We start from the raw sequence: 72,089 nt of genomic DNA, 5'->3' as shown, positions 1-72,089 counted from the left end.
AATCATACGTATATTCAAGTCAATAACCAGCTGATAAATCATTCAAATCCTCATCTCAATAGCTATAAAAATCGATTAACATGCTGGAATCAAGATTGGATACATGTAATACAAACTTCTCAATCCGGTTTCGACATAGAATCGCATATACGTTGGTAAACATGATCAAGAACTCAAAATCTGATATCTGCTCCATACTGATTTTGAAATCCAAATAACACAATATAAAACTTACACGAAATCGAAGCCCTCGTCGTAAGGATTCCAGAACACTTTACGGAATCGAAATCGGACAACCGGTTCAAAAGTTACGGCAAATCGAAAATCGAACTTTCAAAGAAAACGGATGAAGGAAGGGCTCTGTTCAAATTTTCTGAATTGAGAAGGAATTACACGTGACATGCTGAGTAATCAAGTAATAATCTGATAACTTCAATTAAAATTGCACTTTAGTCCCTCAACTCTTCAATAATTGCAATTTGGTCCTCGACCCTTATTTTAATTCAATTTCAATCCTAAATAATTTAAGAATATTAGAATTTAAATCGAAACTCTAAATATTCCCAAATTAAATATACGCGGATTAAAATTAAATAAAGTCGAATTAATATTAATTAATCCCGGGCCTTAATGTGCAGTGGATCATGACTATATATATATATATATATGGAGTTTTTATTCAATGGATCACATATTTCTTAAAATTATTGTTCAAGAGATTGAATATATATTAAAAGGCAATCAATTGACACGAGTTCTACAACAGTTATAAATAATTACATATCATATATTTTGTGATCTCATTTTTGTGTTAAATAGCTTTAAGATCACGTTATATTAATCAAGAAAACAAAGTGTCATTTAATATAGCTTTAAGATCACGTTATTTTGGTTGAGTCGACGCTACCCGCAGGGTAGTGCCCTGCGGGTGACGTGACGGGTTATAATTGGGTAAAATCAGTGAGCCCCACGTGAGGCCCACTATTTTTAACCAATCATGGGATTACACGTCACCCGCAGGGTAGTGCCCTGCGGGCGGCATGTACTAAACCCGTTATTTTAATTATATCACCATAAAATTATACTTTCTTGATTTGCTTATCTTTTATATGCATATACATGAGTGAATCTACTAATGCATATTAATATTGGAGGATGTATTAACAAAATTCGTACCTTTATAATCGATCATAAGGAAACCATTTGAACATCGACCGGTGGCATTGTTGAAAAAAATTTCTGCCTAAGGGAGTCTTGCGAAGGAAGTATTGATTTCGATAGGATACTCTCGTATCAAGTTTTCGGTGTCGGAAATCAAATCGCCGAGTTGGTATATCCTATCAAACTTACAGATTTTCAAAGGATGGCCATGAATGGGTATGCAAGTAAAACAAGTAAGAAACAAGAAGATGGTGATTGCCAATTTAAGAGCCATGGGGTACGTTCACCGGAAGGAATTGAAATATATATAAAGCAGCTTGGTTAATTATTCGAGTTATAATATTAACTTGAATAGGCAGAGCTTGTGTTTATTTATAGGGGAAGATGTTCATTGCTATCAGGATTTGGACTTTGATTTGTATTAGGATGCTATTTATGGATTTGGATTATTTTTATTTTAATTTTAATTAGAGGGTTTAATTAGGAATTTTGAACTCAAAATTGATCCTTTCTCAAGAATTATTTCATGTGCACAAAATCCTTTTTTTAAGTCAATTAGCTTGAATTATATATATATATGGACATTTTTGTTTTAAAATCGATCGAACCATTTTTTAGGGTCCAAACTTAATAATCCTTCGAAAACACGTGTCATGATTTGGATTCTCGACTATTTATTTAAAATTATTAACTTTAAAAATTAATATTTCATCCATTTTTGTATTTTCATTAATTAATTAAATAAAAAAAACGTGTCGAAAAATAACTGTAAAGTCTTTTAAATAAAATAGATAGATAAATATGAAATCAAAATTGTGCGATCAATCAAATGATGTGAGAAGTTGGGTTTCCTTAGTTAATCTACTCCCGTTATTAAGTATGAGACATTGATAGTAATTACTTTTGATAAGTTATGTCATACCAATTTTTATCTAAAAATACTTTTGTTGCGTTTACTTTCCTTGATAAATGAGGAAAAACATAATTAATATTGACTAATCCTATGTTTAGTTGCAAAATTAAAAATTATTATAAATCCTTAAGCTCGGTAATAATAGGATTTAAAATTAATGATTTTTAATCCTAAATTTTAGAAGGGATTATAAATCTATTCATGGTGAAAAGAGAAAAAAAAAAAATCAATCCCAAATTTAATCCACCAAACTAAACATATTAGTATTTTTTCATAACTATATTATCTGATTTTTATTTTCAGATGTTCGCGCGAACATCACGCGGTGCACACAAAATCCTTGCACACTGGTGTGCAGTGGATCATGACTATATATATATATATATATATATATATGTGGAGTTGTTATTCAATGAATCACATATTTCTTAAAATTATTGTTCAAGAGATTGAATATATATTAAAAGGCAATCAATTGACACGAGTTCTACAACAGTTATAAATAATTAAATATCATATATTTTGTGATCCCATTTTTGTGTTATATAGCTTTAGGATCACGTTATATTAATCAAGAAAACAAAGTGTCCTTTAATATAGCTTTAAGATCGCGTTATTTTAATTATATCACCATAAAATTATACTTTCTTGATTTGCTTATCTTTTATATGCATATACATGAGTGAATCTACTAATGCAGATTAATATTGGAGGATGTATTAAAAAAATTCGTACCTATATAATCGATCATGAGGAAACCATTTGAACATCGACCGGTGGTATTGTTGAAAAAAATTTCTCTGTAAGGGAGTCTTGCGAAGGAAGTATTGATTCCGATAGGATACTCTCGTATCAAGTTTCCGGTGTCGGAAATCGAATCGTCGAGTTGGTATATCCTATCAAACTTACAGATTTTCAAAGGATGACCATGAATGGGTATGCAAGTAAAACAAGCAAGAAACAAGAAGATGGTGATTGCCAATTTAAGAGCCATGGGGTACGTTCACAGGAATGAATTGAAATATATATAAAGCAGCTTGGTTAATTATTCGAGTTATAATATTAACTTGAATAGGCGGAGCTTATGTTTATTTATAGGGGAAGATGTTCATTGCTATCGGGATTTGGACTTTGATTTGTATTAGGATGCTATTTACGGATTTGGATTATTTTTATTTTTATTTTTATTAGATGGTTTAATTAGGAATTTTGAACTCAAAATTTATCCTTTTTCAAGAATTATTTCATGTGCACAGAATCCTTTTTTAAGTCAATTAGCTTGAATTATATATATATATATATGGACATTTTTGTTTTAAAATCGATCGAACCATTTTTTAGGGTCCAAACTTAATAATCCTTCGAAAACATGTGTCATGATTTGGATTCTCAACTATTTATTTAAAATTATTAACTTTAAAAATTAATATTCCATCCATTTTTGTATTTTCATTAATTAATTAAATAAAAAAAACGTGTCGAAAAATAACTGTAAAGTATTTTAAATAAAATATATAGATAAAGATAAAATCAAAATTGTGCGATCAATCAAATGATGTGAGAAGTTGGGTTTCCTTAGTTAATCTACTCCCGTTATTAAGTATGAGACATTGATAGTAATTACTTTTGATAAGTTATGTAATACCAATTTTTATCTAAAAATACTCTTGTTGCGTTTACTTGCCTTGATAAATGAGGGATAACATAATTAATATTGACTAATTCTATGCTTAGTTGCAAAATTAAAAATTATTATAATCCTTAAGCCCTTTAATAATAGGATTTACAATTAATGATTCTTAATCCTAAATTTTAGAAGAGATTATAAATCTGTACGTGGTGAAAAAAGAAAAAAAATTAATCCCAAATTTAATCAACCAAACTAAACATATTATTATTTTTTCATAACCACTTCATATACTATCAAATTATATTAATAATCACATTTTAATCTATTCTTGCACAATCTTCTCTTTCAAAATAAACATAGTGTTACTCCGTAATTCTTTTTTCAATAAAATAAGTAATAATGAATTGATAATAAAAAAGTACATAACATTAAATATAAATTATTCAAATCTTATTATTTTTCATATAAAAAATTGTTACGCACAAATATAAAAATATATTTTAGATAAAAAGTTAATTTATGTGCACGCAACGCATGCATATGTTTATTAATTAATTAGAAAGTTTTCACTAATTTATTGAAATTGCATCTCCCATGAGAGACACAAATTTATATCAATGTTTTTATAATCGGACCGATGATCGAACCGGTCTACCTTAAAAAAAGATCCAACCTGTTCGACCGTTTTAACTTTTAACTGAACGGTCGGACCAAAAAACCGTTTATAGAATATAATATATTTTAAATTTTAAAAACAAAAAAGATGTATATAAAAAGACAAAAAAATATCTTTATCATAGTTTGAAAACTAAATAACTATATAAATATATTAAAAATATTAGTTATAGTTATATATTTTTAAAAATAAATTAATTAATTAAAAATACTTTAAAAAAAAGTTAAGAAGTACTTACTGGAAACTCTCTTAAACACTACTTTAGAGGGTAGATTGAACAACCCTCGATCATGAGCTTGGAGCTAGAGAAATTGTGTTTCCATGGCTGATCTGAAACTTAGTGCCGACGTTCTCTGCTTCTCATTCCACACCTCCATGAGAAAGTTTACGCTATACATCTTTAGCGTAATGCTCTAATTGTGTATCTAAGGATAAATATTACATAATAGGTTTGAGATCCACTGAAAACCAATAGACCTCACATGTGTTGATAAATGTCTAGTTTTAAATGAACAGTTGGATACTACAGGTAGCATCTCATCACCCAAAAATTATTACATGTACTGATGTACAATATAGGAGTAATTGCATACACTACTCTTGTGAAAATACCGAGATTCTTAAAACCCCCTATGAAAAAAAAATGATTAATTAGCTCCCTTTGTTTTTTAAACCTTGAGCACATACGTACCTCCCCATGTTTTCAAATTTTGTGTACACAACTTTTTGTCCGTACGTGTTTTCAGGGGTATTTGTGCTCAAAATTTCAAAACATAAAGGGTTAATAACAATAGGAGATTTTCAGCAATCTCATTATTTCACAGGAGTAATATATGCAATTATCCAGTACAATATATTATACTTCTATAATCTATGTTACGTTTCACACGTGCAATGCGTGTGCTCTGTCGCCAATAATATAATTATATATCAAATTATATATTTCAAACACACCGATTAATTATTTTCAAGCAGTAGCCCATATATTCAAATACTTTGAGCCGAACTCGAGATCATATTCGGACCAAAATTTTAAATTTTTCGGAGTTTGAGTTCGAATATATTATTTTTCATAATTTCACCCACTGATAAATTTATAAATAGAGTTTACTCGGCTATTAAAGATGGCTGCCAAAAAAATGCTGCTGCTTAATCACATCAAGTTGAATACAACAAACTCCACATCTACCAAAGTAGGTGTTAAGAAAATGCAAATCCTGTAATGCTACATTCCGAGAAACGAGGTACAAGTCACTGATACGATAGATAAGGTACAATAAGACTAATTTTTTGGTATGTTGTGTCCAACAATCTTAGCCGGAGTAATTCGAAGAAGATTTCCAGGTTTACCGGGAACAGCCCCATTGACCATCACAACATTGAGGTCCTTGTCAATCTTGATGATCTTCAGCTTACGTATCTTGGTCTTGGTGCCTCCCATTCTTCCCGGCATTTTCTTACCCGGGTATACACGGCCAGGAGTTGTGCCAGCACCAATGGAACCAAGCTGTCTGTGGCTCTTTGAACCGTGGGTCATTGGCCCTCGTTTGAAGTTGTATCTCTTGATTCCACCTGGTGAGGCAAATTATAAGCTTCAATATAGACTACTCTTTCAGAACCAACAAGGCATAAAGATCATACACCACTCAAAATCTGTTTATTGAGGAAAAACACATATCATGTCGAACGTGAGAAAAGTTCTATCAACTCATAAGATTTAAAGAAGTATCCAAGGCCAATTGACTATCTAATGTTTCAGTAACAGCTAAGCAGCGCATAGCACCCAGTGTGGTCTAACGTAACACCCATGTTCAATGGGCTCGTGAGCTTGGGGAGACAGCAGGAATGGCTACTAAGTTTGACCTGCAGACTGGACCAGAAATATACCAGTTCAAGCTGATTCAAAACCAAATAACTACTAGCAGTTTCTTGGCAAATAGTGGGGAGCAACAAACATTTTTCACGTTCCAGCCAATCACAAGACCATTGCCTTGTCACCAGAAATATAACTAGCAAAACAGCGGAGTAAATGCGGAACTTAAAGCTGCAAAACTAGATGCATAATCTTGTTTATAAATATTAAATACCACTAGGCACTACAATCCATGAGACCTAAGAAAATGAAACGACAAAAATGAATTACTAAATTACATGTTCCAAATACTAAGACATGAACTGCAAGACACAGTACTTCCTGGTTGTCAAATTGCCAAAGCCAGCAAATTTTATCCTCCCACTGATTCATTTCTAACTGATGTTAGACATCTTACTTTCGTATCCTTCGATATCAGCGCATTATTTATCACCCCTCACCAACTTATTGTTCTTAAAAAGTAATCTATAAACTGATTTCCTGTGTTAGTCGGACTCATACATGTGATTTTATACAGCATTCGAATCAATAGCTATTCGAATAAGTTAATCACACCATAAATATTTGATTGCAAGAAGAATAAACTTTGCTCATACAAGTAGTAATATTAGCATCTACCACTCTTCTTTATGTCAACAAACTCCCTTATGGATTTATATTGCTTTCTCAGCTTACTTTCAAATTCAACAAAAATAGAAAAGCTAACTTTAGTTATGGAAGTAATTTTAAAACTTAATTCGCTACTGCATCAAACAACCACCAACGCAAAAAGTGTACAAGCACTGCAGCACAGAGCACAACAACAGCCGAAGCAAAGTCCGTACCTTGAAACCCCTTTCCGATCGTAGTCCCGGAAACGTCCACCAAATCCCCTTCCTTGAACAACTCCTCCAAATCCAACCGCTGATTCGTCTCAAACCCATCAACGGATTGCAGCCTAAACTCCTGCAAGTGCCGCAGCGGGATAATCCCCGATTTCTCCAAGTGACCCATTTCCGGCTTCGTCAATTTCCTATCCCTCACCCTCCGATACCCCACCTGAACCGCATTATACCCGTCGGTGGCCTCGGTCTTGACCTGAGTGACGATATTCCCCTCACGGAATCCGACCACAGTAACGGGTATGACAACGCCCGAGGGGTCGAAAAACGACATCATGCCGAGCTTAGTCCCCATGATGCCAATTCCGGCTTCCAGTGAAGCGGAAATGAATGTATGTGGTTTTGTGGAGGGAGAGGCGGCATTGAGGGAGAGATTGGACAACCGTTTGAGAGGGACGCGGAGGAGGAATGAAGAGGAAAAGGTGGCGCCGGAGTTTGCGGCGGAGGAGGAGAATTTGGCGGTGGTGGGAATGGCTGCTGCAGAGAAGGATGACACGGACATGGCGATAGAGTGCCGAATGAAGCACACAGCCCGAATTGGTTTCTTATCCAAATCAATGATAAAATTATATTCTCTGTGAAACATTTTTTTTTAATATATCTATTTATAAGTTGCATACCGATAAATTCTTATACGGTAGAAAATGCCCAAAATATATTCTCAAACCAAGTGACGAACTAATTTGAGAATGATTCATTGTGAGATATATCTTCGATCCGATTTGATTAATAAAAAAGTTATTTTTTTCTAAAATATTGTTTTTTATTGCAAATATAAACCAAATTGATGTTAGCCAAAATGTTAAACGCGAACTGAACAGAAACAATATACTAAGAACAAGTAATGATTGTAATACAATAAAATAGTATAACGAGTGCTTAAATACTGAAAAATAATAAACAACTAATTAAACATCAAGAAAACAGTAAAGCAAATGATAAATAATAAGAAAACTGTAAAACAAACCGAGGCCTGTAACAAGTATAGTTTTCTTAGAACAGATTCGTCGCCTCCACAAGATGCTTGAGAATCAACACGTACAGATGTCTGTTTCCCATGATACAACGGAAAAACCAGTAGCAAACTAAACACAAATTCACTACTCCGGCGAACTTGAATCATACCTTCACTTTATCACCAAAACTTAACGGATGCCAAATGAAAAGATAACAATATGAAAATACAAGAGAATTCTTGAGGAGATCTTGAATATTGTGTGTGTGGATTGAGAAAATGAGCACACTATTTATAAGTTTCAAAAGCACACCAAGAGTCATAAGATTAATTAACTCAATTAATCTTTCAATTAACTCAAGAATGTGGAGAGCCAAAACTCTCAAATTAATTCAAGAATGTGGAGAACCAAAATACGCTCTCACATTCATGATCCATAATTTTCATTCAAAAATTTTAATTTAAATAAATTTCCAACAATCCCCCACATGAATGAAAATTTATACAAATTTTGGTGATAAAGCTCTACAGTTGAATCCTGCATAGGATGAGTAGGTGTTATCCTTTGAACTTTTCCTTGTGAAAGCATAGTAATTCACTGGTTGACAGTAGACGCGATGTCTTTGAACTGTACACCCGTTTGTGTAAATTAAGATATACTTCACACATGATTCTCTCCCTGATACAATTCAGTTATCATGATTGTGTTCGTTTTGGCCATGAACACATGTCTGGTTCTGTAAGAGGGTCTAGAATTGAGCCTTGCAATTCCTTCGAAGTGGCCCCACTTCTCTCTCACATAGGTGATTCTATGTTGAATTCCATCAGAATCATTAAAAGTCATATGCTTATCCTCAACATTCACTGTTTGCAATAGGAATAGACTGAGGATAACCCCCACAGTGATCTACCAAACCAGTGCGATTAGGTTGTCCCATTGAACCTAGTTCTTGGGATCTCCAGTCAGCGTAGGTTGAGTTTTCCTTCGCACAAATTTATTCCACAGGCTTCAGTCCCATTCTTTTTGAAGTTTTTTCAACTAACTCTCTGTTTAACCCTTTGGTTATCGGATCCGCTATATTATCTTTTGACTTTATATAGTCAATAGAAATAACTCCAGTTGAGATTAGTTGTCTAATGATATTGTGTCTACGATGTATATGTCTAGACTTACCATTATACATCTTTCTTTGTGTCCTTCCGATCGCAGATTGACTATCACAATGAATGCAAATAGTCGGTACAAGTTTCACTCATCCTGGAACATCTTCTAAGAATAGACACAACCATTCAGCCTCTTCGGCACACTTGTTTAGTGCTATGAACTCAGATTCCATCGTGGATCTGGCTATTACAGTTTGTTTAGAATATTTTCATGCAATTGAAGAACCTCCTAAAGTGAATACGAATGCACTTATAGATTTTGAGTCTTTCATATCAGATATCCAATTTGCATCACTATATCCTTCAATAACAACGGGATATCTAGTATAGTGCAGCCCATGATCACGAGTGTATCTTAAATACCTTAGCAATCTGATAATTGCTTTCCAGTGTTCAGCTCCTGGATTACTCGAGAATATGCTCAATTTTCTTACTGCATAGGCTATGTCTGGTCGTGTACAACTCATTATGTACATCAGACTTCCAATGACTCGAGAGTATTCTAATTGGGAGATACTCTCACTTCGATTCTTCGATAGATGTTGACTTGTATCTATCGGGGTTCTAGCCAATGCAGAGTCATCCTTATTGAATTTCTCAAGTATTTTGTCCACATAATGTGACTGACATAGAACCATCCCTTCAGATGTTCTATGTATTTTATTTCCAAGGATAACATCAACTAAGCCTAAATCTTTCATGTCGAACTTGGAGTTCAATAATTTTTTAGTGGATTTGATCATCTTATCATTGATTCCGATGATAAACATGTCATCTATGTAAAGACATAAAATGACATAGTCACTTTCAGTGTTCTTTGTGTATACACATTTGTCACACTCATTGACTTTAAATCCACTTTCTAACATGGATTTGTCAAATTTTTCATGCCATTATTTTGGTGCTTGCTTTAAGCCATACAAAGACTTCACCAATTTATAAACATTATTTTCTTGCCCAGGTGCAGAAAATTTCTCTGGTTGTTCAATGTAAATTTTTTCTTCTAAATCTCCATTTAGAAAGACAGTCTTTACATCCATTTAGTGTACTTCAAAATTCCACAAGGCGGCAATTGCAAGCATCATTTGGATTGAAGTTATTCTTATTATTGGAAAATAAGTGTCAAAATAATCTAGCCCTTCACGTTGACGGTAACCCTTGATTACCAACCTGGCTTTATACTTATCTATTGTACCATATGATTTCATTTTCCGTTTAAAAATCCATTTATAACCTAGTGGTTTGCTTCCCGGACTAAGGTCCACTAGTTCCCACGTATGATTTTGCAAAATGGATTCTATTTTGGAATTTATAACCTCTTTCCATTGAGGTCCTTCAAATGAATTCACAGCTTCTTTGAAGCTTTGAGGTTCACTTTCTATCATGAAAGTGATGAAATTCGAGCTAAAGGATTTCTCAGTCCTAGCTCTCTTGCTACGTCTAGGTTCAACCTCGTGGTTAACCTCTTGTTTCATTGTCTCGTGAGATCTTTTGGATGAACTTGGTTCTTCCTTAGATTTGCAAGGAAACACATGTTCAAAGAATGAAGCATTTCTTGATTCCATTATCGTATTCTTATGAATGTCAGAAATTTGAGATTCATAAACAAGGAATCGATAAGCGCTACTATTGTGTGCATATCCAATGAAAATGCAATCAATAGTTTTTGGTCCAATCTTTATATTTTTTGGAGTAGGTACGGCTACCTTGGCAAGACACCCCAACTCTCGCAAATATTGGTAGGAAGGTGTTCTTTCTTTCCATAATTCATATGAACTTTTATCTTGTTTCTTTCGGGGTACCTTAATTAAAAGATAATTAGCTGTTAAAACAGCTTCCCCCCACATGTTCTGTGATAAACCAGAAATCAATAACAGTGCATTCATCATTACTTTCAAAGTGCGATTCTTTCGCTCTGCAATACCATTTTGCTGAGGAGAGTAAAGTGCGGTTCTTTTGTGTCTGATACCATGTTGAGCACAAAACTCAGCAAATGGTGATTCATACTCACCTCCACGATTATTTTTTAGCACCTTAATTTTCTTGTTAAGTTGGTTTTCAACTTCACTTTTGTAGTGGACAAATTTTTCAATAGCTTCATCTTTACTTTTAAGAAGATACATATAACAATATTTTGTGCTATCGTCAATAAAAGTAATGAAGTATTTGTTTCCACCACGTGTTTGTACTCCTTTTAAATCACATAGAACAGAGTGAATCAAATCAAGAGGTTCACTTTTTCTTTCAACTGTTTGAAAAATGATCTTGTTAGTTTTGCCTCAACACAAGTTTCGCATTTGTGTTGTTTATCAATTTGGAATGTAGGAATACTTTTCAAGTTAATTAGTCTACGAATTGTATCATAATTAACATGTCCTAGTCTACCATGCCACAAATTGGAAGACTCAAGCAAGTAAGCAGAAGATTTCATTTTATTGATCATGGGCTTAATAGCCATTACATTGAGTTTGAACAAACCATTGCTCACATAGTCTTTTCCAACAAACATTCCACTCTTAGACAAAACAATTTTATCTGACTCAAACACAATGCGAAAACCATGCTTGTTAAGCAGCGACCCAGACACCAAGTTCTTACGGATGTCTGACACATACAACACATTGTTCAAAGTCAGCTCTTTTCCAGAGGTCGTCTTTAAAACCACTTTTTCTTGTCCCTTGATTTCAAAAGTTGCAGAATTTTCCATGAACAACATTTCCCCGTTCTTGATTCCTCAATATTTGCAAACATCTCTTTGTCATAACAAACATGGCGAGTGGCACCAGTGTCGATCCACCACTCCCTTGGATTTGATTCAACCAGATTTACTTCATAAATGACAGCACAGAGGTTCATATTTGAAACCTCATGAGATATGTGCTCCACCATGTTCACCTCTCGATTTTTCTTTGGTTTCTTGCACTCAGAGGCCTTGTGACCAGTACCATCACAATTGAAGCATTTCCTGGAGAACTTCTGCTTCGTAATGCCTCCTTTTGGTCCCATTTTCATTCTTTTGTTCGAAGGATTGAAGTGTTTCTTTTTCGAGCTTTGGCCATGCTCGACAACATTTGCTTTAGCAACAACCGGAGAAAACAGTCGTCTTTCAGAACTTTTATTGTCTTCCTTGATACGAAGTCGAACAATGAGTTCTTCAACATTTATCTCCTCGCGCTTGTGTTTCAAGTAATTCTTGAAATCCTTCCATGCTGAAGGTAGCTTCTCAACAATGGCAGCCACTTGGAAGGATTCACTCAACGTCATCCCCTCAGCGTGAATCTCGTGAAGAATCACTTGAATCTTTTGAACTTGGCTGATTATCGGCTTGGAATCCACCATCTTAAAATCCAGAAAGCGGCCTACAAGAAACTTCTTGGCCCCCGCATCCTTGGTTTTGTACTTTCTGTCAAGGGATTCCCATAGCTTTTTGGCCGTTTTCTTTTTGCAGTACACATTGTAGAGCGAATATGTCAATCCGTTCAGTACGTAATTTTGGCATAGGAAATCAGAATGATTCCATGCCTCCAAAGCACTGACGGATTCAACATCTCCCTCACCCTCCTTGAGCTTAGGAGCATCCTCCGAGAGAAATCTGGCCAGGTTCAGCGTCGTCAAGTAGAAGAGCATTTTCTGCTGCCACCTCTTGAAGTCCGCACCAGTGAACTTTTCTGGCTTTTCTTCGTGATTGTTTGGAACAGGAAAGACCACCACGTAGGGCAACAGGAGGAACGACATGATTTGGAACCGTGACAAGAGGGGCAACAGGAGTAGTCTTACTTGAAGCAGAAGCCATTTCTAAAACAATTCACGTAATGAGTACGAATCTGTTTTAAGTTTGTTAGCCAAAATTCTAAACGCGAATTGAACAGAAACAATATACTAAGAACAAGTAATGATTGTAGTACAATACAACAGTATAACGAGTGCTTAAATACTGAACATTAATAAACAACTGATTAAACAGCATGGAAACAGTAAAGCAAATGATAAATAATAAGAAAACTGTAAAGCAAATCGAGACATGTAACAAGTATAGTTTCCTTAAAACAGATACATCGCCTCCACAAGATGCTTGAGGATCAACACGTACAGATGTCTGTTTCATAGGATACAACGGAAAAACCAGTAGAAAATTAAGCACAAATTCACTACTTCGGCGAACTTGAATCGTACCTTCACTTTATCACCAAAACTTAACGGAGGCCAAATGAAAAACAAACAATATGAAAATGCAAGAGAATTCTTGAGCAGATCTTGAATATTGTGTGTGTGGATGGAGAAAATGAGCACACTATTTGTAAGCTTCAAAAGCACACCAAGAGTCATAAGATTAATTAACTTAATTAATCTTTCAATTAACACAAGAATGTGAAGAGCCAAAAGTTTCAAATTAATTCAAGAATGTGGAGAGTCAAAAAACACTCTCACATGATCCATAATTTTCATTAAAAAATTTTAATTTAAATAAATTTCCAGTTGGTCTCACTAAGATTGTTTCACGGGATACCCACTCAAAATGAAGAATTAAAGTAAGTGATGTATGCTAATAAGTAACCAAGGTTCTCACAAGTACCATGCGAGGATCATGCTTCAAGATTTATACAATTAAACAATTTCATAAAAGATTAAACGTAAAAAAATGCTTTTAGTTTTTATTATAAATTTAATCACATTAGTGTCAATCAATATTAAATAACACATAAATAAATACATTTTTTTAAAGAATAAATATATAAATTTTCTAGTTATAAAAAATATAAGTCACAAATCATAAATTGTGTAAAATAAATTTTTTGTTCATGGTTATTGGGAAGTGTCATCTCTTAGTCAACAAAAAAAAAAAAGTGTTGAAGACAAATTTGTTTCACTCTCTTTAGGATTTTATTTGTTTAAAAATTATTTATTATTAAATAGTTTTTATTTTAAACAAAATTTATTAAAATATCAACTTACAATATTATCTAAAAAATTTTCGTTTTTCACGTTTTTTTACATACTAGTAAAAAACACGTGTTGCGCCGTGAGAGCACTTTGTTTATGCCATGTTAATTATTTGATTGAATAAAAAATGATGTTTATGTCAATTTTTTGGAAATGGAATAATAGTTAGACAAATATGGCCAGCAATATCCATAAATTAATTATTTTTAACAAAAATATTCATGACTTATAATTCTTGATCTTTTTATTGTTTATTTGTCTCTTTCTCTTGATGATGTTGTTGACATACCAATATTTTTATTATCTTAAAGTTTGATGTCTATGATGTGTTGGTCACCAATGATCTCTGAGTTTTTCTTATTTTGGCATCAATATATATATTGAATATTTTATTACGGTAGTTGACTTCAAATAATTAATGTGTTTATATCATTATTCTTTTTATTCTACACTTTACATACAATTGATTTTAAATAGGATACATGTTCCTTATATGTTATCAAACGTTGTATGAATTTCAAATTTTCATTGACATCACTATCTAATTCACATTATTTCAAAAAGAGTGATTAAGTTCGATATCAAACAAATAATAAACCATACCATAATGTATTTTCTTTGCTTCGTTACATCTTGTATTTGACAAACTATACTTATAAATATTGGGTACAATTAAAGATAAAACAAATTAAAGGTGAAAATTTTTGTAGATATGAATATAATCACGGATATATTTTATAGATTTTTGAAATATTTTGTAGATATGAATATAATCACGAGATATATTTTATAGATTTATGAAAGTTTATATTTATAAATATTTATTCACGTTGGAGAAAACAATTAGTGACTTAAGAATCAATATGATCAATTCATGTCATATTACCTTTCACACATTGAAAAATCATCTTTCGAATAATATATATAATTTTTGGTTCTCTATTAACTGATTGTTAAGTAATCTTAACTTCTCTTATTCCTCCTCTTCTTCTTCTATACCCTAAAAAAAAGAGTTTTGTAATATAACTTTTATCTGGTGTGAACATAGACAGTTAATAAATAAATTTGTACTCTAAAAGCATGTACGAACAAGGTTATGATGTTCAATATTTGAAAATCAGAATTACAAATAGATCATCGAGACTAAAAAAATTAATTAATTGCATATAACACCTCTATAAAATTCAAAAATTGCTAAAAACGCCCCATGAAAAATAATAATATTCTATTAATTTCTCGTGTTTTCAAGTCTTGTGCGCATATATCTCCATGTTTTCAAATTTTGACAGTACACCCCATTGTGCGTAATGTGTGCTCAAAATTAGAGGTACCAAAATGACCTAGCGAGATGGGCCGGTCCACAACCCGTCGCAACTCACCATTATATCTTTGATTTGAAAAATAATTTATTGTCATTAATTGAATCTACAATAATGTATTAAAATTAAATTATTAATTTTGTTTGTATTTATTTTCTCAAAGAGAAGAAATAAAGGGAAAAAATTATCTCGACCATATTGTTCTTTTTCTTTGACGCCATTGAAAATTAGAAGCCAAAGCATAGCAACACCGACGTTGTTCAGATGTCAAATAAAAAAAATTAAATTAAATTGATCATTTCTTGTGTCAATGAGGATTTCATCCATCAAATTTTACCCGTCCTTCTTTGTTTTTTTGGTCATGTTCTTCCATTCCTCCCCAACAATTTTTGCAATCTTAATTTCAAATAATACAAGGATTGTGAAGATTGAGTAATAAATCAAAAAGATTAAAAAAAAAGTGACATCGTCTTGAATCATGACCTTCAAAATATTATTGTTCTCCATCAACAAAACTTTTTGACACTCATTAAAGAAATAAAATAAGTATAAAACAGTTTTATTGGTTTCGAAGGATATCTCATCTTTCTGCGAAATCAAGAAGAAATGATTTTATCTTATGAAACCATATAATATCATATTATCAAATGATAGTTAACAAAATGTATCAAATTTAAATAATTAGTTAAAAATTGATTTGAGTGAAGTAAGTAAAGATTACCATAATTTAAAACACTCTCTGGATTGGATGAACTTTTTGCATTCGAACAATTTCCATATATAAATTTTTCAACAAGATAAGTGTTAATTTTTTAAATGCTCAACAGATCAATACAGGATTCTAAAAAACTAACATGGTGATTAGACTTGTTTCGATCGTTTGAAAACAATACATCTAGATTTCGATGAAAAATATTTATTTATTCTATTTTATATGTATTAAAATATATTTTAATTGTATGTAGCACATTGAGAACAAATCAAGGGCTCAATCGACAATTTATTATCTAAAATTAATTTAACCCTTTTATGTCCATTTATTTTTATTTTGGATATCTTCATATGTGGGTCTTTTTTGTTGTCCTAACTCCTAAATCCTAATAATTTCTTGCTTCTTCGGGTGAATTAAAGTTGATGTTTTCTCATCATCCCTAATTACCTTAATTAATTGGCTTTGGTGTTCTTGTTTTTCTTGGTTAACTCCTTAAATCTTATTTTTTTTGGTCTTCTTTGCCTCTTGTGTTTTTGTTCGCCTTCAATTGTGTTTGTTTTCATGTTCTTATGTTCTTTGGAATCATATGCCAGTATATTTGATTTTTGACAATATATATATACTTCTACTATCACTCAGGCGATCATGGGCTTGGCAAAGATCCAATTTCTATTATCACTGTCATGGTTCATAATGATTAAATATAAAAAATGTAATTTGAAATTTATGCAATATGAAGCATATCAGCAAATAAAATTTCTTCTTATTGCGTTTGTTTCTCAATAAAATAAATTTAAATTAGCTGTTGTTTACTTACTTAATTTTGTTATTGTCTTCCAATTTTTCCGTACTTGAATGTGCATAATATTTATTTTTTATTCATTATATATATTAAAATAAATAATGGTGTGAGACAGTACGATGATAGCTACACTAATAAAATTACATCTCGATTTCAGAGATTGTTTCTCAAATGAATTAATATAATGGAATCACTTTATATTAAGAAAATTATCCTCTAGTAACGTTGAATGTAATATAGATCATCATGGATTTAGTCATCAATGGAACTTAAATGAATAAAAATTTAAATGTACCTCGTATGCTTACTTCTATATCACATCCAATTATTCCCAGCCAATCTATATTTAAAATAATATTATTGGTCGTCAAAGATTAATTCATAACATATATTATGGCAAAGCTTTCATTGCCTTAATTATAAATCTATCATTCATTCGGATAAGTCCTGGTGTTCTTGCACGTGAAGGATGATCGAAGGCGAATAAAGTTCCAATGTTTGTCATAAGTTTTGTATTTCATGTTCGTTTATTCAAAGCCAATGTTCATAATGTGTTCTACGCTGTTGAAAGCTAGATCCACATGAGGTGTGTAATGCATAGCTAAAAAAACGCCAGTCACTATCTGAATGACTAAACAAATACCAGCTAACGAACCGAACCCCCACCAATAACTAAGATTGCTCGGGGTTGGATAATCTATCAAATGCTGATTAAGTGTGGAGGATATAGGTTGTTTAAGAAGAGAGAATCGTTGGTTCCTTATAGTCATTTATTTCTCTTTTATATCGTGACAACTCTTGCTTTCCATTCATCAGTCAAGTCAGGCAAGCTTCATGCTTACTTATGAACTCCGGAGATGTTTCTTTTCCCGTCCCCCCGCCCCGCGTCTCCTCTCCTCCACCGGGAGCCTGGCCCCTTCTTCTATCTTATCTACAGCCTTGCTCCTCGGCTCCATACTGCTCCAGTGTGATATCCTGACATTCATTGATTCATTGAATATTTCTCTAGAATTAAATATGTTACTCCTTTTAGTAAAACTTTCATTCAATCATTGATTATTTCACTTGAATTGAACCAAGTTCATTTACACACTAAGTTCTTTCTTTGGGAGAAAAATGACAAACAAAATAAACATAAGATATCATAAATTCAGTCAAAAAAGTAAAGGAGAAAACATAGGTTCTTCTACTAATTTATTGAAAGCTATTAGAAAAGAAAGCACAACCTTTTAAAACAGCTTACACAAATTGAATAACACGACCGATGATCTTACAATTCGGAGATCTCGTAGGTTCAACCGTATGCTAAAATAGTATCCTAATACACCCCACAAAAGATTGCCTACGCAAGAAGTGTTCTATAGAAGGATAATCTCTTTCACGACATTGAATCTCAAAATGCATCTCACAATGAGGATTGCATCCGCAGTCGGGAACAGTCCTAAGCCGAGCCATTTTGAGATTTAATTAATAGATTTATTCTAAAAATTTTGACTGCTCAAAATTTTCAAACAAAGCATCCATCGATGCCATTATATATAGGGATAGGGATAAACCAATTGATGTTTGACGCATTTAAATTTAAATTTAAATTATTAAATTAAATGAACAACAAATCCAAATCGAAATAATTTTGACCAAGCGACTGTATTGCAAACATTCATGCTTATTTATTATATTTATATTTATTTATAATTAATTAAGATAATGGCCAAACTGTGCAAATACCTATCCAATATAGGGATAAACCAATTGATGTCTGATGCATAATTTTTTTTTTTTTGAAGATATGACGCATAATATATTTAATGAACAACAAATCCAACCTCAAAGAAATTTGACCGACCGTGTGTATTGCAAACATTCATGCTTATTTATATAATATATTTAATGAACAACAAATCCAATCTCAAAGAATTTGACCGACAGTGTGTATTGCAAACATTAACACTTATTTATTTATTTATTTATTATTTATTTATTTATATTTAATTTAATGAAGATAATGACAAAAGAAATTCATTCAAGCTTATTTAATAATTTAATTTAATGAATGACCGTGTGTATGTGTATTTATATATCATTGCACACCAAAGGGTTATTAAAGAAGGGGCCCAATACTTTGACCGTGTGTATGTGTATTTATGTATATATAATAATATAATAATATAATTACACACCAAAGAGTTATTATGAATATTTCACAATATACCCCTGATCATGATTCTAATGAAGAACATTTCATGAGTCCAAAAGGTTATTATGGATATTTCACAATTGTGCAAACATTCATGCTTTTATAAAGATAATCGATATATTTATATTTATTTATAATTAATGAAGATAATGGCCAAACTGTGCAAATACCTATCCAATATATAGATATCCAATATAGGATAAACCAATTGATGTTTAACGCAATTTTTTTTTTTTTGAAGATATGACGCATAATATATTTAATGAACAACAAATCCAACCTCAAAGAAATTTGACCGACAGTGTGTATTGCAAACATTCATGCTTATTTATATAATATATTTAATGAACAACAAATCCAATCTCAAAGAAATTTGACCGACCGTGTGTATTGCAAACATTCACACTTATTTATTTATTATTTATTCATTTATATTTAATTTAATAAAGATAATGACAAAAGAAATTCATTCACGTTTATTTAATAATTTAATTTAATGAATGACCGTGTGTATGTGTATTTATGTATCATTGCACACCAAAGGGTTATTAAAAAAGGGGTCCAATACTTTGACCGTGTGTATGTGTATTTATGTATATATAATAATATAACAATATAATTGCACACCAAAGAGTTATTATGAATATTTCACAATATACCCATGATCATGATTCTAATGAAGAACATTTCATGAGTCCAAAAGGTTATTATGGATATTTCACAATTGTGCAAACATTCATGCTTTTATAAAGATAATCGATATATTTATATTTATTTATAATTAATGAAGATAATGGCCAAACTGTGCAAATACCTATCCAATATATATATTTCAATTGCACACCTATCATGCCCACCACCATGCCCACCAATGATGTGGCACTATTCTATTGGATGTGATAAAGATGTGATAAATTGTAGGTCCAATAGAATAGTGCCACATCATTGGTGGGCATGGTAGTGGGCATGATAGGTGGGCACTTGAAAGAAACTATATATATATATATATATATATATATATATATATATATATCCAATATAGGGATAAACCAATTGATGTGATGTTTGACGCATAATTTTTTTTTTTGAATACATTAACAACAAATCCAACCTCAAAGAAATTTGACCGACCGTGTGTATTGCAAAAATTCATGCTTATTTATATAATATATTTAATGAACAACAAATCCAATCTCAAAGAAATTTGACCGACCGTGTGTATTGCAAACATTCACGCTTATTTATTATTTATTTATTTATATTTAATTTAATGAAGATAATGACAAAAGAAATTCATTCACGCTTATTTAATAATTTAATTTAATTTAATGAATGACCGTGTGTATGTGTATTTATGTATCATTGCACACAAAAGGGTTATTAAAGAAGGAGCCCAATACTTTGACCGTGTGTATGTGTATTTATGTATATATAATAATATAACAATATAATTGCACACCAAAGAGTTATTATGAATATTTCACAATATATCCCTGATCATGATTCTAATGAAGAACATTTCATGAGTCCAAAAGGTTATTATAGATATTTCACAATTGTGCAAACATTCATGCTTTTATAAAGATAAATAATAGATTAATTAGTTGATATAGTCGATTGCGTTTTTCACGCTTTTGTATGAAACAAAGCTTTTTCTTCATACTTCTTATATAAGAAAGTGTTTGAAATCTATTTCTATTATCTATCTAAAATTAAATAAAAGGATAAAATTTTGTAATTGTGAATCTACAACTTTGTCCTTTTACTCTACGCAAATTTATGTAAAAATAAATACATATAAGAATATAAATGTAAAAGTTAAATATTGGCTTGTCCGAATGATTGCATGATTTATTGGGGCGAGGATGTGAATTAACAATCTTGTAAAGTATGTAATTTTTCAAGATGGAAAAACTTGCAGAAACAGCCGAAGAAGTCACGCAACGGTGGAAAAAAAATGAAAACTCCAGCCAAGGTTTTTTGGTATTTTTCATTGAAACCGAGACTACAAAGATTATTCATGTCATCTAAGGCGTCTGCAAATATGCAATGACATTCTAAGAAACGGGTTTCAGATGTAATTTTAAGGCATCCGGCTGATTCGCCAGCATGGAAGACATTTGATGAGCGGCACCCGGAATTTGGTGCAGATCGTCTTTTCTTTTTGAGTGTGCATATTAGATAAGGTTTCAGTTTCCAAAAAGATTGAAATACCAAAATACTTTAGTTTTTATTTTCTTGTAGGTAAAGTGAACATATTTTTTTCACAAAAATTGTAATTAAATTAAATACTTATCCAGTTTCCTAAAAGATTGAAACACCAAAATACATTAGTTTTTATTTGTTTGTGGATGGAATGACATATTTTTTCAAAAAAAAAATTATGGATGACACGTCTCACATTAAATTAAAGATCCTGTAAAAATTACATTGATGCAAATTTTCAATCAGATGAATAAATAAAAAAATATGCAACAAAACGGTTGAGATAAAATATGGAATGTTAACATTTGTAATTAAAGACATTCAAAATTCAATAAAAAATTTCAGCAATAAGAGCATTGCAAGCAAAAAGAGATCAGTAGATTTTTAAAAATGAGAAATAAAAAGGAAAAGAGGATGTCCAACAAATACATTGATCGTTAACGATACTGACATACAAGTAATTGCATATTAACTAAATATTTGCACATTGTTTACATTCATTTAATTTGGTTTATCCCTTAAAACAAATATAAAATTTAAGAGCCTAAAATAAAAATATCAACAATTTCATCTTTTAAATAGTTTTTAAAATTAAACAAAATTGTTACCTATGTATTTGCACTTCAATTTCATTTATAGTACTACTATAATATTTCAAGAAATCTATTATCTATTATCTATTACCTATCTGAAAGTGTGAATAATCTATTATTATTACCTATCTAAAAGTCTGAATAAAAAAGGTAAAGTTTTACAATTGTGAAATAACAATTTTGTCATTTTATTCTACACTTTATGTAAGACCATATAAAAATATGTAGGGATATAAAAGTAAAAGTCTAATTTTAGTTAAGGTATAAAAATAAATATATATTTTTATTATATATAATAATATAATAATAATATATCAATGTGCATTAATGACTTTAATTGAATTGCAATCAGTGGATTCGTTAATGACATATTAACTTAATATTTGCACATTGTTTAGCAAAAAAAAATCAGTAGATTTCAAAAAACGAGAAATCAAAAAGAAAAGAGGATGTCCAACAAATACATTGATCGTTAAAGATACTGACATACAAGTAATGGAATGCGATAACATACCAGAATGCAGATGATCAGAATGATAAAATTATTATTATTCTTTGCAAGTAAATATTTTTAGCATAAAAAAAAGACCTAATGATAGAAAAATGCAAATGATTGATGAAGATAGTATCACAAGAATTGTTATTAAAGATGATGATAATAATGATTTTTTCATGGAGAATAAAAAACACATGATATGAAAAATCGTTAAAAAAAATCTTAAATAAAAAATAAAAAATATATTTGACACAATAATTTAAATTAATGTTTAGAATGCATTATTTATACCAATTTTTTTTCCATAAATCAATAGTGATCAACATATAACATAGAAAATTACAAATCATATTTAATATAATTTGATTAGCATATCTCACTTATTAACAAATAAAGAATAAATCATACATACATGAGATATAAAATAAGACGAATTCATGGTACGAAGCATGTCATAATTTCTCAAGATTAATAAAAAAAATAAAAAACTCGATCGAGCTGTAATAATTACATAAGTTTCAATATCAATATTGTGTTAATGTAAAATTACAATAAACGTAACACTTATATTTATAATCTTACATAATTATTGATAATGTCTTATTTTAAACTGTTAATGTGGATGTAAAATAATCATGACGGTAAATAATACAAACATTGAAACTGCAAGTGTTATATTGTTCGAAAATGTTACAAATATTTTTATTAGTTGCAATGTCGAAGATTATATTGATTATATTACTAAGACATGTAATAAGTTTTTTTTTCTTTCAAAAAGTATATATTATTACCTTGAAAATCATTTATTAACTGCATGTTAATATCTTCTCATCTCAATTAATTTATTTAAAAACGTTTATCGACAACAAATGATGTTTCCACGTGCATCACACGTAACTTTTACTAGTTACTTCAAAAAATGTTTATACACATTTCCTTCACTAAAATTTGTGAAAGACAATCTCGTAAGCACTTTTTGAAAGCAATCCGAAAACACTACCTATATATGTAATATATAAGATGTGGTAGATAAATTTACATATACAATGCTTTAACATATATACATATATATATATATATTTTTTTTTTTATGTTGAAGGATATCTTTATTTTATAATATCAGACTAACTAGTCGATTTGGTTGTCATGTTTTCTATACTTTTTCGCTATCAACTCTAGAGATCAAGAGCTTAGTTTTAGCATGGTGCTGGCTATCATTTACACTAAGAAGTTGGTTGTAAGTTATATAAGAATAGATATAAATTCATAGATCTTTACATTATAATATCCGTCAAACTATCTAGTCCACATAAGTAGTTAGTTATTATATGAATACATGACATTGTTACTTTAATTTCACGAACATAAAATATTTACTATTTCAAAACACAAATGTAAAAGAAACTATACTTTTTACTAGTTTTAAAGTAAATTTAACTCACAAATGTGAGATGGCAACAAACGAGAGAGCCAAATCCAATACATTTTTCTACACAAGAGGCTTCAACTCTGATCACAAATATCATCATTCAAACCATAGACAGTTGAGTAATAAACTAACAATTTTCAAGGATAAATTTACCAGGGACTGATTTATTTCTGCAGTTATGGCAGGCATTTACCCTCCTCTTGTCAAAAGAAAGGAGTTGTAAAAGAAATGGATGAATTTTAGAGAAAAATAAAAGACAATTCATTACAACATTGGCGTTTGGCTCTGCGGGCAAAACTATCAAGATCCTCCTCCAATGTCTCCTTGACTGGTAATTATCTGTAATCAAAGCAGAAATCGCATTCACATTCTGAGTCACGGCCTTAATTTACATTTGAAAGCACAAACTTTCTAAATTTGTCGAGTCATACCGTATTTTCCAGCACCATATTATCCGGAATTACTATTTTCATATCTAGTCTAGCATGGATGCTGACTTTTCCCTTGAAAAGAAAAACAAGCATTGTCAAACAGTTGATATGCAGAAACAATTCTGGAGGAGAAGAGAGGCAAAACTGAAGTAGTTTTCCCCGTAAAAAGAAAATTAAAAATTCCAAATTTAATTTTTACTCAATGTATTAAGTTAGATTCTCATCGTAAGTTTTTGATTCATTATAGTTAGTAACTAGGAGCATCCTTGGAAAAGTATTGGAATGTGGAAACCAATTTTTTCACTCAAGCTTTCTTTGTTATGGTTTATTTGGATGGGAAAAAGATATAAAATGGAAGTATTTGAAATTCTATTGATTTCAAATGTTGTAGAGTCGGTAGTAATTTCGAATCCTTTCAAAATATATAAGAGCAAGAGGTGGAATTTGAAAAACGAATATGAATTCGAATGCAAACTAATAAATATGAACATTTGAACAGGTGTCGGTAGTATCAGTTTCTTGCAGGAAACTATCGTTACCTTGAGAGTAATACCAGCTCCAAACCAAACATCACCGGTCACCTTCAATCTGTCAAGCCCAACAACACTGGGAATTGACTTGAAGCGTCTATCAAAGTCACTGACCTGAGAAAAAGTAGAAAAAAGAATTGTGTGACGAATGAAAAGTAAAGGTTGGGGCACTGAGCCGAGGGTCCAAAATTGAAAAGGCATTACATTTTCAAATTCCGGTCCTAGTTCAATGGAAGGATCTGCAGGATTTTCTCTGGTAGTATTCCTTGTCAAGATGCCATCCATAAGGGTGTACAAATCCGACTGAATGAGAGGAAAATGATAATCAATAAATGCTATAAGTAAAAATAAAATGTAATAAAACATTCAAGCTGGTTCCAGAATAACCTTTAGCAGAAGTAGGTCTGACGTTGCTTCAATTGGAAGATATCTTGACTTTGGAACACTTAGAGCTAAAGACTCGTCAAATAGCTGGAAAATACAAGTGAAGTAGCAGTAAGGGAAAAAGCAATACGGTCAATAGAAACATTTGGATCAAAGTCAATCAAAGCATTAAGCTTTTATGCAAGTGAAACGATATTGAAAATTTTCTTAAAGAAGAAAGCAGTTACTAGCATTCGATGCATCAACCTATGGAAGGTAGAAGTGTTTTTATACACTTATAAGTGTGTGTTTGGATGCAAATGCTAATGGAGTATAAGTGTTACCCTTGAAATGGTCAAATTCTCTCTGGCAGAACGTCTTGCCACCAGGCTTCCAATTGAATTCATATTTATCCACCTGTCATGGATCAGGACTGATTAGGAATAACAGAAATAGGCAATTTACTCTTGAATTAGACTCCCAATTGCAATATCTTACATTGTGTCAATGAATTTCCAGTTCTTCTTTGGCAATGGAGTCTTCAAGATGCTCACAGGGAGAAAAAAACCAATAAATATATGGATTAAAGTCTAATAAAATTAAAATTAAATGCTGAAAGCATAAGAAAATAAGAATTAAAATCATAAAGAGAAGTGGACAGGAGTTTGACTCATATAGAGAGTGCAAAAACTATTTCCAAACAAAAAACTAAGCAGAAGTACGAATTGATGGATGGAAACAACAAGCACATCTCATAATCTTGAAATGTAAGTGAAACAGTTCAATCTTTACTATATAAAAAAAATTTCTCTCTCTAAGAAAAACCCTCCCGTCGCGATGTCTACGCCTAGCCCACCTTCCTCCTTCTTCCCCTCAGATTTCCGACCATAGATCCGACCGGCCTTAGCCCTTAACTCTTCTTCCCGCCCTTTTCTTCTCTCTCCTCCCTGCCTCCCATCTCCCTACTAAATCCCGAACCTTTTTTCGCTTCCTTCCTAGAACCCTTCTTCTTTTTTTTCCAGCTTTATCTTGACTTTGAAGCATTTCCGACTACGATGCCAAGGTGGGTTGGGCGTGGGCAGTTCAGATCGGGGTTCCACGAGAGAAGGTCTACACAAGCGAAGAACCAGTACAGATCGGGGTCCTACGAGAGAAGGTCTACACTAGTGACGAAGGATGTAAGAATCGAACAGAAGCTGTTCATTATCAGAAAGGGCCAGAAAGGGGCTTCGATTTGCCTGATCGAAAGAACGAGGAATGCGAGTTTCCCTCTGGAGTTAGACGTCATTTCCGCGAAGTGGCTTTGGGCGAAACTTTGGGAGTTCATAAAGAATCCTATCTCTAGCCCCGTCTTCAACAAGTTCAGAGGGCAGGAAGCTGTGGTATCCACGCACAAGTACTTCAACAATAGAGGCAGGTTTCTGGAAGTGTTGAAAATAGCGCAGGGGGGCGTCAAGCAGCGTGTAATCATCCCCAGTGGTCGTGCAGAGGGTGGCTGGATTAAGCTGGCCAATCATCTACGCTTCTTTTTACAAAGGGAGAACACCAATGCCTCGGCTTATGGCAGAGATAGAAAGGGAGTCGATTGTTCGAAGCAGCGAGAAACCAAGAAGATGGAGAACATGGAAACGCAACACCTCTTGGCTAACGAGAATATCCGCCCCTGCTCAGTAAAGGAGTGGCAGAAAGCTATCATCATCACCAAGGCACGGGTCAATATTTCTTGGGAGGCGGTGGTTTCTGTTTTAAGCCAGGATGTTAAGAGAAAGATAGAGATATTCCCATTCCAGGCCAATAAGGCAGCATGGTGGCCTAGAAATGCAGAGGAGGCATCTTATTTCGTGGGGTTGAAGAAAGGCTATTTTGATAGAGGGGTGACGCTGTTTTTTGAAAGATGGAGAGCAGAGATCAATAGTGAAGTAGAGATGTTTGCTTGCTGCAATAGCTGGGTTAGGATCTTTGGCTTGCCTTGGGATTTATGGTCAAATGATCTATTCAGGAGGGTGGGGGAACTGTGTGGAGGATTACTGGATATTAGCCAAGACACCATCTTTCTTCGAGATTTGTCGGCTGCCAAAATTAAGGTGGTCGGGCCACAAGGAGGATTCATCAACGGCTTTGTGCAAATTCCAACACATCGAGGCCTCTTGATGGTGCGACTTGAAGTGGTAACGGTTAACCCAGCAGCTTACGAGTATTATGAAAAGCGCTCGTACGCTCAAGCAGTGATGAACGGACCTAAAGGGATAATAGGACGACGAGCAGGGAAGGAAGCAGTAGTATTAGGAAAGGATCACTCTTTGGAAGTCGATGGTAAACAAGGAATGACAAAGACCGAAACAGTGCATCTAGCAGATAGGCATAAGGGGCAAGTAGCTGTTAACAACCGGAATAGTGAAAAGGACGTGATAGTGGAGAATATTTCAGATAAGGGGATCCCGCATCGAACCCCTTTGGAAGCAGGAGGCAGCAGTGATAGATCATGGACTTCAGAACCTATTCTAGGAGGTTGTCAAGTTAAAATTCTGAAAAGGTTATGCCCAAAAGTGGTGGGCGAATTTCAACGAAGAATAATTCAGCCCTTGAGGGCGTTTGAAGAGGCTACAACAGAGACGAATTCTAAAGAGAAGGGCAAAGGGTTGGAGAGTCCTTCATCTCCACATTTTAGGTTTGTGTACTCAAGAAGACAAGAGAGAGCTGCAGGAAACGCTGGGAACAGTGAAGGGAATTGGTACACAGACCCGTTAGGAATTGGTTTACAAGGTCATACAAGTGACTGCTTGGGGGTTATTGAGGATGAGATTCTTCAAGAAACAGGGGGCGATTTGTCTTCGGAGGATTCTGATTCGTTCACCGATAGTTCAGTAGTAGGCGAATCCCTTGTCAATTCCCCGTCAAGCTCATGTCTCGAGGACATGAGGGGCATCTTCGCACCAGACACAGGTTCGTACTCTATTCCTTCACAGGGACACGTGAGCGATTCTGAGCCCAAGTCGGATCCGTTGGCGATTCCAGTCAATCCCAGCCCTTTTAATCCTTCAAATCTTTTGTTTTCTGTTGGGAGGGGGGTAGGTGCAGGGGGGGTTGAGCCGAGCCCAAGGGTGATTGATAAGCCATTAACGTCGAAGGAGCGAGCAAGAAAGGAGGAGGCTGGGGTTTCGGCGGCTGTTAAGGAGGAATTAATCAAAGATTGTCTCGATAAATTGGAGGTGCGAAGAGTCAGCTTTGGAATTCCAGAGGCTGTGGTCTTAAACTAAAGAGTCCCAAGGTGTGGTCTACTTAGGGTGATACAGTTGTTTTATGCGGATTTTTTCATGGAACATTAGAGGGGGAGGCTCGAGCAGTAGGAGAGGGCTGATTAGAACATTACTACGTAGAGAGAAGCCGGATATTGTGGTCCTTTTGGAAACTAAAAGACGGCGGGTGGATAGGAGGTACTTAGCAAGCCTATGGAAATCAAGATTTATAGAATGGGTGGAATTACCGGCGTTGGGCAGATCTGGTGGCATTTTGGTGGCGTGGGATCCCCGGACGGTGATAGTGAAGGATAATTTGATTGGGGAATTTTCTGTATCTATTGAAATAGTAAAGGATACCAACTCAACGTGGTGGTTTTCGGCAGTCTACGGGCCATGCGGACCAAGAGCTCGACAGATTTTTTGGGATGAATTAGCAGGTTTGAAGGAGATTTGTGGGCCGTTATGGTGTGTAGGTGGAGATTTTAATGTGGTCAGAACATTAAGCGAGAAAATGAACAGCAGCACGTTAACCAGTAGCATGAGAGCTTTTGACGCTTTGATTAACGAGCTAGAACTGTATGATCCTCCCTTGTTGAACGCAAAATTCACTTGGTCAAATATGAGGGCTTCACCCATTTGGTGTAGGCTGGATAGATTCTTGCTATCGGGGGGATGGAAAGAGGTGTTTGGGTGCGGAAGGCAATCAGTGCTACCGAGAATTACTTCCGATCACTTTCCTTTGATCCTGAATACATCGAAGGAGGAGTGGGGGCCTACACCTTTCAAATTTGAAAATATTTGGCTTAAGCACAAGACCTTCAAGGAGGAATTTAACAACTGGTGGTCGAATCAGAATCCTCAAGGATGGGAAGGCTACAAATTTATGAGCAAACTGAAGGGAACGAAATCGGAGATTAAGAGGTGGAATGTACAAACTTTTGGAAACCTAGACTTGAGGAGATATGAGCTGGAAAACAAGATTCAAATGCTGGATACTCAAGAATGGGAAGGTACGGGATCGGATACTGTGGCGGAGGAAAGAAGAGCTGTCAAAGCTGAGTTAGAGGAGTTAACATGTAGGAAATTGCAAATGGAAGCCCAGAAGGCAAAAGTCAAATGGGTAAAGGAAGGGGATTGTAACTCAAAGTTTTTCCATTCGTTACTTAGCCAACGGAGAAGCAGGACAAGTATAGAGAGGTTGGAATTGGAAGACGGAACTGTGAGCTCCAATAAAGAAATTATTAGATCTGCAATTATAGAGTTTTTCACAAAACTCTATAGCGAACCAGAGAGAGGGGGGTGGGGTATTGAAGGGGTAGAATGGAGCGCAATTGACGGAGATTCTATGGAGCAGCTCGAGCTACCTTTTACAGAGGAGGAAATTAAAAAAGCAGTGTTTGATTGTGAAGGATCAAAAGCTCCGGGACCGGATGGTTTCTCAATGGAAGTTTTTAAGGAGTGTTGGCTAACGATTAAAGAGGACTTAAAGAGAGTGTTTAAGGAATTTTATGAGGGAGGTGTTGTGAATGGAGTAACGAATGAGACATACATTTGTTTGGTACCAAAAAAGAAAGAGTCACTACGTATTAGGGACTTTAGACCGATTAGCCTAGTCACTAGTCTTTACAAGATAATTGCTAAGGTGCTAGCTTCGCGTCTTAAGAAGGTGCTTGAGATCACAATTGCACATTCACAGTGTGCATTCATTGAAGGCCGTCAAATCTTAGATTGCTGTTTGATAGCGAATGAGACAGTGGAGGAATTCAGAACGAAAAAGAAAAAAGGCTGGGTTTTCAAGGCTGACTTTGAGAAGGCTTATGACAACGTTAATTGGAGATTTCTGGATTTTGTTCTCCTTAAGAAAGGATTTGGGAATAGATGGAGGAAATGGATTAATGGATGCCTCAACAATGTAAAATTTTCGGTTATTGTCAACGGGAGACCGACTGGCACTTTTAAGGGGGAGAAAGGGTTACGACAGGGAGACCCGCTGTCCCCGTTCTTATTTAACTTGGTGGCGGATGTTTTGGGACGCTTGATTGACAAGGCAAAGGCGTCAAACATCTTTAGAGGTTGGGAGATAGGGAGGGATAGAGTTGAGGTCTCTCACATTCAATTTGCCGATGACGCTTTGTTTTTTGCGCTTAATGAGGATCACGTGAGGCTGCTGATGGATATTCTGGTTGTTTTTTGTGATATGTCCGGTTTGAAAATCAATAAGGACAAAAGTGCCCTCTTGAGCTGTAATTGTGATAAAGAAGTGGAGGAAGGGTTGGCTAGGGAGATCGGCTGTGGGGTGGAAGCATGGCCCATTCAATACCTAGGAGTGCCATTGGGAGGGAACCCCTTAAGGGTCTCATTCTGGGAGCCAGTAACCTTCAAGATGTCCAAAAGGTTAGCTGGATGGAAGAAAGCTTTCCTTTCGAGAGGTGGCAGACTAACGCTAATCTCGGCAGTAATGAGTGCTCTCCCCGTGTACTACTTGTCGCTGTTTCGGATCCCAAGAGGTGTTGCAGAGGATATGGAGAAACTTATGCGGAACTTCTTATGGGATGGACCGGATGGGGAGGCTCATTGCCACCTGGTAGGTTGGGACAAAGTTTGTAGACCTAAAGATAGAGGAGGATTGGGAATAGGTAACCTATGCCTTCGGAACAAGGCTCTGTTGGGTAAATGGTGGTGGAGATTTTCATCGGAGGGGGACACTTTTTGGAAGAAAGTCATAGCGAGCAAATATGGAGTTCAAGAGAATGGATGGGATGCGGGATTGGCCAGACATAACACGTTTAGAAGTCCGTGGAAATTCATATCAAGGACGTATATGGCTTTCAGTCACTCTGTGAGGGCAGTGGTTCTAGGGGGAGATAGATTTCGATTCTGGGAAGACTGCTGGGTGGGGAATTCTAGTTTTAAGGACCTTTTTCCTAATATCTTTCAGATATCTAGGGAGCACAATAGGCAGATCTCTTTCTTCGTTGTCGAGACTCGTCTTTTCCCTCTAACTCTTTGACCTGGAACTTGCATCTTAGACGTGAGTTGAGGGATGATGAATTGAGCCAGTTAGGTAACCTGCTGGAAGTTTTGAGGGGGGTTAAACTAGTAGAGGGAGCGGAGGATGTGAGGAAATGGGTTTGGGACAGTTCCGGGATCTTTTCGGTAAAGTCCTTCTTCGAGTCTTTCTTTCCAGAGGAGCGTTTCCCAAGCTTCCCTCTTTTCTACCCAATCTGGAAAGCCAACATTCCGACAAAGGTTCAGGTTTTCTCATGGACAGCTGCGTTGGAAAGACTGCCTACCTGTGACTTGATTCAAAAGAGGCTCCCAAACATGTCCCTTAGCCCAAACAGGTGTGTTCTATGCAAGCAAGGAGGAGAAACTCAAGACCACATGATTATTCACTGCCCGTATTCAGGGAATTTGTGGAACCTGGTCCTCAAGGAATTGGGATTATATTGGGTAATCCCGAAAACAACGAAAGATCTTTTTGCCACTGATCTAGGAGGTTTGCTAGGTGAAAATGGGAGAGTTCTTTGGCTAGTAGTGGTTCATTGCGTGTGTTGGTCGATTTGGTTGGAGAGGAACGGAAGAGTTTTTGAAGATAGTGAAGAATCAGAGAAGGAAACTTGGGATAAAATCAAACTGAGAGTTGCCAAGTGGGCTCTCAAGGGTTCTAACTTTAAATCTTTGTCTATGTTAAGACTTGTATAGAGATTGGAAATTGGCTTTGATCTAGATTGTTAGAAGCACTTTTTGGCTTTGAATATAGCTAGCTAGCGTGGATCGCTGGTCCACTTTTTGTAATCTATCACTTTCTTTTATATATAATACATATGTTTCCTATCAAAAAAAACAGTTCAATCTTTCATACAATAAATTAGTGATAAAAAAAATCAAGGTAGGTTTACAATAGTCAGTAGCTAGTTAAGAAACGAACTTCTTACAAATTGAATAGAACTTTGAGGCTATTTCAAGTCTGCCTTGTGACTCCAGAAAACTGATGGAGAAAATGCACGTAAAACACAGAGACAGCACAAAATTGGAGTAAATTTCTCTTCTTTTGCGGCATTGCCTGATTACAATGACGAATAGACTGGGCCCACAATAGGCCTAAAAACTACATATAAATTGGTCCAGACTAAGGTTGTGCTGTAAAAGTACTATTTGGGTGTGGATGTGGTAGGTTGTGGGAGTCTGCTAGAGATGAACCATAAACCTTCCTGTTCTAGCTAGTTTAGGCAGTCGATTACTAGAATTTAGATAGAAGTCATAGAACGATACAAACCCATGATATCATGTTCACTAAATGGTTGAAAAACCACTAATTACAAATCTTAGTTCCAGATCCTTCAATGGAGCTTCCTGGGGCTGTTTCTGTATTTCTTAACGAGTAAAGTGTTCCCGAAAACTCAGGTTTTGTATTTGGGCTTTCATATACACACTGTTTAATAATACCATATAGTAGGACTGAGAAAATTTTGAAAGATGAAGATGGTGGCACTCATACACTAATCAAAGGAAACAACTAACTTCGTATGGACTTTGAAAAATGTAAAGCATAACCAACCTTAAAATCTTCTTTCCTCTGCAAAATGTCATTCCCTTCTAGTTCAGAGGATTTTGGCATCACCTGAATACAATGAGACTTAGAAACAGTAGCGAAGATCAATGCAAATAAAAGATTTGCTGAGCGTACCTCCACACAGTATTCGATTTTGTTTCGAATTAAATGGTTTAGAATCTCTGGTAGCTGATTTAAGGAAGTCCACTGTTGGACTCTGCTTAGTGTATGAGTGAATCCCACATGCAAATGTAACACAAATCTAGGGGAAGGGAAATTTTAACTAGAGAGAAAAACATGAACTTGTGATGAGGATACTAGTGTCAACAACATGAGCAAGGTTATCAGAACTCAACACCAAGATATACTCTTTGCCCTGCCAGAAAACAAAAATGCTATAAAACAAAGTCCAAAAAAGCATCATAATGAGTCTTCAAAATTTTGGTCAGACAAAATACTAGTTTGAACAACGAGGTTTGCACCTGAGAGAGCATTATATCCAACTTTCCACTGGGCGCTAGCTGGAGGAAGACCTTGGCAAGGTTCAAAGAACCCCTTCACATGTACAAATGCAAAAACAAAAAATTAAGGTACCTTCATAACCAAATGATCTCTTCACTAGAGAGTGCAACCATGAGACAATCCAGCTAGCTGTACTTCCACTCAAAAACTTCTCAATTGCATTACGGAAGCAGACACAGATGGTTTCATGGAAGAAATCAAGCCTCCAGGGGCAAACAAACAAAGCCAACTCAGGGAGTTACAAATTTATAATTATTGGCAATTAGACTGATGCATTCACTCTCCAGATTAGAGAGAAGCAGCACCTTCTTAAGCAGCATCACATTGCAGGGTTAAGCAGAGAGAGGTTCGATGAGCATGGTGCTCAAGCTACTTGAGCACATATGAGTGTTAACGAGGAAAACAACAAGAAAGGACTCCTCATTTTCTATATCTACTGAAAAATAAAGAAATATTTAGTGGACTATCTGTAACATATAAAAGTGCCTGAGGTAAATGCTCAACTATAAACACAAGGGCTAGAAAAAAGTTCAAAACGTGAAACATTTCTTTCCTCCAATAACATTCCAACTAACAAAAATCAATGCATAACTAATCTAAAGAATTATTAGTATTTCTCATTTTTCCAGAACAAGCACCAAACTGATTTCCTAAGAACTCAATAATTCAGTGCTTGGGAATCTGGGACAAAACTGAACTACAACGTGAGATAAATGAAAATTATTTTTCAAAAACTAATTGGTGGTAAAAAACCTATACAGTTGTAGAAACAATTTTTGTAAAAGGCAGTGAAGTAGGAATATCCAATGGCTAAATTAACAATAAAAAGTACATTGAGCAAAATCAGAGCCAAACAAATAAAATAAAGTAAAAATAGAATGCACTCTATTTAAAATCAGGAAAGGTAACCGAATATTTCTAAGCAGGACAATTGTAGAGAAACATGACTAGGGTGCCAGCGCTATACATATAACACAGGTATGCAAATAAACTCAATACTTAAATTGCCCACACAGCTGGAAGAGGGATACTTCATGACCCAAACACGAGAGAGGGACAACTAGGAATTGAAAAAAATCAAGCATAACAAAGTTAATAAGAATTAAGAGAAATTAGCAATAATACAGAAAGTGCATAATTTGTATCCAAGATGTTTCGACCAATTTACCACAAATTTAACCCAAGCACAACTATAGTTTCTAATGTTATTTTCAAAACGATATAAAATAGCTTACATTTGATTCTTGCCATCTTCCCCTGTAGCTTGTGGAGGCGCAAAGTTACTTGTACTTTCTTGGGATTGACTCTGTACAAAACATATCAGGTCTCCAAAATTAACATAAAAATTAAGGATAACAAAAGAGAGTCCTATATGGAATAAATCACACAGAGGCACCTAAAGCACCAAAACACAAACCATTGTCACAGCATGGATGTTCTTATTCGAATGCTTTTCCAAGACCTATCACGAAACAAGCAGCAAGTGTAAATTTCCAACATAAATCAATTCCAGCAGAGAACATAAATGAAGTTACCTTCATTATACCATCATGTGAACTAGTTTCATTAACCAAAATCAAAGGAATGTTACATCCATACTTCGCATTGAGACCCTGCAAACAGTGGAAAATGGAAATACTCAGGACCATCCTGTTCAATTTTTTGTTAAGAGTTAATATAAATATTAAACCCATAGGAAAAAAAAGGACGTGGAATATCACATCGATTTGGTTGACAATCAAGTCCAAGCATGTTAAGCCATAACCAATTTCCATAACACACCTGCATCAAACACAAACAGAAGTGAGAAACTGGCAGAGATATATGGGCACTTGTAAGCTTATAGGAGGCGATAAAAAAAATTATGTAGCATTCGGATCGACAAAATGTCCAAAAAAAAATTCAAGGGCATGTAAGATTATAAGAAACTTGAAATTTGTAAAGATGACCTACTTATGCGGTAACTATACACATCTTTTCTTTTTCTTCAGGATCAAAATTGTTCGTCGCTAGATCTAATCCAGGTCTTACTGAGCAAGGACAACTTCTTGCAACCTTAAAATCATAATTATCAAACGCCCACCAGGTATGTGCCTTGGCTCAAGAAGCAGCAAGGCCCAACCTTTGGGCTCAGACATGGACCCAGGATCAACACCTGAATAAACGCATGTCTGCGCTGTGAAGTTAAGGTGCCTTAAAGGACCGAGGTACCCATGAAGAGTGCCTTGAATGTAGGTACTGCAAATTGAAAAGTGAAATGCAATTCTAATAATTTAACTTTCATAATCTTACAAATATTTATTATGTAATATTCTGTAGACAATGCTAATGCATTGTCCTTTCACAAGCGGTTTGTGGGCTAGAGCTTTGTTGGAGATTAGATTAGTTTGGTAACACCAAGATCAACGCCGGAGTAATTCGCCACAGACCTTGGACATCTTCTTGGCAAGAGGGGGAGAATTTTTTGGACGATGGTGGCTCGTGGTATTTGTTGGTCGGTGTGGGTGGACGTTGGAGAGGAACAGAAGAATCTTCGAAAATATTGAAGAGTTAGCAGAAGAGTGTTGGGAAAAGATCAAGATTAGAACTGCTACTTGGAACGGATCACATAAAGAGTTTAAGAATGTTTCAATCTCGGATTTATTAAGAGATTCGGCTTTTGTTTAGTGTTGATATGATGAAAGATTCGGTCTTTTCTTTTGTCTGTCGGATCTCGTCCACCTTTTGTAATTATTTCTCACATATATAATATATTATCGTTTCTTATCCAAAAAAAAGAAAAATATGTAGACAATTGATGACATAAAATATTTTTCTTTTCAAACATTTAGATTATAGAATATCACGGAATAGTGTATGTTGCTTCGATAAGGTAAGTGCCTTGCCCCTTATGCATAAGCTACATGATATCCGTGAAGTTGATGCACATCGCATCTCTCGTAAGTATGCTTTAGATAGTGTCCATTGAAGAAGCTTGCCCAACCAGGTCACTTTTCTTCATTAAAATAACATACCATATTTTTTTTTATATATAAGGAACAATACTTTAGTATATACGTAAAGGATATCAATAACAATAAGCGGACTAGTGGTCCACTGACGACAGAAAGCTAAACAAGACCCTAATCATATCAAAAATAACATACCATATCATTTTATATAAAACAAATGCAATATATTTAAAACAGCAGCCCCTGCATTATTTACAATACCGTTCTATGTAAACATTTTCAGGAATGAGAGCAAATAGATTCAAAGGTAGTGTCTCGGATAAACACTTACTTGGGGGTTTTAAGGCCCATCTTGTCTCCCAAAATACCATTAAACTTCAATACGACAAGCTTGTTCAAAAGCTGCATGGTTTCTGGTTTATCTGTGAAAGTGGGAGACAGAGAGATATTAGAATCAACCACTTAAAATTAAAGGACTAAAAATGAGCTTTTGACTAAAGCTCTGAACATAGTCTTAGTGTTATTTAATAGGAGGGGTCGTTAGTTTCCCAGGTCATAAGTCCATGATAATTCCAGTTGGAGTTCACAAACAATCTAAATTGGCTTATAACCTATCATGAACTACCAAGACGGTTGAGATACGCGTGCGCGCGCCCCCACACACACACACATGTTTGAAAGAAAGTTGATATTTTCTTTCGTGATATTGTAATTTGCAAAAAAAAAAAAAAAAAAAAAAAAAATTGAATTTTATGGAGAAATAAGAGGAAAAAATAACTGAAAATTTAAAGTGACAAAAATGATAAATATGGAGTTGGGTTCAGGAGATATAAAAATTAGTTTTAAATAGGACAGACATTCACCTAATTTTTTGTGTTTGCTTGTGACTCACTAGCAGATATATTGAATTTGAATATATATACCAGAGAATCATTCAATCTAGAGATTGTTTTGACGCTTGATTCTAACATAACAAATTTACGATCGGAAGTCAATTCAAGAACTGAAAAATATGATTCAAGAACAGCTGAGTCCAACTGCAACCTATAATTGGCCAGGGTAAAGAAAAAAGAATGCAATCAAACTATTTACCCTCAGGAACTGCCAGTAAGTTTTCATAAGGAAAGACAAAAAATTTGTCCTTCGTAACAGTCCGGTCATTTCGTTGAACGTCCTCTCTTCCACATGCAAATTCCAAACAAACAGTAAGCACAAGTGATGTTCGTTAAACTGGAATGAGGACATACAAGAGACGAGCATAAGGAATCATAGCAGTTTAAAATCTCGTAAGAAACTTACACTGGACAAGCTAAAGAAAAAATTGCCAACGAAACAACTCATTAAAAAACCCAATCGATCTCTATGATCACCTGAACACATGAACTGATTCGCCACATGATCATATAAGACTAATAACTCATCAAAACCAATAATGTGTGTTACTATTTACTAAAGTACACAAACTTTACGACTCCAAGATAGAAATACAAGATGTCATCACTGACGAGATAGTTTGGAAACATAACAATGTGTAGGGAAAACTTGTACGAGTTGCAAAACAAAAACACACAAAAAATCCTAGAAGAACCTTGAGAATCATAACCAATGAAGTATTCAAGAATCACAAACCAACATAAATAAAATAATTTCAAATTTGTAAATATTACAAAGATAACTTACACCAAACTAACCAAGATACGAAATGTCATGTAAGGTACATAAGAAAGGAATCACTAAAACAACTGAAGCATCATTCTTATACCGTGTTGTTGATTCCCCGGCCTCCGCCAACGCTCTCTTTTGCTCGCTCAGGATAGTTTTAGTCATCAAATTACAAAACAAATACACAAACTCCACCGAATCATTTGCTGGAACCGGGTAAGTAATCTTCTTATAAGTATCCCAAGGCATACTCGAATCCACCAGGCCAACAACGGGAATCTGCAGCTTATCCGCCTCCCTAATCACCGAACTCTTCCTCTCCGAATCAAAAATAACAATACAATCCGGAGCTTGAACCGCGCCAAGATTAAATTTTTTGTTTCTGCCCCGAAACTTCTTCGGGCTCGAACTATTTGTTAAAAAGCCTCCAAGACGCCAAGTGGTGTCATTCTTAATTTTCGTGATCTCCGTCATCTGGGTTATTATCTCGTCGAAGAGGGAGTTTGTATTGACGAAAAGGAACCGCGCATTGTTGCGAGCAAGCTGGCCGATGAAGTTGCAGGCATTTCGAATGCATATGAGGGTCTTGTCGGAATCTATGATGCTAATGGAGTTGCGGGTGCCTTCAGAGAAGATTTTGAAATGATGCTCCGTCACGCGGCGGCCGAGATGAGCATTCGTGCTGAGAAGTTTCTGGATTACAACGGAGTGGAAAGACATTACGAAGCGAAAGAAGGGAGTATCAGTCGTTCCTTCTGATTGGTGAAACGGAGGGTGGTCGATGGAATTGGAGTGAGGGCTTTGGGAAGGTTTTAGGGCGGCGGCGGCGGCGGCGGCGGCGACGGCGACGGCGGCGGCGCCACTCAGCTCACCAGATCCTCGACTCAACGGCTTCAAGGCCAACTTTGCTTGATGCTCGTGTTATGATCCTAGGTAAGGTACCATATTTGTTGACGTTAGTAAGAAAATTATATATATCATATTATAATTTTTTTATAATTTATCGAAATAATTATTTAAATTAAATGGATTATTTCTTGTTTTTTTTTTTCTTCAAAATTTATGGTAATTTATAATAATTTTGTGGATGGAAATTTTCTTGAATAAAATACAAAATTTGTATAGAACTATAGATATATGATGATACAAATAAAACTTTATTTCAGAAAAATTAGAACATATTTTTCTCCTAGAAAAATCTCATCTAACAACGTACGTGAATTATAGAACAGTTTACACACATAAAACTAGAATGACAAACACCTTTCTTTTACATTATCATCATTGAATAAAAAAATGAGATTTGGGTGAGTTCGAGTTCGTAGAGTAATGATCATGAATTTGATTATCTCTATAATATTTTCTTGAACGAGTTTGTTGTTCGAAGGTTGCTTAGTGCGATTTACTTGAGTATTGAGATTTACTAATGTGATTTGCAAGCTAATACATTGCTTCGAGTTTTTATCCTATTCGTAGATTCATATGATGAAATATAAATTGAGATATGAAATTGGAAACCTTACATGAATCCCTTCAATTTCATAAGGATTTAATTTAAATCCCATCAAATTGCACCAATATATTATAGCAATTTCCAATTAATCACTTGACACCGTTCACTTGGCTATTTTATCAAATAATGTCTCAATCGTTTTTTTTTTTTTTTTTGAAAAATAATTATGTTTGGTTTGATTCTTGTCGCCTTTATGGGTTTATTTATTTATCTGAATTCGTACCGATTATGGTCTGTTTCAAAAGTTACATTGCTTCAATTGGGATGAGAAATTTCTATGAATAAAAGTGGGATAAGGCAAACGCACTCTACCTGTTTTGCTTTATGCTTGTATAGCAATTCTTCTCACAAAATGAAAGTTCCAACCTGATTTTTTTATTGTTATCTTGATCTCAATAAAGTTATTAAAACTTAGAAAAAGTGAAGAATTGTTGAAATGAATTAATAAGGATATACAGTTTCAAGACTCATCACTCACTCTCACTCTCTCAAAAAGAAACAAAATGGATATGCTTTCAAGCTGTTGCAAGTATAACTTGTTTTCGTTTTTGTATGGAATCAAAATTGGCTACCACAAAAAGACGTGTCATTCTGATGTCTGCAACAGGAAGTGGAAGTCTGATCTTTGTCGAAGGAGGGGCGGTGGCTCGACATCTTTTACATTGATGTCTTGGAAAGATTGCGATATCTCGTCTATTGAGAATGGTATGCTGTCATTTGGAAAAAAAATTTAGTCATTGCATATGTCTTGTCTACATGTTGTTTTTATATATAGGAGTATTAAGTTTGGTTACCTGGAATCCACATCAAGCAAAAAAGTATTGTTCGGTGTATTAATCGAGTCTTCCACTGTCAGTTCCTTCAGCTTCGCAATCACCTGAAATTCAAATTTTGGTAGTAAATATTAGCAAGAGAGTTAAAATGTATGAAGTTGGTAACCTCTAGAAATTAGATTGTTTTCTCTTCTTTTGATTAAGGAGGTCTTATTAGACTTTAGATAACGGAGACAAAAGAACAGAAGTTCAATGGCGACTGATATATGGACTATACAGCAGTATGAAAACTGCCATGGAGTGACTTTACTAGTATTCGTGTTTGAAAAAAGATACATATTTCTGTTCTACCTTGTGTGAAAGAAAAAAATAATGTAATGCCTACGTAGTGCTACTCATGAGGGCTGAAAAATCGTGAAGGTTTGGCATTAAGGGGATGATACATTCACTGCTCTCTTTTGATGACGATACTATGTGCTGGTTTCGGTTAGAAAATAATCAAATAAATTGTTGTAAAGCTAAATCACAAAAGCTTCACATGATCATGCAACTGGGAACTCAAGGAGAGTCATTACCTCTGTAGACAATCCTTGGGTTGCGTACTTGTCATCCCAAAACATAGTTCCGATTCGATAGATTTGTGGCATGCTCAACACCTGGTGAAAAAAATGAAATGAAATGAGCATTCGAGTATATCCTCTTTAATTTGAAACATTAGAGTTTAGCACATATTCATGCTACGAAGTTTTCTATGAATGTATGGGTGACAGCTATCTGATCATATATTTTTCTCTGCACAAGGAAAGAAAATATATATATATATATATATATATATATATATATATAAAACTACATTATGAAGTCAGTTTTACCGGGCAAAGTTCATTTGTGATCTCATCGATAGACTTTTGAGTCTTCTGATGCAAGACCTGTGTAATTGAAGCAATTTTTTATGGTTAATGATTCTTTATAATCGGGTTACAAACCGAGCCACATTTATGCCACCTTACCAGAAAAGCTACAGCTTGCCTTATGTGCTGGAGTTCATCCCATGAGGATCCAGCAAACTGTGTCCCAGTAAAAAAGTAATGTTTACTAATTCAGTTTCTTGAACAAGTCCTCGCTATAATTTAAATGGTTGTTCACCTCATGACTTTCTTTCAAGCACCAATGCTCAAGTTCTTGTAAACCCGCTTTTACATATTCCCCATTACTGAACGAGCAGCATTCACGACGAAGCAGAAAACTGCGAAATGGGGTGTGATGATAGTTTTGACATTGATTTGTTTATTTAAAAACATTTAGGATTGATCTCTTCTTTGAGTCGGAATATTTGAAAGAAGTGCTCACCTGTTGAAAAGCTGAACATTTATGAATGAGAATACCTGGCTGAAAACTTTCCTTTTGAGTGTCGAAGAAACCTGAGAAAGATTTGTTAACATCAGAAACTCTCTTTGATTCATGCCCATCGCATAAAGGAAAGAATAGAATCTATCATAATTGATAATACTCACGTAGTTCTCAGACAACACTCCATTTGTTTGATCCAAGCAATGGACTATGTTTTGCCAATGTATGCTTGACCCTTGTTGTTTTGTTATGATTTGTGAGTGGATACCCTTGCATGCCCCTCTTACTGGTCTGATCCTTGCAGCTCTCGGTGCCTGTTTATGAGATACAATGGTAAAGATAATGGCTGGTGAAAGCTTTCAGATATCTCTTTCAGCAAGGATATTGTATGTACTTGTATGCACAGGTTAAGAAACAGACTGATCTCTTTTTTTAAACCATCACGAATAATCCCATATATTTTCTCTACACAGGCCGTTAGATGTTGCTTGAACAGTAAAGCTGGATATTTTGCCTCAATCCGTGATCTCACATTTGGATTTCCCTCCATCCCACTGTATCCACTTGAAATCCCTGTCATCATAGGCGATGCCCTAGGACCCTGACAAAGTAACCCAGACTCTTAAACTAAGCTCACAATTTTTTCACAGTGACTGATTTCAATTGGTCATAGTCCTACCTGTGCCATTCTACCAAAAAACGAAATGGGTGAGCTTCGGTTACGCTTGAAAGCCACTGCAGTTGTGTTGCTTGCCTTGATTGTTCTTTGCATGAGAAACAGAAGAGTTGAAGTTGTTGACAGCCAGTATGCAAGATCTTTTGTATTGTCCTCATTCTGCATAAAATACCGTTTGTTAATTTGTCCAATGTAACAATGGGTGTGAGCATTAAAGACCTGAGTCGACAATGATTTCATTTATACAGGTGGCTGTTTGCGCGCTCTCTCTCTGTCTCTCTTTTAACTAAAATAATTGTTTCATTACCTCAATTGAAGATTGGATTGCATGAATAATCCTATCGAATATATTTGTCTTGTCTGCTTCGAAGGATCTCCACTGAATGAGTGCTTTGTAAACGATACAAGCAGCAACTGGCCTGCCGTTATCAAAGCATTTATCCTCAAGAAGACATTTGATGATTGCACCATAGCTTTCCTGATCCATAGAGTGTAAAGGTTCAAAACAAAAGCAGCATTCATTATTCATACATGGTACTCTGGATGAATTTCACATGATATACCTGCTGTCTATCTGTCAAGGATCTTTGTTTCGTGAGGACTGAGAGAGGAAGTTGTGCATCCTGCACACGAATTTCCTTGTCAATCTAATTGTTTAGAACTATTGTCACTTATTTCTTTCCTTGTTATTTGTTCTGAAACTTTTATAGTCATATCAACTTACTTCAGTTTTGTGCATTTCTTCTTTGGCCATCTGTTTCTGCTCCATTATTTGAAGATTGTGGTTGCTATGATACCCATTATCCAAATTCTGTATTTTACAAGGGTATAACTTCACAGAATCATAGCTGCTAGTATTTGTAAAAACCTGATGTACCTTTTCTGATTGGATAACTTGAAGACTAGGACTTGCTATTTGCTCCACAACTACTTTTTGACTAAGGAGAAATGTATTCTCTGCCTCAAGATCTCTGATCTTGCTCTTCAATCTGAAAATTTCAAATTCTCAGATTTCTGCAGTTAACTACCTTCCACATCAATATGCCAAGTTTCCTCAGAGGTTGTTACTTCAGACTAGGGGTGCAAACGAACCGAATCGAGCCGAATAATGGTAAAATTTTAAGGCTCGAATTCGGCTCGATAAGAGTATATTCGAGTTCGAGCTCGATTCGAAGTTCGATAATTTCAAATATTTTGGCTCGAGCTCGGCTCGAAATGAAGTTCGAGTGCGAGTTCGGTTCGAAATATTCGAACCTATTCGTGAACTATTCGGATATTATGGTTCGAAAAGCTCGAAATGTTCGAAAAAGTTCGAAATGTATATATATTTATTATATAATTATATTATATTTAATTAAATATTAAGGCTCGCGAACTATTCGCGAACTATCGAACAGAGTAATTTCGGCTCGAGCTCGGCTCAAAAAAAGTTTGAACATGTTCGAATTCGGCTCGAGTTTGATAAGCTCGAATACGAATCAAATATTTATCGAGCGGGCTCGTAAAGTTCACGAACAGGTTCGGTTCGTTTGCACCCCTACTTCAGACCATTTAATTAAACTTTCATTACCAACCAAACACTATTTTGAATTGATATTATCTTCTTCTGCAATGGTTTTGCTTGATTCAACCTGCCAATAGTTACTCTTCTTTTCTTATATTTTCTAAGAATGATCTGTCACTTTGACGAGGCTCTGACTCATATAGCTAAGTAGCTTCTGATGTTAAAAGACTCCCTCTAGTGCACAGACCTTTGAATATAAAAATGATAAATTCACGAATATGCATTTGCTTCTAGGAAAAAACTGGTGTGCCTAAATTTAAATTTTGGCAACAATAATACAAACTTGAAGTTTTTAAAGTATCAAATTTGGCAGGAAAATTTTGTGTGTAGTTTTATCAAGGGTCTAGAATATGACTGGTTAAAATCTTAAAGCTGTAAATGTCATTCTTGTGTATCCTTACTCGTTCAATTCCTCTTTGGAATCTTCTTCAGCTGATGCAGCCAAAGCCTGCTGCCTTAGAACCCGATTCTCCGATTCAAGATTTGAAAGATTCACTTCTATTCTGAAATAACATAAAGTGGGTACAGTGAAAATAGATGGACAATTTTGGCATGCTAATGTATGAACAATTCAAATCAGGTACCTTTCTATTGTCTCTTGAAGTTGTAAGGCTCTCGTCTGCGCTTCTGTCGCTTCTTTAAATCTAGCATGACTTTCTTTTTCAACATTTGAGTAACTCTGCTGGAATTCGTCTACAAGTTTCTTTAAATCTTTGATCTCTTCCTGCACATGCAAACTTGAATTAGCTACTGTAAAATGAATATGGTTATGACCGACTTCAAATTTTGTGGTGCATTCAGAATTATTAAAGGGGCACGGTTTGGTGTGCTTATGCATATTGGAGCTGAGGTAAAAGACAAGACACACAATAATTTTATGATGTCAAATAGCTTCCAACATAAACCTTATAAACCAGTTGACAACAGTATATAAATATTCTTTAGTGTACAAGCAAAATTTATGATTATTATGCTACATTTCAACTTGAATTCACAATCTCTACATGTGAGTCACGTTTAAAGGATGTTCAAGTTTTATGGTGTTCCAATGCCCATGCTATGCTAAAAGGGTTGTGCCTTGACTTGTTGCTAGGTGCCTCGTAGTAGCTTCAGTCTCTGTGCCATGTGAGCTAGTATTTGGCTGTTTTGGTTTGTCTTGCCTGGGTTTTGCTATTTATTTTTCGTTCTCATTCTTGTGTTTGATAACTTTCACTTGCTTTGAGTTTGTTAATTTTTTTGCCATGTCCAATGTTTTATGTAATAAAGCTGTTCTTTGAGAGCTTTAGTGTTGCTCAAATTTTTGCTTATAGCACGGTGTGCATCACTGGGTTTAATCATGATTGTCTTTATAGGTATGCCCCCAAAACAAACAACACTGCTGATATTTCACGTTATGTATTTGACGATTCAGCATGAAAACTGAACTTTTGGCTTCCAGGAAAGTGTTATAGACTTTAATTTCTAGATGTTACCTCATGTTCATGGTTTTGGCTTGTCAATTGCTCCACCTTTGTGTTGTCCACAACTGGTACCTCTTTGATAACTGGTGGCGCTTGTTCGATGGCTATCTTAGCAGCTTCCTTTTCTTGGATTATGGCTGCCCGTGCTTCGTCGAGTTGTATTTGCATATCTAGTAATGCATTCTGCAGTCTTGCTATTTCTTGTCCCTTCGCTTCTTCCACATCCACCTGCAAGATAATGATTGACGTAAGAATTGTTAAGCTCTATGATATATATGTTGTTATACTCTTATATTCAACATTAAATAATGATTGACGTAAGAATTGACAACTTTAAGCTCTATGATATATATGTTGTTATACTCTTATATTCAACATTAAACTTTTATTTCTGATCACAAGTCATCAAAAGTTAAACATCTTCTGAATATATTTCATTATTTCTATAAAAACTTTGAAAGTCCACACAAGTTGATTATGCGCAGCGGTTGTTATCATATAAAGGTTCTCTGATGACAGAATAGTCTTTTGCAAAATTAAATGATCGGTGATTGCTTAATTTAGGGTTTAAATTAATATTGAAATTCTTATAAAAGTGACGGCCAACTACCATCTCAGTCCTAGATGCTATGGATGCTAAAACAACCTAATGAGGATGATATGCTGGATTTAAGTGTTATCTTCAATTCAAAAGCAATTAGTATACTCTTAAGTGCTTCTCAAAGTCTAATCTCCATGTTAACTCTTCGACACGCTTTTCCAGCCTGTCCTTCGCTTCCTTGAGTGCTCCTGTATCCCTTGCTTCCTGTGTTGGGACAATTGAATTATTAATAATTCATTACTTTCTGTCTACTTATTAACATCAGGAGTATAAAAGTAAATAGAGTAGATGAAGTATGCTTTTGTTTGGAAGACATACTAACCATTCTCAATTTTCGGAGAACCCTCCTAGCTAGCCTGGCTCGCCAGAGGCATTGAAGTGCAAGTGTAGATATTTTGATCCGATTATATCCAGAAAGGGCGTGGAATTTTCTCCATTGCGTCTTGGAAAAAACAAAGATAAAGTAATTATTAGTTTTAGTGTCAATTCAACTTCTATATTTGAGCGAGTAAGACTTAATACTATTGCTTAATGACTTGGACAATAACTCTGAAAAATGAAGTTAATCAGTTGGTCTATGTAATAACTTAGTGGATACTGATTTCCAATCTTACATCGTCCTACCTTTATAAATATACATATATATGCTGAAAGAGAGAGGATGTGTCCTATATCCATGTACATTGTGAAGTTAGTTTATAGTTAGAACCAGATTTGGGCACAAATTCTTAGAATTACCCATGTTCAATATCGGATATATCTTAGTTAACTCTCATGATATAAATTTGATCTCATGTCAGGTTTCATCAACAGTTTCCATGATGTGTACCAAATGAAATCTTTCCATTCATTTTGCACTGGATTCTGAAGTGCCAGTTAACTACCTGAATAATAGTTGCTGCTTTGTGCCGTTTTCTCCGTCTGTGCTCATTTTTTGCTGCCATTGCTTGTAAGCCAGTTTGAATAACTATTGCTGCTTCCTGTAATTTGGTGTAACATCTTCTTGCTGTATGGCCACGTGTGTGTTTCTGTATCCGAATTGATGCGGCTTCTCTCCTCATGTGTTCGAAAAGTTTACGTGCAAGCCAACCTATGTGACAAGCATAGTGAAAAAGTTGTTTCAAATGCTGCTTCAATAATTTTTGAAAAATATTATATCTCACACTTTTCAGTGAATTGCAATATGCTTGTTTGTCCGAATGGCTGAAAGATAATATGCCTAGAATTCCTTGCGATGTCGTTGGGATATTTACCACATAATTTTAACTATTTAAGTTTAAAAAAAAACCGAGTTACCTCTCCAAAGTTTCTGAATTCGTAGGGTAGCCTTTCGTAGGATTATAAACTCTTTCCTGGTAAGATGTGTTCGGATTTGCCTCTGGATGCATTTTGCGGCACGAGCCAGAACTTCAGCTCTACGTGCATCTAATTCAGCCATCTGCCCTGCTCTAAGAAAGACCTTGGTTTTGCCAATCTGAAAATACTGGGTGTTAGCTATTCGAAATATTTAGAAACTCCAAAAGCAAAAAGCAAGCTCTTATATCTGGTTTCTATACCTGATAGCCTTTTAACCCCATTTTCTCACAGATAGTAATACTTGCTGTTTTCTCATCAGATCTGTACGGAAGTCACAAAAGATAGCATCAGACCAAGATTTTGATAGTATGTTCCTCCTAGTGGCCGAGAACTTCTGACTTTGTCAATGCTTTTATTTTCTTGAATGGAGAACAAAATGAATCTGTAATTATTATAATATTACATACCCATCGACAACATCTGGAGCAAGCATTCCAAAACGATCTACGAACTCATCAAATGTTCTTTTTGTTGGATATCCAGCACAGCTTATTCTTATAGCCTCCAGCACACCCTACCGCACATACAACAGATGTTGTGTAAATGGAAGATATAACTTAGAAAGCCAGGGCAGGTGTGCCGTGGAAGCAAAAAACTATTATGGTTGTTCAACTTACTCCACATCGTAACTGGTTTAAGACATTGAAATTCTCAAATATTCCAGGTTTCAAAACTGTATTGGGCTTTACACATCTGATGTAATGTGGCTCTGTTGTGCTCAAAGTTTCCATTAAAGCTTGTAATTGTTGCTGCAAATTCATATTTGCATGTCACAAATTGGGTTATTAGAATTGTGCAGTAATGTTTATCACTCAAAGTTACTACTTACTAGTTGTACTTGCCTTAAAACGAGCACCAATGGAGGAAAACTTGGATTGTTTAGATGTTTCCTCCGGTAATGGAGGAAAGAGATTTGCAACAAATGAGCACTTGGATTCAAGCAAAAGAGCTTGATGTTCTGCAACAACGTAGTCCTTATTTTTGTCTAGGAACTGATCTGCTTGATAGATAACCTGTTTGACCAGAATAGCATGATAAAAATGATTGGGCAATGATTTTTTTTATATTTCTTTGATAATTGTACGCACGTCACCGGCATAGTGATTTATGGTGAAATCAGTTCGGGCAAGTTTAGGCTTGCTAAAGCGTTTGTGTCCTTTGTAAGTCTGGTACATCTTTTGCGCAAAGGTCTCATGAGTCGACTTTGGAAACATGCTGCAAAAGAGATGAGGCAGGCTCAGCTATATATGCCCTTTGGTGGTGTTCGATGTTCTGAAATGTTGTGACCATATTTGTATCGACGCATGTTTTTTTCCAAATATTGATGAGAATGAGAACCGAGATCAAACTTAATTATTTCTGGGAATTTCCTCGATATATCAACTCCAGAGGGCTACGACCTTTAACAATAGGTTGAAGGAGAGAGTGGGCATGATCTGTATGGTTCGCAAGGAAATTGACAAGGGAGGACATTGAACTAAAGAATGACTTTTTGGTGGAATACTTATTCAAAAATTAGGAAGGTGGTTTCATGATATTGCAAGCAGGAGTAACATACCAGGCTTCATCAAGAAGAGCAATTATTCCTCCAGGTTTCTGCAAGTGAATTTCTATGTTATTCTCAGGTAAATCTTCACTGTTGCCAAGATGTCACATGAGTTAACATAAACTGCATATGATGAGAATGTGGGCATACCTTTTCAATAAGATCCAAGACATCTTGATTATCTACAAATTCAACATAACTCCAGTCGATTTCATCCTTTGTATACTCTTCCTGCTCCATCTTGAATACATGCTGTAAATATACATTTAAATTGAATCAACATACCGGTCATGTACATGTGATTGCAAGTTTAGGTGGTTCTGAAAGTCATGCTGATTTTTATTATAACCTGATTGAAATGCTGTTGCAACTTTTCATTTGTTAGGTTTATACATAACTGCTCAAAACTGCAATGCATAGAATAAGTAAAAAATTAGTCTTGAGATGTAATTGTTACACCAAGTTAACTAGCACAGTATACCTGTTAACTTTGAAGCTTTCAAATCCATATATATCAAGGACTCCGATGATGCTCTTAGCATTAGGATCTTGACCAATTGAACTATTTATCTTGTCCACAATCCTGTCATAATTTTAGACAAGCAACACCATGATGATTATTCTTTTCACTCATTGGTGTTATCCTTTTATACTGAATAATCAGACTTGAAGCATGGAATAAGAATGCAGAAATCAATGTTTTCTAGGACAACGGCCCAGTGGGTATATTTGTTCGTTTTCCAAGACATAGACCTTGAGTTCGAGTCATTCCGGATGAGTAATTGCTACTTCATTCTAAAAGAAGTTTGGCCACAACAGTTTGTCTGAGCTATATCCAAAGTTAGATAAATGGCATCCCATTAATGAACATTTAATTGTGGTAAGTCATATCGAGTTTAAGTTAACTAAGGTTCCTTTTAATGTACAATTTCATTTGAATGTCAAGGTTCTGAATTCCTCTCGTTTTTTGCTGAGCGGTCTTTTATACCATGACATACTGGAATGATTCAAAGATGTTGGGGCTGTCTCTTTATGCATCGAGCTTGGGAAAATATTTAGAATATATTGTCTAATAAGTGTAATTTATGAATTGAAAAACAAGTGGTTTTCATGTTACCAATCAAATAATCTTGAATATATTGTCTTTGCAAAAGCATCCCGGCTTGTAACAGCTGCTTCTGGATCCAGAGGTTTTGTAATGCTTCCGTCTGGAGTTACAATCACACGCTTGCAGAGAGAGTCCTCCATTGCTTTTTCATCACACCTATTCAAACACATAGTGAACAAAAATATTCGAGAGAAATACTAGCTAAGAAGAGGAGTCGTATCGCTGGGAGTTCTGACATGAGTAGCTCAGCAGCCGTCTTAAGGTGATACCGTGCCTTATCATCTTTAATCTTAGAAGAGTCTGTTTCGTTCCCCTTTACAAATTCAACATTCCCCATATGCAGTATAGCAGCTACTATACGGAATATGGCTTCCTAGATAAAGAAAACACAACAAAAACAAAAAGAAAAATTTTGAAGAAAAAACAACAGCAATTGGAAGAATTGAAAAGCTGAGTTGGTTGATAGTATTTTTTTCACCTATAATTTATCAACTAGACTTTTCTATACATATCTGAATTCAGGTGGCACACCTGCTCATCCTGGTTGATTCCGACTACATCCATGGCATTTCTGGTTTCCAGGTATTCTCTGGCATCATCAACGTTTGCAACTTCGTAGCAATTACTTTGATTTAGATAGTGAAATGTTCTCGGATCTCCAAGTTTAAATTTCTTCACTTCCTGCAGTGATATGGTAGAACTTAGTTGGCTTCATATGAATGTATCCCAAGTTGATTCTTACTAGATCATTAGAGGTCACCTCTGGTGGTGCAGCACAAAGCATGTAAAAGCAATGATAATTCCTTTCTGGATCAGAGACTTGGCAAACACGTGATCTTTCAAGAAGATACGTTCGAACTGCAGCTCCTGAGATTTTTCCATGCTTATCGAATTGGATCTCTACAAATTTACCAAAACGACTGGTACAAAGACCCAGTCATGTAAAATTATTTTCAAGTCCAATTCATGAACTTGTGTCAACAGCCAAGAGACATTGTTACCACTTGAACTTGAAAAACTAGTAAGCTTTTTCTTTACCTGGAATTATTATTCTTTACAGTCTTTGAATTGCCAAATGCTTCCAGCACCGGGTTGGACTGAAGAGGTAGACGTTGAGTTTCGATGACAAGAAATACCTATACGGCTAAGAAATAGAGTTGTTTGTCCTCACCTCCAAAACCTGTTGTTCAACTGTTCTTCCTTCAGTACCAGATCTTCCGCCCATAAATGCAAGATATCTCATTAACATTTTCGTTGTCTCAGTTTTACCAGCTCCACTCTCGCCACTCACCAAGATAGATTGACTTCCATGTTCATTAATAATTGCCCTGAAGAATGAAGCTTAACTTGTCACTGAAGTGTCGTCGATAATTTTAATTTATTTGTGATTATTCTGTGCCAAAGATGAACCTGTAACAGGTATCTGCAACTGCAAAAAGATGCGGACTTAGCTCTCCAAAGGCGGCCCCTTTGTACTGCTCCATCATGTGGACATCATACAAATGTGGCAACCTCCGGAAAGGATTGACTGCTATTAAAATATTCCCAGTGTAAGTCTGGACACATTTCAGTAGTCATTAGCTTTATCTTTAATCAGAAATATCAATAGATTTGATTGTCATTTTGCATTATATTCTTCTGCGGATGTCTAAGACTTACATATATTTCATTGAGAGCGAAACGGGACGCAAGGTTATATAAGACTCCTGGCTCGTGGAGGTAAGCTAACTTGGTCATATCATCAACTCCAGCAGGGGGAGCTTCCATGTCTTTCGGGTATATGCTGGAAATAGCTGCCACTATCTGAAAATTGAAGTGGCTCAACTGTTTAATTTAGGTACTTTAGACGGATATGTCAAATATCGCTAAACGAGTTAGCATTTGATTCTGTTACAGATTATCCTTTATCCACCTTTTATTGATTTTGTTAATCTGTTTTGTGTTTTCCACTCATGCATGATTAAGTTCAGTTCTAGTATAAAACTTTCTTGAATACTATTCATTCATTCACAGAGTTTTCTAGTACATCTTCTTCTTCTTCCACAGAACCTGGTTAATATATCATCAGAGATCGTTAAGACTCTTGCAGTCTAATTAAAACTTCATATTTCATGTGACGATATAGTACCATGACCTCAGAGAAATTTATCGCACTCCAAACTGTAGGAGAACTGCTAAGGCTGTTATACTGTACCAAAAGATTCGCCGTCAGTTAGAAGGCTACAGCTTATGAACTCTTCGCGTTGTTACATATGCTTCTACCCGAGGCAATCACTTAATTGAATCATCAACTAGAACAGACTAGATAAAAAAAGAATGTAATTGAATGTGGATGTGAAATAAGACTTACAGTCTTCCCATTAGTAGCAACTATGACAACATCTGTTCCTTTGATCTCTACAACTTCTCCATCGATCCAGGCGGCTTCATTGTCCTCAGCCCAAACATGGGTTCCAACGATGATGTTTACGGGAGTTCCCTGGATCATTGCAGAAGTAGAAGTCATCATTTTTCATCAGTGATGAAGAAATTGAAAATTGTATATTAAACCAACAACATGATCAACCGAAACTCACCATTTTAATCAAGCTATATGATCATTGAGTGCAGAATAAGAAGATACTGATTGCTGTTTTTCGTCGTCTAGGCCGGAAGAGAGATTTTAAGAAATGTGATGGGTATGAGAATTGTAGAAATAAAAGGAATGTGTTTGATGGCATGCCAAAAGCAGAGGCGATTAAGTTGATGAAAGCACAAAAGCAAAAGGCAGGCAGGCAGGCAGCCACCCCTCCCCACCTTTTGTCAACTTCTCTTTTCTGAGTCCAAATAGGATGCCGACCTGGCAACCGAATAACCTCCACACCCCAAACCAGAAAAATAAATTAATAAACAAGTAACACTTCCGAGTATGGGTACATAATTTCAAATCTCTTGCTGTGTCTAATTTACTTTTTTTCTGATGTATCGGTTAGATCTTCGTCGTATGTTGAATTATTATGTTAGGCAAAGTTCATTTAGTATGTTGCATCGCGAATGATGTGATCTCCAATATAGTCCAAGAACATGTCTGTTTTTCGCAAATGGTTGAGACCATGGGCAGAGGGAGAATATGTTGAGGGGTTCAATTGAGTGATTGGCACACTTAACTTGCAAAAATGTAATTTTTTTGCCTATATGTTTTAAGCATACTTAACAACATTCTAGCTTTTGATAATTCTCGCTCCCTAGCTATCAGGTTCTATATCCTCATGTCTTCAAGATATCGGAACGACGAATGACATGTCATGATATGGAACTCTCTGGGATGTCTGTGAACACGAGATCCCTTGTCATGAAAGGCGATCACACATATGCGGCGCATGCATGAGACATCATCGGTAACTTTTTATGCGGATCAACATCGGAAAAGGCTTGTGTGCACTCCTGCACTCAGTCCAGCAATGATTTGCCAGTCGATACATAAATTGGTTGCATCATTGCAGGCAGCTAATGTGTGGTGGCCCTTTTGGGTTGCAGATTAAAAGTTCATGTGTGGCTAATCATGATGTTCATCCCAAGGCAACAGTAGGTAAGCAGTCCAGCCTCATAGTGTAATACAATATTATTATGGTTTAAAGTATTTCTCTTTTATATGCTTGGCCTCTTTACTTTTGCTTTATCTAATGGGATTGTGAGTTTAAAGATGCATTACCTGAAAATTACCACTATAAGCAATAGTATCCTATGATTTCAATCTCCATTTTCCCCTCTCTCGGATGATAAATAGCATTATTTTATCGATAAAAAATGATATAGAAAATACTCTAGAGATACTCAAGCAGATATAGGTAGTGTTCGTGAGAGTGCTTCCTATAAGCTCTCCCAAACACTACCATAGTATAGTACAACTAACTAAGTTATCATAGTAAACATAATATAGGAGAAGAGATCAATACAAACATTGAAAAACTTATTTGTATGTTATTTTTAAGTTTTAACAAACAAGATATTGATAGCTTTGATTGATTTGTGTTCTAATTAATTACATGAATACTATCTACAAAAACTCATATCTTATATATAAATTTTGACTTAAAAATTTGTTTTGATGAGGCATTTTACTTGAATAAAAAAGTATTATAAATTACTATATCTAGAAGATTTTTGGGCATTGTTTAGTTTAAGCAGTGGATTTTCATTTTGGTTGGTTGAACTTGTAATGAATGATTTATATTAATAAGATTACAAGCTTTCTTTGGAAAAAAAAGTTTAAAATATAGAAAAAACATAACTTTTTAATATTCTATATAGATTTCAATTAAAAAAAGGTCTAAAAGTTATTTATTTGTAATAAAACATTTAAACATAGATTCGCTTTCAAACTTATGAAATCGTTAGTATGTTATTATTCTCTATGAAAACATGTTATAGAGATACTAGTGAATATACACATTCATTTCACTCAAATTAACAATAATTATATAGGGTAAAATTTCTTGAGCTTGGATCCAAAATTATTTCTAAAATATAAACATGGACGGATCCACGAATTAAAAAGATAACTATATCAATTAAAGTCGAGGGTGCCGGATCAAGACCTCGAAACATGAATTCTACGTGAAAATCAAATCAAAATTTCATAAAAAAAGTAATAAACCATCCTGATTCATCAATCACCCAGGCGATACATCTCTAAGAACATGGGATAAACTTTGTAGTATTTTAGAATGTTGAAAAGGCCACTTTTTCCTCTGACTGAAATACCTGGAAAGCTATGTGCATATTCCAAAATTCCCAACCCCAAATCCCCTAAATCATCCACCAACCTTTATTATTGTGGGCCTCATAAAATATTTTATTATTTTATGAAATTTAAATTTATTTATTTATTTATTTTTGGCCTCTTAATTAGAGTCGGTGGAAATTTGTGGGCTTTTCGTTGGGAATATTTATTATTAATGGCCATAATCACATGCAAAATATTTTTGTGGGCCTTTTTTAAAGGCTGTTTTTTTCTTGCTTTCCGACCAAGCCTAACTTTATTAATATTATTAATTTTCAATTTTTATAAGCTTTTGTTTTTACATTTAAGAATATAATGCTTCTGTCATGCTATTTTTTATCTAATTAAATGGTGGTGTTATATATAGATTTCGTGGTATAAATGAATGGTGATGTCCTTTATTGATTTGTTCACTTTTTTCTCAACAAGTGAGAATAATTGTTCTCATTTCTTAATAGGAAAAACTAGGTTCCACCGTATGTGTTACATCCGATGAGGTGATAGTCATATTAGATGCATATCATGTAGGGGTTTATGTATATCAACGACTCAAACTACATTGAGAGTGAAACCTCGGGTATAACATAATCTTGACCCAAATTTAAGAGGAAAAAATCATCGATAAAAATGTCCGATGTTAATTAGTGCATGTGATAGTCTCCCAAATTATTGGTTCCCTAAGCCCATCTATTCCTCTTTTCCTATTTTTATGGCAAGACAGTTGGAGGTGATAAAGTAAGGGGAAAGAGAGAACTTTATTAGTAGAGAATAAATTTAGGCTAGGGATCAATCAATTTAGGGGAAAAATTGGTCTTTGTGACCAAGGGTGTACCGGAGCCGAGCTCGAGCTCGAGCTTTGACTCGTGAAAATATCGAGTTACTCGAGCTCAAGTTCGAAAATCTCAAAACTGTTTGTAGCATAATTCTATAGTTTAAAATTTGAATTTATATGGATAAAAATACCTTTAAAATATATATCTTCTATTTAAAAAATTTGATCAAATATAGTTACTCGAATAGTTCACGAGTTACTCGACTAGAAACAATTAAAATTCGAAGTCAACTCGAGTGAAGAGTTGACCTATTTGAACTTGACTTGAGCTCAAAATGAGTTTGAACCGAGTTTTGATCGAACGGCTCACGAATAGCTTGAATCGTTTGTATCCCCTATTTTTATTTTATGACGTGTGAACTCGCAGCCGCTACCTTTCGATGCACACTGGGTAAAACCTCGAACTGATGCAATAGTCTACAAATTACGTTAGCCAGGTAGACCACACTAGACAAATTCCAGTAACATCGTGAACTTTATTAGAAAAAGCACACATAATAAAATTAAATGTATTGTTCATTAAAGCGAATTGTACATTTTATTTACTCGACTTGAGAATGATAGAAATCAATCAGATTAGTGATTGAATTCTTGTTATCTTTGTGTGTACGCAAATTTACAAACAAATATGATTGCACGAAAGATGCCAAAAATGCAGATTATGAACACAAATTCGGAATTATGCAAAACTGAGAAAGTAAGGTTAACTGATGGCGATAGCGCCCAAAACTTAGTCACAGCTCCGCTACTATCTTTGTAGCGCTCCGCCACTATCGGCCTTCCAGTAGGACGCCTATAAAGACCCTAAATTGACTAAGGAAGCTAGGAACGAGAGAGAGAAGAGAGAAATGAGCGAGTTAGAAATGAGCCTCGCATCCCTATATATAGTCAGCGATCGGAACCTCCGATCGAGCGATCGGAGCTACCGATCCTTGCTTTCGATCTCTCTCAGCCAACCACGTGTCTTGCTTCAAGAGGCTGGCTGCCAACAGTGCGATCGGATCTTCTGATTACGTTCGGAGCTTTCAATCTTGTAGACGTCATTACTTACGTAATATTTCGAACAACTGGCATTTGGTGACGATCGGAGCTTCCGATCACAGTTCGGAGCTTCCGAACTCCCCAGAGCTTCCGAACTAGAACAATGGCTCCGATCTGTTCGGAGCTTCAGATCTAATCGATGATCAAAGCTCTTACCAGAACAAATCGATCGTTCTGAGTTCATTTCTCAACTCCTTAAACTCATTAGAAAATCCCTTAAATCATGTTTTATATTTCTTAAACATGCTACTTGATTAATTATCACTTAATCGTTAATTTTGGATACGGGTCACTACATATAGGTTTGGATGCCAACGGTAATAATTTTGAATATCATCAGAAATCTTTTGAATTATTCCCGTTGATTTGTTTGCTTCTGTCATGCCAACATTCTCTGAAAAAGTACACTTCGAAATCGCGGTGTTGTGTTGCAGATGTGTCAGTGTAACTCTATCTGCTCAGGTAAACTAACTCTGAATATTCTCTGAATCCACTTGCATTTTACGTATCGGAGAGATAAACTGAACTGATGTGCTATATCAATTGAATGAGTGAGCGAGAAGTTTGCTTCCTAATGAGCGAGCAGTTTACGTCCGAATGAGCGAGAATGAGCGAGCAGTTTACTTTTGAACGAGTGAGCAATTCTCTTTCGAACAACAAGATATCAGTTTAGCGATTTGATGACTTCCGTTTAGATCAAAAGTTGCAAACACCGAAACTTAAATTTTCCAACACTAAGGAATATCTATATTGATTGGAAAATTATTCTAAAATTGTTTATCTGAGTTGTTCTATGCAAACATTTTATTCTTTAATTTGTCAAGATTTGATTTTATTGTAAACAAAATATCATAATTTTTTGCATATTAATTAGGTCAATTTTTACTAGTTCTCTATTATAATAAGACATATCAACAATTATCGACATTATCCCAACGTTATATAAAATCATATCAATAATATCTTTCACCTAATTTGTTAGAACTCCAATAAAAATCAATTATACCAAAATTAAATTGTGACTGATTAGATTAGCAAAATCTTGATTATGGGCCCGTTCCACCCTTCAGAAGGGTAATAATCGGATTATTCTATGCTACACCTGGAGTACTTCTTCCCTCATGATGTGGTCAAATATCAACCATTGGATCATCAACACATATGTCAATTTCCTAAAAATATAGGAGTACCACGTGATTTAATGGTATTGAAATAAGGGGAGAAACACTCCCGGTGCAGCATAGAGTAACCCGTAATAACCCCTCTGCATTTTGAAGGTCATGATTGGGTGGGCCACACCAATTTTTCATGCGGGACAATGCACAAGAGATACTATAATATGTAGGGTCGAACCATCTTTATTTATGTAAGGGAAAATAGTTTTTTTGATCCGTTAACTTATCCATTTTATTATGGTTTATTAACTTTTCAAATCAGTTTGGTTTTGGTACACTAAATTTTAATTTTCGATGATGTTGGTTCAACTGTTGATGTGACAGTTTGACATGTCAATATTTGTCGGTGTCATGTCATCATTTACCGATGACATATCAGCATTTTCCGATGTTATCTCAATCTTGTCCAAATTATTATACAATGTTAAAGGACATATCACTTCTCATCAAATAAATAAATATATATATATATATATATATTTGAAGCACCGAAAAGTTTTATAATAAGTAATCTATAAATTTTTTTAATTTTAATGTAATTTCTAAAATGTTACACAAGAAGTTTAATGCGTATATAATACACCACATATATACGTGTCAAAAGGTATTAGTATTGATGGGTATAAGCATATTTTTTATAATTAAATATACAAATAAATTAAGTATTCAATTTGCGAGAATAATATTTTTAAAGGACTAATTCTTAATTTTGGAGTCCTGAAAGATTAATTTGCATTTTTGGAGCCTAGAAGGGTTAATGTGCAATTTATGGGTATAAGCATTTTTTTATAATTAAATATATAAATAAATTAAGTAGGTCAATTTGCGAGAATAATATTTTTAAAGGACTAATTCTTAATTTCGGATTCCTGAAAGATTAATTTGCATTTTTAAAGCTTAGAAGGGTTAATGTGCAATTTAACTCAATATTGCCTATAAATTGAAGGGGATCTCTTCATTTCAAGTCAGGTGACTCTTTAGCTTACAAAAGCTCTCTACTCTCCTGTTTTGTGTGGAGGTGATCGCTGACTTGAGCGTTGGAGGGTTTTCACCGGGTGATCACCCGGTGCCAATGGCGGAGCCAGAATTCCTAAACTACCCGGACTAAAATTTTAAACTCTAGAATTATTTAAAATTTTGAATCGAATCACTGGGCTACTATCAAATTAATCTAAAATTTTCCCAAGATCAATACATAAAAAATTTTAAAAAAATTTCGGGCCACCCGGGCTAAAGCTCGGGTGAAGCTATATGTGGCTCCGCCACTACCCGGCGCCTCTAACGTGTGTTCGTGAATCAGGTGACAGCCCAAAAGAAGATCATACGACTTCTTCATGTAACCAAAGGAGTAGAAGATCAGGAGATCGTTTGACTTCTTTAGGTAACCAAAGGAGTAGAAGATCAGGAGATTGTTCGCCTTCTTCAGGTGACCAAGGAATCAGAAGATCTGGAAAACGTACGACTTCCCGATTTATTTGCTGATTAGGGAGACAATTTATTTCGCCCGCATCAAGTATTTATTAATCGGGCTTGAATCTTGATGATGTTATTGTGTTGTTATCAACCAAATTTAATATTTGGTAGAATGCACTATATATAATACAACACACAAATAAACGTACAAATTCAACTAAGCTTTTATTATATTCAATTGAAACGAAAAGATGCTCGTTAGCGACATTTCACCTCAATGAATTCAACTTAAAATAATGGGTTAATTAGGTGATGGGAACTTCTTAATCTTACGTAAAATATTAAACATCTTTTGAGAAGTCGATGCTTTCAATAGCGCCGGGTTATATTTCTCAAGAGGGCCTATTTTCTTTTGAATTATAGGTCTTTGGTGAGACTATCTCACATATCTATATTTATGATATGATCTCACGAATCTATATTCGTGAGAAATACCGACCCAATCCATAACCGTAATGAAAAATAATACTTTGACATAAACGCAATACTTTTTCAGGATCGAATCAAGTCAGGTGAGGTTAGGTCTGTATTACAAAATTGATATATGAGACAGTTACATAAGAGTTTTGTATTATTGATCACACCCGGGATTGTACATGGGATCACAATCAATTTTATATTTTTCATTAATGAGTGGTTTTCAGAACTAATTAAACCAATGGAATATATATGGATAAGGCAAATGATATACATAATTAATATAAGGAAAAATAAGTTTTTTCGATACAATAATTTGTTCAATTTTAATTATTAGTCTTTTAAGTTTTCACTTTATTTTTGATATACTAAAATTTAATTTTTGACTATTTTGAACCAATTATTGACGTGATATCGAACAAGTGAGTAATTTCCGATACTACATCAGAATTTTCTGATGAAAGGCGTAGGACTCTAGCAAAACATGACTGAAATCAAAATAAAATAAAATTAGTGCATCACAACTAAAATTTGAAGACATAAATTTAGGGATGTAAATGAGCTGAGCCGAACATTACCAGGCTCGGGCTCGGTCCGAGCTTTTATAATAAGGCTCAGGCTCGACTCGTTTAGTATATATAAAGGCTCGGGCTCTACTCGTTAAAAGCTCGTTTATCATATTAAACGAGTCTGACTCGAGTTCCCTCGTTAAGAAGCTTGTTTTCAGACTCATTAAACGAGCTCGTTAAGCAGGTTCGTTAGCAAGCTCGTTTTCTTCGGGCTCGTTAATCAAGCTCGTTGAGCGGGCTCTTTAGCAAGCTCGTTTTCAGGTTCGTTAAGCAAGCTCGTTGAGCGGGCTCGCCAGGCATACAACGGAGCTTGAGTTTAAGTTTTTTTCTGTTATAATTTTTTCTTGATAAAATTGACTATAAATTGATGATTTACAACATTACCATGATGTAAATTTTCAACCTCCAACCCATCATCAAAGTTTTCTATCTTTACTAATTTACAACGTCATTACTAACTTCTCAAGTCATAATATATCCCAAAATCTCTAAATTTTTCACAGATCAAATCCTAGATGAAAATTTCAGACTCAAACCTTCGATACTTCCAAGCTATATAAGTTCAAGGTGCACTCTTTTCCGTTGTATAGTACAAAATTATATTCATCATTCCAAAATTTTCATCACACGATTAAATAATTAATAAATTCAAAATGAAAGCTTCGGTTCTCTTTATGCATTTCAAATAAAATATAGCTCCCAACTAAAAATGTTAAACCCAAGTTTCGTGTGCTTACCCTGAAAGAAAATCAACATTGTCTATGCTTAGTTCAAGAGTATATAAAAATTTATTGTGTGGCTTAATTATTATAATATATATATTACTTTAAAATTTCAAAAAAATTACATTTATTTTAAAATATTTTTAAAAACCACTATACTCTTTTTTTTAAAACAAAATATGCATTATTTGTAACACGATCCGATAATATACAAAATATTTTATTTAACGATATTCTACAACTTATTTAAAATTTTTGCATATAAATATATTGAGTTAACACGTTTTAACTCAACAAATTTAATTTAGATAATTTCATGAATTCTATTAACTAAACGCTTTGAATATCATTCATCTATCATATATAGTTCTTGAAACGACCCTAACTCTATAATAAATAAATATGCGGAATTTTTTTTTTTTTTTTATACTACTAAATAAAATATGTACATATATGCCCATACATATATGCACAGAATAAAATATTTAAAATAAATACATGACTAAATAAATAAACAATTAAATACTAAGTAAAATGCATTCTTTAAAATAAATAAATATCTGAGTCAAACCTATAATTAAAATATACTGCATAAGTAAAATAAATAAAAAGTGTGCATGCACTAAAAATATTTAATAAAATATTCAAAAACCTCAACCCTCGAAAAATATTAAAATGTATCATAAAACAACATGTATGGTGACTCAGAAGCTGTCACGGTCACGGGGTTACTGCAGCACTGCTCATACGTCCTCACCACCGGTAGGAGTAACCTGCTCCTCTACGTACTCACCTGCACCATATCAGTGTAGTGAGCCTAGAGGCCCAACATGCATACTAACAAGGGTTTAAAATAATTTAATACACTTTCATACATAATACTTAACCTATAAATGCATGAGCATGCCTCAAAAATAATAACATATATGTTGCTTAAAGAAATCACTGAATTATACGTAACATACATAATATCATACATACTTGAGTTGTTGAGCACTTATTTTCTTAACATCGAATGGTCCTATCCGTAAGTGTGACCCATACTTATAGTGCGACTGATCAGTTTAAGAAACCATCGTACGAGGCTGGTGGCGAACCACCCATACATAAATGGCAGAAACTGCCCATACATAAATGGCCACACTACTTCAATTTCCACCTAAAATATTTTATTTGCTCAACCATAGAACTTCAATCATAGCATAAAAATTGATTTCATGAATGCATGTACTTAAATAAATTGTGTGTCCTTCATATATATTTAATTTAATTTTCTTACTACATATAAATATTAAAATAACTTAAATGCATAAAAATAATTAAATATATAATCAGGACACATGCAATTTTTCTCATGGATGGTCCTGGACTGCTGGCCCTACACTCAAGCCCATTAACTTAAATCTGGCCCATTAACATACTTAAGCTCAATATCTTAAACTTTAAGCCCAATTAATTAATTAAGCCCATTAAAATTACACTAAGCCCAATAACACTTAAGCTGGCCCATTGGGCCCAAAAACCCAAAGCCTGGCCCATTAACTTTTATGGGCTCAAAAGCCCATAAAATTAATGGACTAACTTAATTAAAATTTTAAAAGTTCAAATAAAATTATTTGGGAGTCCAAATAATTTTATTTTAATTTAATTGACTCAAAAACCCATCAATTCATAAAATATTTTAAAAATAAAAAGACTCGAGCCCGGCCCACCTAACCCAGACCCGGACTCACTTAACCCGACCCACTAACCTACTGACCCAACCCGGACCCAAGAACCCGACCCGAACCACAGCTAACCCTAGAACCCGACCCCCCTTCCTCACTTCTCTCTCGGCCGTCGAGGGCTTGGGCAGCAGGCCTTCATCGCCTGCTGCCGCCCTGCTCCGGCCACGACCGGCCGAAGCGCCGCCGGCAGGACCTTCCCAGGGTCCTGCCGGTTCGAACCATACCAGGCCCCCGACCCCATGCACCCTGAACCGCCAAGGCTGAGCCCCTTTCCCCGTAACCCTAATCTGCGCGCAGCTGCACTCTTCTAGCCTAACCCTGTTCGGCCGAGCCCTTCTCAGACCCAAGTCCTGCCATGGCTCGATCCTTAGGCACCCTAGGACCTCTCCTGACCGAACCCTCAGCCCTGAACCAAGCCATGCCATCCAAAAATTCGTGAATCATGAATCATGCACGCAAACAACATCCTTCAACCGATTTTCTGAAAAATAATTAAAGAATTTCGATGCCTACCATAACCTACATAATACATACTGATATGATGTTAAAATGAGAAGAAAATCATGCCTTGCATCGTAGAAAGAAAAGACGAAGGCGTAGATGACGATTCCGGGACGACGGGGCGACGAAAACGAGCTTGGACCCTCAAAAGTGTGGCTATGGTGTTCTTGGAGCTTGCTAGGTTGAAAATGGTGAGGTTTTTTTTTTTTTTTTTTTTTTGTGAGGGTGGCGGCTGATGAGAGTGAAATGATCGGCTAAGGGGGGTTTGGGTAGAAACTTAGGTTTTTAAAATAATTAAATTAGGTAGATAATGGTTTAATAAATAAAATAGGAAGATGAATAACCTAATTAAGATAATCCCATCTTAAAAAATAATAATACTAACTTAAATATTATAAAATCTCGAAATAATAATTTTAGGGAATTTTAAAGATAATAAAAAGTCAATATTTTGGCTTGATTTGAATAAAAATGGACTCCTAAAATTAAATAAAATTAAATACCTAAAATTTTGAGATAATAAGACTCAAAATAATATTTTTGGGCTCTATAAAGGTTCATAAAATAATTTGGGTGGAAAGTTGTCATCTCTTCCGTCCACGGTCCCGTCTACGCTATCAAATAATAAAAATACTAAAAATCATAAAAATCACTAATTATGGGTTAAATGCTTAAAAAATAAATTAAATCATGCACAAATAATTCACATAATTATTTAACCCATAAATCATAAATTTAAATAATTAAATATCCTAATTATGCAGGCGGATTTACGTAATTTAAAAATACCGGGTGTTACAGTTCTAATTTTTGCAAGACGTTTTAAATAAAATTGTTATTTCAATTCGTTAGAAATTTATTGATTGAATTATCATTCATTAGTAATATTGTACATATAAATATTTTATTTATTGTGTTTTTAAGAGTATTTTAATATAATGATTTTCAAGTTAAAATAAAAAATGCAAATTGTTGTTATGTCCTATGTGTTGTAAATTCATTTTTTTTTTTTTACAAAGTTTGTGTTCCAATCATGGCATTTGCATTAGTATTAATATTTTTATTTGTCCACTCAACATATGAGCTGAGCTTGAGCTTGCTCACAAGCCATATATCATATTCACGAATATATATAAGAATCAAACTTAAACAAGATAAACGAACCAAATTCGAGCTTGCAAGCCATATAAATTAAATGAACATATTCGTGAGCCACCTAAACGAGTCGAGCTTACGATCCACCTAAACTAGTCAAGCTCGAGCCTTGCGAGCCTCCTAAACGAGTCGAGCCCGAGCTCAAGTTCTCGAGCTTATTAACGAACATGTTCGCGAGCTCACGAGACGAACATCCTTAAGCTCAAGCTCGGCTTGTGAAAATTGTCGAGCTCGAAATCAAGCTTGGGCTCGGCTTGATAAGCTCAATGAACGAGCTCGAACAAATTTTTTACCGAGCCGAGCTCCGAATAGTTAGCGACAATTCGGTTCGTTTACATTCTTAGACATAATGAACCAACTAAAAAAAAAAATAAGAAAGTTAGTGGATCGATTTTTTTTCTCAGTAAAAGAATCTATCTAGACGATGATTTTTTAAGTACTCATTTTACTGTTTTTACGTGAAAACATTGGTAATGTAATAAAAAAATATGACTAGAACTGTAGTGAACCAGATATCATTTTAAGTCATTTAAATGTTAAACATGATTAAGGAGTGATTATTAAGTAAATCAAGTGTTTAATCAAGTTCATAATAAAAAGTTTTAGCTTCGGAATCACCGAAAAATTCGGAAGGTCCGAAGTGTAGTTCAAAAGCACCAAACTGGTCAGTGTGAGCTAGGAAGAAGAGGACGAATTCGGAAGGTCCAAACATGGATTGGAAGGTCTGATAAGATTTAGGCCATGCACACCAGTGAGGTGTCAAGAGTGCATGAAGTAGGAGATCGAAAGGTCCGATCGTGAGGTCAAAGGTTCCGAACACAACTGTCCACTGAGTTGTCAAGACGCAAGTGACACATCCCTGCATGCATGAGATCGAAACGTCCGAAGTGGTGATTAGTGCTTCCGAAGTCTAGCATTCGAAACGTGTCAAGACTTGCAGGATCGGAACATCCAAAACTATGGTTCGGAGCTTCCGATCATTGCCTGTAAATAGGAAGTCATGAATTTCTCATAAGTGTGTGTTAGAGGTGTTTTGGTGTGTGTTAGTTTTTAATTTATGAGTGCTTCTAGTTGTCTTATCGAAGACTGGACGATAGCAAGTGTTTTCTGGAGTAGTACTGGAGCCGTGCCTAAATTGCGAGGCCTTCGACAACGGACTGACGATGGACGCATGTATAAGTTTAGAATCTTAATAGATTTTGTGAGTAGTTATCAGCCTAAGACTTTTATATCAGTTTTAGAGATATGATATTCACTCGATTATAGGCTTGAATCTTCGACCCATTAATGCTTCTATGTTGCATGTTAGAGGTACGAAAGTACTATATGAGATTTCCTGGTTGAGTATGCATGTTCTATGTGTTGCATATTATCTGACATGTTTTTATGTGTGTGTATTATTTCACGATTATTATGTTGCATACATATCATGTTCAGCTTACTTTCTTGAGATAACTCGTAGTGAGGTCACTCAGTTTCTTTGTCTTTGAGTGGATGTTTGGACCCGTTAGTATGAAATCAGGTCATTGATATCCACATATTTTGTGGTATGCGAGTCATCTCCTAGTGTGACGACGAAAAGTGCTACATGTCATGGCGCCACTAAACTGAGTAGAGTTCTTGATCCTGATCCTTGGTACCCCGTACACTTGCATTCATGCACTCATAACACTTGTATGCTTATAATTTCGTATTGAGCGTTTGTATCGCTCATGTCCTTGGTTTCTTTGTCTTGGACACCTCATTCCACGGGACATGTTTTAGGTTTGATGGATCCGGTGGGACAGGTCGTTGAGCTGGTCGAGGTGGCAGTTCAAGGGTCACTTTTCTTGCGTGTATTTATTCGGGTTGTTATACATTGAGATCCGACATGGTTGTATTATATTCGGTTTTATAGGTTTCTTTCTATCGGGTTGTACTAACTATGCTTTAGTTTTCGTTGTTTAATTGAGTAAATTTTAGTAAGTTAATTGCATGCATGCTTTTAAAAATTATTTAGTAGATGATCCGAGACGAGTTTATAATAAGAGTCTGGATGTCACTCGATTTTACTGTTTGACATGCGAAAGAAAAAGAAAAAGAAAAACAAAGTCCGATAAACCTCATCAAATTACAAGAAATTGGTTATTCAAGAAATATTAATGTAACCACCAAATTAAGTTTACTGAAAATTTCGGATAAAATTAGAATTAAGAGGATAAAGCACACAACAAAATCTTGTTTTTTTTTTTAGAGATTTCTTCAATGTTTCCAATGGTTTTCTAACTGTAATGAAAAACTCTCACTAAAATGGGGGATTAAACTAAATTTAGAAAATTTCTTCGGTACTTCTCTTCTTCGCATGTTTTAATTTCCATACAAATTGTATTGCATTCCCGAGTCTACTCCATTTGTTTCTAAATAATAAATATTTGTTTTGCCTCCAAGAAACAGAGAATGATGAAGTTATTTGCACCAAAACATTAGTGAAATCTTGAAAATGTGTTTTCCATCCTATGAAAATTAACTAGAGATATAAGCCCAATTTTTATAAAAATTGTATCATCTACCCCTACTACTGAGATTTTTTAAACGCGTGCTCGTGTTGTGCAGCTAAGATACCATATAAAACCCAATGTTGAGTGGAGATTTCTCATTAGATTCCACGGTTTCTTGTTAAAATATTTCATGGTTTCTTGCTCAAATTTGTTGTGTGGATCTGGAAAATTTATTTCGATGTATTGCTTGGATTTGGAAAATACTATAAATCAATAAAAGATTGTTTTTATACATCAATGTAATATTATTCAAATTTTGGTTTTTAGTCACAACAACATGTGCTCGTGCTAATTAAAAAAAAATCATTAACATGCATAAATCATAAAACTTTTACATACGAAAAGTCAAAAAATGAAATACTTATTTAATTTTCATGAGATGAAGTATGTTTTCTGATATCTCCAATTTTTTTTTTTTGAAATAACTCCATGATATTGTCTTCGTTTGTTTTCGTCGGCAAGATTTTACGTCTTCCAAAATAAAAACAAACGATATCATTCATTTTTATTTTAGTCTTCTTCGAGAACATATATACTCGTCACTTTTACTGATCTTTTCATGATTTCATCCTTAAAAAAATTTATTATATTATTATATTAAGAAATTTTGTCGAGATAAATTAATAATTTACCTACCAAAATGAATTAAAACCATACGTACAAACAATATTTTCAAATTAGTTTAACAAAACTCTCGACTCGAGTCTTCTACAACGAAATCAAAGTTGAATAGAATGCGAAAATAGTTTTTTTTTCCACTAATTTGTTTAGTTTCAGTTTTGATCAATTAAGTTTTCAAATTTTGATTTTGATACATCAACTTTTAATTTTCAGCTATTTTGCTTCAATTATTTTACCTAATAGAATAATTGATATAATAGGGGAAATAAACTTTTTTGCTCCATTAAATGTCGAATTTTGATCAGTTTTTGATTTATTAAGTTTTCAAATTTTAATTTTGGTATATTAACTTTTGATTTCGTCTATTTTGATCCAGCTATCGACGTGACATCGAACAAATAAACATTTTCTAGTATCACATCAGCAAACCATCAATGAGCCAGAGGAAGATTGGGGCCCGAATGGTATAGTCGCCAAGGCAATACAAGATGACGATTGGGGCCCGAATGGTATAGTCGCCAAGGCAATACAAGATAGTAACACTCTGAATTAATCTAATTGATTTATATGATCTATTAATCAACATGTGCAACACTCGGTGAATGGAGTGGCGCATCTTTTGGCCCGTAAAGCGATGATATCTTCTTCATATCTAGAATTAGAGCAGTCAACTTAGGTTAGGGCCGTCGTGATGGCCCGGCCCGCCACATAATTTAAGTGGGTTGAGTTGAAATTTTTTCAACCCAACAAAAGGTGGGCCTAAATGGGTCAACCCGCCAAGGCCCGCGACCCGCGTGGGTTGGCCCACCGCAAGCCTGGGTTGGCCCGCGGGCCTGAAAAATTAATAATTTATTTTTATTTTTATTGTGATATATGCATTTTTTAATAAAAGTTGTGAATTTGTTTTGTATTAATTACTTTATATAAAATTTACACACATGAAATCAATAATTAAAATTTGTATTAATATGTTTCTATTAATATTTATTTATAAAATGATATTTATAATTAATTATAATATTTTTTATTTATTTTTATTTGTCGTGAGCCAACCCGCGGGCCGGCCCGCCTAATCCGCAACCCACCTTGGGTTGGGTTGGGTTGAAGATTTCCAGCCCGCCAGGATGGTGGGTCGGCCCGCCATCGACCCGCCAAAAGGTGGGTTTTTGGTGGGCCGGCCCGCCCCGCCACGGGTTGACCCGTTTGACAGCACTACCTAGAATAGATTAATATGGATATTCCTTGTTGGATTCAAAATAGTGTATCCATGGATATTGTACTTTAGTTTTTCAAAATTAAAAATATTTCTACCTAATTGAAAACATAAAAAAATAAAATAAATTGGTCTTGTAAGATGATCTTGTTGTAATTTTGATCACCTAATTTATAGTGTAATTAATTATGCTTATTTTAATTTTTGCCATATTTCTGACATGACGTGATATTATTGTTCATATATGTGTGTGTGATTGAGAAGGTTTCCATTGGTGAGGGCCTCATTTAATGTGAAGACCAAAATTTTGGTTCATACGTGACATTATTGTTGATGCAAGATGAATATTTCTAATATGTCCATGTTCTAAGTCATTACTCCACCGAAAAAAATGATTAAATTTTCAAAAGAAGGAAAGTAATTATTAGGCTAATTAAGACTGAAATATGACTTCTTAAAAGACTAGAAATCACAATCCGATTTAGGTGTGGGTTTTCGGTATATCATATCAAAAATATCGGTATGAAAAATTTATATCGATACCGAAATTCCGAAATTTTGATATAAAAAAATCCATACTGATACCGTACAAATAACCAAAAAAAATTCGTTATACCGAAAAAATATGCCTGTATATCGAAAAAAATGCGATACGGTTACGATATCTCGATAATTCGGTAACGGTATCCCAACCCTAATCCGATCAACTTACATGATCAATTTTGCATTTTTTCCTTAAAACAAATTATAAACTATAACGTTCTCCAAAAAAATTTACAAAATTACACCTATGTATTTATTTGTGTTTCCAGAAATAAAAATATTTCAGTGAAAAGCAAACATAAAGAATCTTAGAAAACTTTAATTAAACTAGCTAGTCTCCATATATATTTTAGGATTATGGAAGCCTTAATAATGTAATATCCATCATTTTAGCGTCGCTTCTCCGTTATGTCGTATACAACAATTTTCTTGACCAAACCTTCAAAATTAAAAGGTATTGTTCCTTTCGAAAAAAAAAAAAAAAAACTTCAAAACTAAAGAACACACAAATATAGATAATATATGCGTACGTAACTAAGCATCCACTTTAACTATTATAATCTCCTCCATGCATCACGTTTTATGCATATACACACAGACACACGCACGGGCGAACATGAAGTAATTTCCAAGAAATATGCACGCACACACACACACGTGCACGAACGCACGCGCACACGCGCACGGGTGAACACAAAATAATTTCTAAGTAATACTTACGTCAGGGTAATATTGAGAGGCGTCAGGAAAAATATATTGAAAAAATGATTTTTTGGTTCATTAACTTGTCCATTTTTTGGTTTTGGTCCATTAATTTTTCAAAGTTTGGTTTTTGTACATAGAATTTTAATTTTCGGTTATTTTGGTTCAATCGCTGACGTGACGGCTTTACATGTCAGCATACCACATCATCATTTTTCGATGTCACATCAGTATATTTCCCGGTGCCACGTCAGCAATTGGACTAAAATTGCCGAAAAACTAAAAGTTAATGTATCAAAACCAAACTTTGAAAAATTAATGGACCAAAACAAAAAAATAGACAAGTTAATGAAATAAGAAAACTATTTTCCCAAAATATATTATTCAGTTAAGTGTGAATATTGAATTCAGTTGAAATTTAAATCAGTATTCATATAAGTCCAAAAGAAGGGATTTTCCTCGAGTTGAAGTTAAAAAAAACTTATCTCCGATCAACTGTATTACGAGAAGATTTAGTATATTATTTCTATCATCTAACAAAAGAAAAATATATATGGTTGAGCATATTGATAATGCTAACTCTACTTTTGTCACCAATACTGGTCAGACCATTGGCGTACCCAGGATTTTCAACCAGGAGGGGCGAATTCAATAAATTAAAAAAAATATTACACCACAAAGTATATAATAAAAAGTCATATATTAACTTCATATGATTTTACAATACACTCCGAAATTTCATAGTTTGAAAATGTTGAATAATAATTTCAATATCAACTGTATCAAACACATCACGCTCAATATATGGTATCAACCCATCATCTAACATATCATCTCCCAACCGATTACGAGATGATATATTGATTATTTTTATTGTTGAAAACACTCTCTCTACGGTAGCAGTTGCAACAAGTAAGAACAATGTTAACTTTAAAAGTAAATATCCCAAATGATATAATCGATCTTTATTCGATTGGAACATCATTTGAGCAAGCTCGCTAACCCAACCCCCCCCCCCCCCAGCCTTAGAGAACTGATTGTTACTTCGCATGTCAAAAATAAAGTTATGAAGTTGATACTCAAGATGCATTAAATACATCAAGAAGAAATCAGGTGGATAAAATTGAGTAAACTGAATCAAATTTCTCATGTCACATTCAAGCATAAAAGACATTTCATTTTTCAAAAACAAATATGAGTCAGTACAAAGCATACTGTCAAATCTATTATAGTCTAAAATAAATTTATTCTTATCTTATTCATCAAATATCATTCTAATCAATATAAAATTAAATCAACGTACATTCTAAAATATATATTATATATAGAACTAAGTTTTTTAAAAAAAATTCAAAGGGGCGGTCGCAAATTTAAATTTATATTTAAAATATATATTATTTATATAGTACTAAAAAATTTTATAATTTCAGGGGAGGGGGGGGGGGGGGGAAGTCGCACCCTTTCGGGACCATGTAGGTCCGCCACTGGGTCAGACGATTATTATTTCAAAAACTTTTATAAGATTATTTTACAAGCTAATTTTATGAGATGAATATCTTATTTGCATCACCCATTTAAAAATATTATCATTATATTTTGATAAAATCAATAATTTTAATTGTAAAGATATGTATGGTTGACCCGTCTCACGGATAAAGATCCATAAGACTGTCTCATAAATTAAAATAATACCTATTTATTACTCCCTCCGTCCCAATTATGTAGTCCACGTTTTCTTTTTTGTTTGTCTCAAATATATAGTCATGTATCATATTTAGTAATATTTTTTTTACACTCCTTTACAAATATATCCCGTTTAGCTACACCTTAAAAATTGTGCAATTATTTTTTAATACATTAAATATGGATAAAATAGGGAAGTTTGTATAAAATTTATTTTCTCAATGATTTTTCTTAATCTGTGTGAAAAAAAAATGACTATATAATCGGGA

At 34.5% G+C, this 72,089-nt stretch overlaps 3 protein-coding genes and 1 long non-coding RNA gene across 4 annotated transcripts; 1 reads left to right on the top strand and 3 right to left on the bottom strand.

Moving 5' to 3' along the window:
* Window positions 1–5,566: 5,566 nt before the first annotated feature.
* On the bottom strand, window positions 5,567–7,694 carry LOC140883560 (large ribosomal subunit protein uL3c). Its single transcript, XM_073290086.1, has 2 exons — window positions 7,078–7,694; window positions 5,567–5,952 (listed from the first exon to the last, which is right to left on the bottom strand). Exons 1-2 carry the CDS (start codon window positions 7,634–7,636, stop codon window positions 5,663–5,665), a joined length of 849 nt encoding a protein of 282 aa, XP_073146187.1. The 5' UTR covers window positions 7,637–7,694; the 3' UTR covers window positions 5,567–5,662.
* Window positions 7,695–23,913: 16,219 nt separating this feature from the next.
* Window positions 23,914–39,126, bottom strand: LOC140881496 (UTP--glucose-1-phosphate uridylyltransferase-like). Its single transcript, XM_073286856.1, has 18 exons — window positions 38,301–39,126; window positions 37,631–37,716; window positions 36,870–36,960; window positions 35,309–35,369; window positions 35,123–35,200; window positions 35,005–35,049; window positions 34,823–34,893; window positions 33,548–33,620; window positions 33,384–33,441; window positions 33,201–33,247; window positions 33,072–33,134; window positions 25,770–25,810; window positions 25,616–25,688; window positions 25,296–25,379; window positions 25,113–25,211; window positions 24,918–25,022; window positions 24,379–24,450; window positions 23,914–24,286 (listed from the first exon to the last, which is right to left on the bottom strand). Exons 1-18 carry the CDS (start codon window positions 38,918–38,920, stop codon window positions 24,248–24,250), a joined length of 1,806 nt encoding a protein of 601 aa, XP_073142957.1. The 5' UTR covers window positions 38,921–39,126; the 3' UTR covers window positions 23,914–24,247.
* Window positions 39,127–40,287: 1,161 nt separating this feature from the next.
* On the bottom strand, window positions 40,288–52,893 carry LOC140881495 (myosin-12). The gene is made up of 40 exons (XM_073286855.1): window positions 52,724–52,893; window positions 52,498–52,626; window positions 51,807–51,950; window positions 51,558–51,703; window positions 51,319–51,475; window positions 51,186–51,244; window positions 50,908–51,067; window positions 50,679–50,828; window positions 50,384–50,520; window positions 50,157–50,303; window positions 49,521–49,622; window positions 49,389–49,446; window positions 49,190–49,291; window positions 49,052–49,089; window positions 48,582–48,708; window positions 48,336–48,506; window positions 48,111–48,242; window positions 47,901–48,007; window positions 47,694–47,754; window positions 47,434–47,611; window positions 47,022–47,227; window positions 46,460–46,579; window positions 46,243–46,341; window positions 45,549–45,764; window positions 44,661–44,800; window positions 44,478–44,579; window positions 43,390–43,501; window positions 43,237–43,323; window positions 43,076–43,135; window positions 42,820–42,990; window positions 42,516–42,671; window positions 42,231–42,437; window positions 42,001–42,150; window positions 41,837–41,907; window positions 41,633–41,732; window positions 41,497–41,553; window positions 41,359–41,415; window positions 41,062–41,142; window positions 40,508–40,590; window positions 40,288–40,423 (listed from the first exon to the last, which is right to left on the bottom strand). The coding sequence occupies exons 1-40, from the start codon at window positions 52,724–52,726 to the stop codon at window positions 40,300–40,302; spliced, it is 4,707 nt and encodes a 1,568-aa protein (XP_073142956.1). The 5' UTR covers window positions 52,727–52,893; the 3' UTR covers window positions 40,288–40,299.
* On the top strand, window positions 40,290–42,431 carry LOC140881497 (uncharacterized). Its single transcript, XR_012149966.1, has 3 exons — window positions 40,290–40,418; window positions 42,141–42,222; window positions 42,310–42,431. It is a non-coding gene; the product is annotated as an uncharacterized lncRNA (long non-coding RNA).
* Window positions 52,894–72,089: the final 19,196 nt, after the last annotated feature.

The sequence above is a fragment of the Henckelia pumila genome, chromosome 2, assembly GCF_033568475.1.
Source record: "Henckelia pumila isolate YLH828 chromosome 2, ASM3356847v2, whole genome shotgun sequence".
Lineage (NCBI taxonomy): Eukaryota > Viridiplantae > Streptophyta > Magnoliopsida > Lamiales > Gesneriaceae > Henckelia > Henckelia pumila.
The sequence above is the reverse complement of the archived record's forward strand: the minus strand, read 5'-3'. Positions and strand labels throughout refer to the sequence as shown.

What these genes read in the sequence shown, in the direction of transcription:
- LOC140883560 (XM_073290086.1), bottom strand. Translation starts at nt 7,636, where the DNA reads ATGTCCGTGTCATCCTTCTCTGCAGCAGCCATTCCCACCACCGCCAAA. An exon ending in GATCGGAAAGGGGTTTCAAG is followed by an intron (nt 5,953 to 7,077) that starts GTACGGACTTTG and finishes TTGCCTCACCAG; the next exon opens with GTGGAATCAAGAGATACAAC.
- LOC140881496 (XM_073286856.1), bottom strand. Translation starts at nt 38,920, where the DNA reads ATGTCTTTCCACTCCGTTGTAATCCAGAAACTTCTCAGCACGAATGCT. An exon ending in CAGACCTACTTCTGCTAAAG is followed by an intron (nt 25,212 to 25,295) that starts GTTATTCTGGAA and finishes CCTCTCATTCAG; the next exon opens with TCGGATTTGTACACCCTTAT. An exon ending in ATATGGTGCTGGAAAATACG is followed by an intron (nt 24,287 to 24,378) that starts GTATGACTCGAC and finishes CTTTGATTACAG; the next exon opens with ATAATTACCAGTCAAGGAGA.
- LOC140881495 (XM_073286855.1), bottom strand. An exon ending in GAAAGCTTCAAAGTTAACAG is followed by an intron (nt 49,447 to 49,520) that starts GTATACTGTGCT and finishes TATGCATTGCAG; the next exon opens with TTTTGAGCAGTTATGTATAA. An exon ending in TAAACCAGTTACGATGTGGA is followed by an intron (nt 48,008 to 48,110) that starts GTAAGTTGAACA and finishes TATGTGCGGTAG; the next exon opens with GGTGTGCTGGAGGCTATAAG.